Raw genomic sequence first — 72089 nt, 5'->3', positions numbered from 1 at the left:
AATTATATTTATATATATATATAATTATATACGTAGTGTGTTTAAAAAGTATCTGACCTTTATTTTTCGTGCGTAAAAAAAAAGAAGCTAGGGAGGCGTTGATTGGTGCACGTATGTAGGCGATCCTAATGCGCACGCGTGAATTTTTTCCCACCTGCAGAAGCTGTCATTCGACGGCAGACCGCCGATGAGTGAGGACATGTAAGTGAGCGCCGTCGGATTTTCGTTTTTGACAAAATGACGGAAAAACTTGAACAACGCTACTGCATCAAATTTTGTGTTTCATCAAACTTGCATCAAAACTGCAACTTGGTTTCTGGGTCGTACCCATAAACCCAGGAGTCATCGCCAGTGATCACTGTGTTGAGGAAGCTGGGATCACTGTTCACAGTCTCCAGCATGTCCTGTGCGATCTCCAAACGGAGTTCCTTCTGCTCAATCGTTAGAAGCTTTGATACGAACTTCGCTGAGATTCTCCTGAAGCCCAAATCCTCCTTCATAATGGAATGAACGGTGTTGAATCTTGCGGATCGTTTCCACTTGGGAATCGCCAAGCTTTACACAAAATTTGATGCAGCAGCGTTGTTCAAGTTTTTCCGTCATTTTGTCAAAAACGAAAATCCGACGGTGCTCACTTACATGTCCTCACTCATCGGCGGTCTGCCGTCGAATGACAGCTTCTGCAGGTGGGAAAAAATTCATGCGTGCGCATTAGGATCGCCTACATACGTGCACCAATCAACGCCTCCCTAGCTTCTTTTTTTTTACGCACGAAAAATAAAGGTCGGATACTTTTTGAACACAGTAGTACATATATATATATATATATATATATATATATATATATATATATATATATATATATATATATATATATATATATATATATATATATATATATATATATATATATACAGACTTGGCATTTAATATGGAATATTTTTTTTTTCTTGACTTGGGTTGACTTTCTGAACTTGGTGTATCAATCTGGTGAGTTTCTTTTACGCTTCGGTGATTTCTTTGTTGAAAGAACCATGTCACTGATTGTCTGTCGCAGCAAGAAGTCAATAACAGGATTATATCACAGGTGGCGTGACAAAATGTACGGACAGGTACATTTGACGATTGGCTTCACAATCGGGTATATAAGGGTTGTTGCGTTCTGTATTAGAGGAAAACAACTGCTGCACGTCTACAAAAGTTATTGCTGCTTCCCTTGGAGATGGTCCGTCAACTCGACAATGCTGTTTGTCATTTAGTGGTGGCTTTACGAAATTCCGGCATGAAACAGCGTGCTATTGCTCGGCAGTATGGCATCACTCAAGGTCAGGTGTCAAAGATCCTGAAACGAAATGCTCAGAGGGGTGTCCCTACTCCAATACCGAGGCCAGGACGTCCCCGCAGAACCACAAGGAGGGATGATCGCCAGCTGCACCGGTTAGTCCGCAATGGCCGTACCAAGTCAGCTAATCGGCTTAGGGCTGAGTGGCAGCAACTGACAAATGTGCCTGTATCCAGAAGGCGAGTCAACGAACGACTGGTTCAAGCAGGCTATCGTGCCAGGCGTCCCCTGAGAAAGCCACATCTGACCAGACAACACCGCCAGAGCCGATTGCAGTGGGCCAGAGAACACCGTCAATGGCAGCCAGGACACTGGAATCACGTAATCTTCAGTGACAAGTCTAGATTTCTGGTCTATCGTCAATATGGCCGCGTCCGAGTGCGCAGACAAGTGCATGAAGCCCACAACGAAGATTGTATAGTGCCAAGAGTCCAAGCTGGAGGTGGTGGGGTGACCGTTTGGGCTGCTTTTCATGCAGGGGGCAAAACTGACCTGGTTGTTCTGAATGGAAACCTGAACCAGCTCAAGCACAGGGCCATTCTGGAAGAAACATTGCTTCCATTTGTTCGTGCAGCCTTTCGAGGAAACTTTGTCTTCCAAGATGACAATGCACGGCCTCATCGTGCTCGCATGATCCAACACTTTCTTGCTGACCGTGGTGGAGAGCATATGGAGTGGCCTGCCATGTCCCCGGAATCCGGATATGAATCCGATAGAGAACTTGTGGGCAGAATTAAAGCGTCAAATCTACAACTTGGACCAGCAGCCTGCCTCTGTGCGTGAATTGCAGCAGGCTATTGTAACTGCATGGCAAGAAATTCCTGTCCAAACCTTGGCAAATCTCGTGAACAGCATGCCTCAACGTGTACGTGCTCTCCTGAATGCTCGTGGGGGTTACACGAAGTACTGAACTGTAATTTTACTGTCCGTAATCCCAGTCGTAATTAAACTTTTGTTTTTGTTAAAAAAAATTTTTGGCTTATGTGCAAAATAAAGAGGTACTTCTGGAAAACGCACAGAAGTTTAACACAGTACTGTCCGTGAATTGAGTTCGATAATAGTTTACATCACTTTCAAGGATCAATTTATTTGCTTCGAAATGTCAAGTGGTTTTTGTTTCTTTTAAAGGTCACATTAACAAAATCTAGAATAATTTCAACATAATTCCAATGAACTTTTGGTTCGAAGTCATCTTGAAAAGTAAGTTCACCCCCACAAAAAAAATAATACCATATTAAATGCCAAGTCTGTGTATATATATATATATATGTATATATATATATATATATATATATATATATATATATACATACATACACACACACACACACACACACACACACACACACACACACACACAGTCGTGGCCAAAAATATTGGCACCCTTGCACTTTTTTCAAATATCTCAAAATATTGGATCCCAGGATCCTGAGTTCGAATCCCGGTTGATCGTTGAATTAATGCCAGCGGGGTTTACTCAGCCTGTCATCCTTCCGAGGTCGGCAAATTTGAGTACCAGCTTGCTGGGATGAATGATCACGGTGTGTACCCCGATTTAGAATAGGTACACCGTATCCCTGCGCACTGTAAGAGGCGACCAAAGGTTGGCGTCAGGAAGGGCATCCGGCCATAAAAACATTGCCTCAAACAGGGAACCATGATCTCATGGGGCCCCGCAAGGCTAACCACCCCCGCTCTAGCGGGGAAAATGGCCTTAAAACGATCATTCATAATCATTCATTCATTCTTTTAAGAAATGGGATTTAGATCCAGACTCATTGCTGGCCACTTCAGAACAGTCCAGCGTTTTGTCTTGAACCATTCCTGAGTGCGTTTTTGAAGTGTTTTTTGGGGTCATTGTCCTGTTGCACGACCCATGACCTTTGACGGAGACCCAGCTTTCTTACACGGGGTTGAACATTGTGCTCCAAAATGCCTTTGTTATCTCCTTATTTCATGATGCCATGCACACATTCAAGGCACCCAGTGCCAGAGGCAGAACAGCAACACCAAATCATCACTGAACCTCCTCCATGTTTGACTGTAGGGAAGGTGTTCTTTTCTTTGAAGGCTTCATTTTGTTTTCTGCAAACATAGAGATGATGTGCTTTTCCAAAAAGCTGTAATTTGGTCTCATCTGTCCACAGAACGATTTTTGCTTGTTCAGGTGTGTTTTGGCATTCTCCAGTCGGGCCAAATTGTGTTCCAAAATGCCTTTGTTATCTCCTGATTTCATGCTGCCATGCACACATTCAAGATACCCAGTGCCAGAGGCAGCACAGCAACACCAAATCATCACTGAACCTCCTCCATGTTTGACTGGAGGGAAGGTGTTCTTTTCTTTGAAGGCTTCATTTTGTTTTCTGTAAACATAGATGTGATGTGCTTTACCAAAAAGCTTTAACTTGGTCTCATCTGTCCACAGAAAGATTTTGGCTTGTTCAGGTGTGTTTCGGCAAACTCCAGTTGGGCTTTCTTATGTCTCTTTCTCAGCAGTGGGGTTCTCCTGGGTCTCCTACCATAGAACCCCCTTTCATTGAGTTAGCGATGGATGGTGCTAGTTGAAACTGTCGGACCTTGTGTCAGGACGGCTTGAATGTGTTTGGCAGTTGATAGAGGTGCTTTCTCCACCATTCAAACAATCCTTCACTGCAGTATTCGATGAAGTTTTCTCTTGCAGCCATGTCCAGGGAGGTTGACTGCAGTGACATGGGCCTTAAACTTCCTCAGAACATTGCGTATGGTGGACACAGGAACATCAAGGTCTCTGGAGATGGACTTGTAGCCTTGAGATTATCCATGCCTGGCCACATTGTTGTGTCTGACCTCCTCAGACAATCATCTTTCTTTTCTCCATGCTTATTGCGGAACACACAGTGACACAAAACAGCAGAATGACTCCTTTTCTCCATTCAAGTTGGTTGAATGAGTGATTTTTTTTTAAATTTTGCAGGCGCCTGCAACTCACCATAGGTGAGTTCAATTCCAAAGTAAAGGAAAATCACCTACTTGAAATTTAATTATTTTTAACAACTTCTAAAAGGTGCCAATAATATTGTCCGGGCCATTTTAGGATTTATGTGTGGAATAAGCTAAGATTTAGTAGTTTTTTCAGCATTTTTGTTTTGTTCCACTGCAAACCAAAGAAATACATATGTGGATACCCAAATATTTTTTGCCCCCCGTCGCACCGCGGAGCGAAAGGGGGACTATGGTTTTCCCCTCCGTCCGTGTGTCCGTCCGTCCGTGCGTGCGTGCGTAAGCGAAGGACCGCATTCGAATTTGGTGTGTGGGTGCAACCCACGTCAAAATCCAAGATGGCCACCGCCATGTATGTCTGAACCTTGTGAGCGGAATATCTTGAAAAATATGCGAAGTCCCATTTTAACTTGGTGTGTGGGTGTATCTCGGCATCAGGAAGAACGCTATTGAAAATTGGGTCGCCACGTCAAAATCCAAGATGGCCGCCGCCATGTATGTATGAACCTTGTGAGCTGAATATCTTGAAAAATAAGCAACGTACAAAGTTCTAATCTGGTGTGTGGGTGTACCTAGGCACAAGGAAGAACGCTATTGAAAATTGGGTCACCACGTCAAAATCGAAGATGGCCACCACCATATATATGTCTGAACCTTGTGAGCGAAATATCTTGAAAAATAAGTGAAGTTCCAACTTCTAATCTGGTGTGTGGGTGTATCTCGGCATAAGGAAGAACCCTATTGAAAATTGGGTCGCCACATCAAAATCCAAGATGGCCGCCACCATATATATGTCTGAACCTTGTGAGCGAAATATCTTGAAAAATAAGTGAAGTACCAACTTCTAATCTGGTTTGTGGGTGTATCTATGCATAAGGAAGACCCCCATTGAAAATTGGGTCGCCACGTCAAAATCCAAGATGGCCACCACCATATATATGTCTGAACCTTGTGAACGAAATATCTTGAAAAATAAGCGAAGTACCAACTTCTAATCTGGTGTGTGGGTGTATCTAGGCATAAGGAAGAACCCTATTGAAAATTGGGTCGCCACGTCAAAATCCAAGATGGCCGCCGCCATGTATGTCTGAACCTTGTGAGCAGAACATCTTGAAAAATAAGCGAAGTACCAACTTCTAATCTGGTGTGTGGGTGTATCTAGGCATAAGAAAGAACGCTATTGAAAATTGGGTCGCCACGTCAAAATCCAAGATGGCCACCTCCATGTATGTCTGAACCTTGTGAGCGAAATATCATATATCATGTTTTCTGCGTCTTCCACTTTGTCAACTCACATCACTTCCCCGACGGGGGACCTAGGATTGTTAATGCTTGTTAATTTCAACAGTTTTCTGGAAGAAATGGTGCATTATTTGAAAAAAGTGCAAGGGTGCCAATATTTTTGGCCACGACTGTATATATTGTCTTGTGGTTCCCTCAATTAACACAAAGAACCACGGAAGGCAAACGAGCGTTAATGGAGGGGTTTTAAATCCAACTGTAGGGTGGATTATACGCGAGGAGGAAGAAGAGTACCGACTTACCTGGCCGGGTCTAGCCGACGTCTTCACCCTGCAAAAATATCTGAAATGGGAACACGGTTTAAAATGTGCAGAAAATAAACAAAGGGATTTATTAAAAGAATGCCGGTAACAAGAAAAACGCAGTGTTCAAACCAATTTCCTAAATTGGGACGTCCCCACAACAGACTTGAAACACAGATGCAGGAAGAAAATAAACGGGAAAATAATTGTGTTGGATTTATCGTGCCACTTCGCTCTGATCAGCTCGTGGGGTCTCGCCAGGAAACGCCGAGGATCGTTTGGGGCGTTGGTGAAGTTGCGCGCGAAGCACGCACGTTGGCGGGAAACAGGCCTCAATGCGCCCTCTCACGCCGCAGCGCTCATACACTCGTCCACGCGCTGCCTCTCCCGTCAACTGCAGCTCTCAATCCCAGACACCAAACGAACAGGGGAACGAGGAAACGAGGCATGCACGCAACAGCTTGCGACGAGGTTCAGAATGCCAAGACAGGAGAGGAGAATCGTCAGCGCATAATAGCAGGCAGGCACCAGAAGCAAGAGAGAGGGGGAGAGAGAGAGAGCAAAATGTCGGCCAGCGCGTTCTTTTGTCGACCAACCTCTGGCCTCTGACGCAGACCAACACTACAGGCTCAACTCTCCACCACTCACACGCAATTTGCCTTCTGATGTCATCGGTCGTGCTTTTCCAATCAGCGTGATGCTTCCTAGTCGCACTCTCTTCACCAACCAGCAAGCTCCTTCCGACCCAGGCCTTCCTGTTGGTCGACTCCCATCCAATAGCGAGTTGCTTCTTGCTCCGCCCTGGCCAATCATGGCTTCTCGGGGCGTGTCCTCGGCCTGCTCGACCTTTGTGGTGATGTAGATGGTGGTGTCCCATCGGCAGTACTCAGAACTGGCTTCCGGTTGGTTCCCATTATTATTTAGTGCGATATTAATGGGCACCTCCTACTATTTGTGTCTAATGTGGTGCCATAAGAGATAAAGGATAGATCACTGAGGTTTGACGAACAGGGGAATGAACATCATCCCAACAACTAATTGACACAAGGGCCATCCTCGTATGACCGTGAAGATACACTTACCCCGACGTTCGGCTAAACAAAACTTATTACAGAGTGATTGCTCTCATCACGATCATCGGAGCACCTTCCTATACAAATCTACCTGACTCTACATATCACTACTAGTCCGGCAGATATGTGAAGAATTGTGGTAGAATTGTGCCTTTGATGATACAAGCATGAAACTTGGCACACAGTTAGGGCATACCCTTACAGTGAAATTTGGATGTAGGGGCATTCCAGATTTCTCCTTGGCCCAAAATGGCGGCCATTTTACAAAATGGCGGCTAAGAAGGACATATTTACCTATTATTTCAGACTTGTCATTTGTGCTGCTATTGAAACACAATGTAATGAGCATATTATAAATTGTCATGTACATGCTATGCAATACCTTCATACTGGGTTCAAAATTGGAATCTACGGTGGTCTATAAGGGGCAGAACAAATGGTTTACCATTGCAATAGACAGGACTGGTCTAGCGGTTTAATTATTTAACTTTGCATGACTATCTGATTTCTCCTGGGTGTAATTTTGGTTCAATACCTTTATATGAACAACTTTGATGTAGCTTTATGAACTTTCCTATCATAGACTAGGTGACTATAAGGAACAATGCAAGGCTAGTGAAAAGTTACGAAAGCGAATTACTATATTTATGATAATAATGTATGTATTTCTTTTTCAGATGATAACTCGACTGCACTGCACCTTCGCTCATTGACTGTAGTAGCTACCTAGATTTGGTTCCCAATTTGTATATTGATTGGATGGTGGTGGTGGATAATGCTTAATTGACAATGGCCAACAAAAATTTCAAGCTATTAGACCCCCAAAGCCCTAGTACATCTTGAACAAACATGCCTTATCTGACAGATTGGGAGAAGTGTGTGTTATGTCAGGAGGTCACCGATGAGGCCCTTGCCTGTCCAGCTGATTCCAAGCGAACCACAGGGTCCGGATACCAAACTCTTGCAGATTATCTCCTCACCTTCAGCCAGATGGGCTGCCTGCCAAAATCTCTAGAACTGTCCCGCCTGGACGATGGTGAAGGTATCCAGTCAACCTTCCAGAGCCACAAGGCTAAGTGGCATGATTCATGCAGACTGAAATACAACAAAACTGAACTGCATCGGGCACAAAAAAGAGAAACGTCTAGTGAAGAAACCGCAAGTGTCTCAAGAAAGTACACCCGTCACAGAGTACATGTAGACCACACACAGCCACAGCCTGAAAAGTGTTTCTTTTGTGACAAACCAGCGGGTACTAATTCTCTGCGAAAAGCTTCCACCTTCGACCTCGATAAACATGTCAGGACAGCTGCCCTGAAACTAGGAGATCAGGCACTTCTTGCTAAACTGAGTGCAGGTGACCTTATAGCACAAGATGCACAGTACCACGTGAAGTGTCTGGTGTCACTTTATAACAAAGCAAGGGCCACAAGCACAACACTGAATGAACAAGATGATATCAATCACGGTATAGCACTTGGAGAGCTAGTGTCCTACATCGATGATGCCCGCACAGATGCTCTTGTGACACCAGTGTTCAAGCTGGTAGACCTAGCAAGACTATACACCACCAGGCTGGAACAGCTTGGAACAGTCTTGACCAGGCGTGTCCACTCCACCAAACTCAAAGATCGAATCATGACATATTTTCCAGACCTAGAGGAGCACATGTCCGGTCGAGATATTCTGCTTGCTTTCAACCAGGATGTTGGCTCAGCCCTTCAGAAGGCATGTGATCACGACACTGACAGTGATGGAGTTTGTCTTGCTAGCAAATATAGTTCGTAGAGACATGTTGAAAATGAACTCAACATTTAGTGGTTCATTTGAAGCCCACTGCCAAGAACATTCGGTACCTAATTCGCTTGTATCACTAGTTTCTATGATCTTGAATGGTCCTAACATCCAAGAGCAGTCAAGCCACTCGTCGGTATCAACACCTACTCTCACAATCTCACAACTCCTTATGTTCAACAGTTACTCACGCCGCAGAGAGAGTAGCAGTACTACCACGTCCACGAGGCACAGTCACAATCGGGAGACTCCCCTGCCTGTGTACCTGGGCACCCTTATCCACACAAAGACTCGAAAAAGAGACCTGGTTGATACTATGTTCAACCTGGGTCTCTCGATCTCCTATGACAGGGTGCTTAGCATCTCCACGGACTTGGGGAACAGAATCTGCCGTTTCTTCCAAAATGAGGGTACAGTTTGCCCCCCTGAGCTAAAAAGTGACCTCTTCACAACTGGGGCAGTGGATAACATTGATCATAACCCCAGTTCAACAAGTGCCCACGACTCCTTCCATGGCACTGGCATTTCACTTTTCCAGCACCCAAATAGCGATAGCCGTGGAGTTCAACGGGTAAACCCAGATGACACATCAACAACAGATGCACACCTGCCACAGTCATACACCATCGTACCTCCTGTTGTTCTGGGTAAATGTGACCCACCTGTACCCAAGCTAGCGGGTCCCAACAAAAGCAACTGCCAACTCATCCCTGAAGCAATGCAGATTGAGTACAGGTAACTGATTATTGTGTTTGAACTGTGGACAGTTATATGTGTACCTAAATAACCAAGACTTGTTAACTTGTGTGGACTTGTTTGTTCTTAATTGTGTTCATTATCTTGCATTTTGACAGGTGGCTGGAGCAGATGGAGAAGACAGTGCTATCTGACACACCACTTAAGGGAGACGAGACAGTATCATGGGCTGGATACCATGCCAGCAAGCAGTCTATTCCAGAAGAACCAGAGTGTAGTGTGGCCTTAACTTCATTGCTGCCTCTCTTCTATGACCAGGCAAAATCTGTGGCAATGATTCGTCACTCCATGGATGTCATCAAGAAAGCAATCGATATTCTGAATCCAGGTCAGATCCCTGTAATCACACTTGATCAGCCACTGTACACACTTGCCAAACAGATCCAATGGAGATGGCCAGAAACACACGGAGAAGATCACTTCGTCATGGTCTTTGGTGGACTCCATATTGAGATGGCAGCATGGAAAACCCTCGGTGACCTTCTGGATAGCAGTGGGTGGACAGGCGTTCTGATGCTTGCAGGGGTTGCTACAAGTGGTACTGCTGATTCCTTCCTGAAAGTGACCCATGTGACACGCACACGACGAGCACACCAAGTCACAGCCAGTACTCTCTATCTTCTCCTGAAGGAAGCCTACAGCCAGTACACCAGTGGACTAGATGAGGGACAGGATACGATACCACTAGATGACTGGTGCGGTGAACAAGCCAATGCAAGTCCACAGTTTCAGTTCTGGTTCCTAATTATGCAGCTAGAACTGGCAGTCCTGATCTATGTGAGATCCGTCCGTGAAGGAAACTTCCAACTGTACACTGATGCTCTGACCAAGCTTGTACCATGGTTCTTCGCCTTGGGACATACAAACTATGCCAGGTGGATCCCAGTTCACTTGCGCGACATGGTGACACTTGCAACAAAGCATGCAACTGTATACGCACAGTTTCTGGCAGGAAACTTCACCATGAAGAAGACTACACGTGCATTCTCTGCCATAGCCTTAGACCAGGCACACGAGCAAAATAATGCATTGGTGAAAGGTGATGGAGGGGCTGTAGGTCTTACGGAGAATGCTGCAGCTTTGCGCCGATGGATGGTGTCTGGTCCAGAGATGGCCAAACTGATCTATAAGTTCGAGGCCACAACAGAAAAAAGAATTAGGAAAACTGAACTAAAACACCATGAACAGACAAAGCACACGCAGGTAGCCTTTGCTCGAGATGTGAGAGCACTCACCCGTGTCATAGGAGAGATGGGGAACCCATTCTGTGACGACAGCAAAGATCTCTTGGTGCTAGACAGCAGAGACCTGGCAGACCCAGCAGTCATCAACACCCTTTACCAGATCGAGAAGCTGGGAAAAGAACAGTATGACACATATGTGAACGAGAGGCTTGTACATCAGACAAAGCCTATCACTGACCCAATAAAAAGAAACAATCTCCCTCTCTTCAGCCGACCCCCAGTCAGAGAGAAGTCAAGAACAAAGTTGAAGGTGGTATCTCTGAAGAATGACTGCGTTCTGTTCTCCAGGCTGTTTATTGCATCCCAGACACGGAATGGAGATCATGATGAATTCTTTGCACATGAAAACCAAGCTTGTCCCCCTGCATTGTCACAAATGGGCAAAATCCGGCTTGGAACCAAGTCTGATCTGGTTGGGTGCTTAGAAGATCTGATCACCTCACGGGAAAATGATGATGTAAGCCCCCCTGTTGAAGTCATGATCCTGGATGGAGCAGCCATCGTGAACATGCTGGCACCTCGTAATGCGAAGACCTTCTCTGAGTATGCATCACTAGTATTCTTGCCATACATCACATCTCAGATACAAAATAAGAGCAGGGTTGATATTATCTGGGATGAATATTTCCCAGACAGTTTGAAAGCCGACACCAGGAAGACGAGGGGTAAAGGCACCAGGAGACGAGTTGAGCCATCTAGTTCCATCCCTCGAAACTGGCAGGCCTTCCTTCGCATAGACGAGAACAAGGTGGAGTTGTTTGACTTTCTAGCAACGAGGATAGCAAACATTGAGACTGACAAGCAAATCGTCACCACAAACCACAAAGAAGTTTTTTGTACACAGCCACGAGATGTTACTGGTCTTTCCCCATGTAGTCACGAGGAGGCAGATACAAGGATACTACTCCATGTCCAAGATGCAGTCAGACAGGGCTATACCAAGGTGTCAATCCGCACAGTGGACACAGATGTTTTGATCCTTGCAGTGGCAGCAACTGGATATCTTGACATCGATGAATTCTGGGTTGCTTTTGGCACAGGGAAGAATTTCAGGCACTTGGCAGCTCACGAGATGGCTGTGGCACTGGGACCAAACAAGTGCCGAGGGTTGCCATTCTTCCACGCCTTCACTGGGTGTGACACCGTGTCCTGCTTCGGCAGAAGGGGGAAGAAAACAGCATGGGAAACATGGAAAGCCTATGATGAGGTCACCTCAGCTTTCTGCGCACTGGCTGCCACACCAACCATTTCAACTGCAAATGACAACATGGATCCACTGGAGCATTTTGTTGTTCTGCTCTACGATCGAACAAGCAGCCAGGAACATGTTAACGATGCTCGCAAGCATCTCTTCACCCAGACTGGTAGATCAATAGAGGCTATCCCACCAACGCAAGAAGCCCTCAGACAACACATCAAGAGAGCTGCCTACCAAGCCGGCTTTTGTTGGGGCCAGATGATGATTTGCGCACCTGAGCTCCCATCGCCAAGTGAATGGGGTTGGAAACAGAGTAATAACGGCTGGGGGATATATTGGACAACCCTCACAGAGGCAACTGAGGCATGCCGACAATTGATTAGATGTGGATGCAAGAAGGGTTGCAGGAAACAGTGCAAGTGTGTTAAGGCCGCACTCCAGTGCTCAGCTCTGTGTCACTGTGCAGGGGAGTGCACACGATAGTATACAGGAGGAATAACACACCTGTTACATATACACAAACATGTGGAAGACTGTTTTGTAGACTGTTTTATCGTGAAAGTCACTTCCACAGCGTTAATGTGGCATTTTCACTTCATTTCCATTGTGTTTCTGGAGTTTGCTCAAAATAGCTCAAAAAGTAATTATTTTTGTAAAGAATAAGGACCAAATAAATGTTATGTGAGTTTGTTGACATTTAATTATGATCTTACAACCTGTTTACGTGAAAAAAACATCATAGGTGTGCTTGAGCAATAAGTAAATCTAGTTTTATAGACATCGGTACTGTGTATCTTATTATCCGTAAACGGCCATTTTTAAAATGGCCGCCATTTTGTCCCTAGGAAAAGATTTGAATGCCCCTATATCCAAAAATCTTCCTAGTAGTATGCTCTATCAGTGTTCAAAATTTCATGCTTGTATCACCAAAAGCACAATTTTTTCACATATCTGCTGGGCTATACCCCACAATCATAACAATATATATATATATATATATATATATATATATATATATATATATATATATATATATATATATATATATATATATAATATATGTATGTATGTATGTATGTATGTATGTATGTATGTATGTATGTATGTATATATATATATTTTTTTTTCAGTTTATTTTCTTCGGTTCATTGTTTGTTACTCGGCTTAGCCTATTTCATATTATCTTGCCCATACCAACAAAGGTGTAGGCACTCGAGCCTTTTCTTTTAATAATAAAAAAATGCAACTTTTTCACAATTTTCAAATTTAATTTTTTGCCTTAAACACTCCACGACACTAACTGATGAACCTCTGAAAGTTTGACGAAGACCTGTCCAGCCATCTGAGAGAAATGGCGACACACACACACACACACACTCACACAAATGGTTCTCTTATAGTGTACAATAGATGACCATTATTCAGGTTAGGCATGCAACTAAATCCGTTGCACAGAAAGAGTTGACATCTCGATCCACAAAAGAATGTTGCACAGCGTTTCCAAAGTATCCATTAATTTCAGCATAGACATCACAAACGAGGGGTCCGCACACTCCTGTACACTGTGAAACTCAACTTTAGACTTTCCTCTCCTGTGGTGTCAATTTGTGTGTGTGTGTGTATGTGTGTGTGTATATTTTTCATTCGTTTGTGTGCGTTTGCGTTTCATTACAAGCCTTAGGCCTTGTATTGAAAGAAAGTATTTCAAATAGAACAATGCATAAAATCATGGGGTTTCCTCTGGAACTTTCTGTATTTTGCCTCATAAAAATGATTGTTTAATCTTGTGAGACTTTACTTTTAGTTGAGAAGTGTGTGCAACACACAAGCAGATAAGCTTTTCTTGCAATGCAAATTGATACTTGGTTTGCATAAAGGCAGGTAGTTGTTTGTGTTGTGAACGGTTTCTCCAGGATTGTGCTGTGAATGTTTTTGTGCTCAGTTACCATCGTATACAGAAGAGAGGCCGCGTGAAGGAGGAGAACAAACAATTGGAAAAGCTGATCAATAGCAACGACCCAAGTGCAGTCGACAAACATTTCCAATTGCTTGACGTTGCCAGGATTAAGGTAAGTCTGCATGCATTACTGTACTTCCAAGCCGATGTTTGACTGAAATGTAACTCATTTTATGTTGCATAATTCTTAACATCACGATTCGGATAAACAAATAAATGTCTGAGCAAAGTTTGAAGGTGGTGCTCTTTTCATTATGCTCCCTGATTTTAATTAATTATTGTCTGTCTGATGTGAGTGTAATGAAATTGTGTCTAAGTTGAACCCAGGTGCTATGCTGTCTCCGACCACTGAGGGGCTTCCATAAGAACTCGGACGGACATCGCTCCGATTCATTCCTGTGACATTTATTCTGTGTGGTAGTGCATATTCGAATGGTGCGTATTGCTAGATGTTCCAGGCTTGCTTGTACCAATTGCCAATTCATTATTACTTCTATGATTATGGTATACTGATATTATTCTTGTTGCTTTCTTACAGGTGTTGCTCGAGATCGATTCTGAATTAAACCTACTATTGGGACAATGTTGTAGATCTGATTTTTACAACAATTAATTCAGAATCTTCTCTTCGTCTTGAACGAGAACAACATGGCTCATAAGCTCATACAAGTTCCAATCTTTGGCACGGACCCCCAAGCTTCGGACGCGTCTGCACAACTGCTACACTGGTTAAAGCTACTGACCAGTCACCTGGACGCGCAGGACGCACTCACCGATGTCACGAAGCTGGCGGTGTTGCACTCCAAAGTTAATCATACTGTGTACACGTCCATTTCTCAGTGCGCAACGTACGATACTGCTGTGGAAGAAATGAAAAGTATTTACATCAAAACCCTGAGTGTGGTCTACTCCCGATATCTGCTTGCGACTCGTCGACAAGAACCCACGGAGACCATCAACCAGTTCGCTCAAGACGTCCGCCGGTTACTGAAGGACTGTACTACCGAGACACACAACCATGCACAAGTTTGTGATGATCTTGTGCGGGATTCTTTTGTTTCTGGCATCTGGTCACCAGTCACCAGTCACCAGTCATCAGACAAAGATTACTTGAAGAAGAAGATCTGACACTAGAAAAAGCTCTTCGGCTATCTCTTCTACACAACGAAGCGCAGGAACAAGCCGACGCATATGACCGTCCATACGTCACTGCAGGATTAACCCGCCCGACACGACTGGAGAGAGCTACTGCCGAGCAAGCGGATGCTGCATCTTCGCGGGAATCGGAGACACCCGATGTGCTCGAGGATCTCGACCCGAGCGTGACAGCGGCCGTCGCTGCTGGACCCAAGCCAGGAAGTAACACTAAGTGCTATTTCTGCAGGAATCGGAACCATCTCAGGTCAGTTTGTCCGGCTAAGGAGGCGACGTGTCATTTGTGTTCAAAGAAAGGTCACTTTGCAAAAGTTTGTCGATCGTCTCGGGGCCGGCGAAATCGCTCGATGCTGAATGTGCTTCTCTCTTCGCCCGCTAAACAATCGGCGCCTCGCGCGGCCTTGATTGGAATCATCCCTCTCTGTGGGCCCCGAGCTGAGCGCTCGACCTTGATGAGGTTTACCGCGTCGACTAAACAATTCGCACAATCACAACGGTACACGGCTCGACCGTCCTTTACAGGAATTCTTTCGACGCCCAGCACACTTCGGGGTTTGGCTTCCCGATCGGCGTACACTGGCGTCGAATCTCTGCGCGTGGCATGAGCGCCCTGTAGCGGCGGCACGATTGACCTACGATCTACTTTGACTACCCGAAGCAGGGATCTCCGCGCGTGGCTCGACCGCCCCCTACCGACGGCCCAACCGTCCCATGTTCGACTTTGACTACACAAAAGACATTATCGGGCGTTGGATCCACACGCGAGGCTCGAGCGCCACCTCTCGACGACTCGACTACTGCAGGGCCACCGGGCCTGCCCAGTGCTGTCATTCCACTCATGATTGAAGGAAAATTTGCGAATGCTTTAATCGATACGGGCTCCACTGATAGTTATGTCGATTTACGACTTGTTCAGAAGCATGGCTGGCCGATTCTCGGGACAAAACGCAGAATCTTCATGGCTTCTCAAGGGCTATGGCTCAGCACTCGGGGGGGAATGTCGACTAAAGCTTGTGATTAAGGGTCGAATGCTTCCGGATGTGCATTAAATGGTCTTACCAGCATTATGTGCAGAGGTTTTGCTAGGACACGATTTTCTCCGGCGACATGGGCGTTTGGAAATGGAATTTGGTGGTGCTGATACTCTTGCTGTGTGTGCTCTTGCAGGAATGGAAATTGAGCCACTGTCGCTGTTTCCCAATATGACTACTGACTGTACACCGGTTGCTGTTAAATTGCGACGCTACTCATGGGCTGACACGCAATTCTTTGCTGAAGAGACTGCGCAGCTCTTAGAGGAAGGTATTATAGAACCTCGTCGGTCGCCTTGGTGGGCCCAAGTTTTGGTGGTACGAACCGAATCGCACCACAAACGCATGGTAATCGACTATTCGCAGACGATTAATCGGTTTACCCAATTGGACGCCTACCCACTCCCGGGAATGGATTCTCTGGTACGACAGGTGGCACAGTACTCGGTATATAGCACTCTCGATCTACGTAGCGCGTATCATCAGATTCCCATCTCCGAAGCAGATCGCATCTACACTGCGTTTGAATCCGGACAGAGGTTGTACCAGTTCACCCGGCTACCTTTCGGCGTCACAAATGGGTTCATGCTTCCAAAGGGCTATGGACGACCTCATTGCTAATAGAAGGAGAATTTAACCGATGTCTTTGTTTATCTGGATAATCTCATGGTTTGCGGGTACGACAAAGAACGTCATGATGCTAATCTTAAGCGCTTCCTCGAGGTTGCGTACAAGTATCGACTGACTATGAATGAGGATAAATGTCGCTATTCTGCTCGAACGATAGATCTCCTGGGGTACACCGTGACCCACGGCTCTATCGCTCCGGATAAGGAGCGTCTGTGACCCTTGCTCGACATGGCCCCGCCCCGCGATCGTGCTTCTTTGAAGCGCGCTCTTGGGCTGTTTGCTCATTATTCTAAGTGGGTTCAAAATTTTTCCGAGAAGCTACGTCCATTTGTGGATTGCGATGCGTTCCCCATGAGTCACGCTGCTAAGGCCGCTTTCCATGGCCTGAAGTCCGACATCGCTGGTGACGCTGTGTCGACGATTGACGAAAATAAGTCCTTTGTTTTGGAAAGCGATGCGTCGGACCACGCGATAGCTGCTACACTCTCTCAAGGGGGGCGACCTGTGGCCTTCTTTTCAAGGACTCTCTCCTCCGCGGAACGAAGACACTCGTCTGTCAAAAAGGAGGCGTATGCCATCATCGAGTCGAGCAGGCATTGGCATCCATATTTGCTCGGTCGATGTTTTCAAATCATCACAGATCAACAGAGTGTTGCCTTTATGTACGACACGCAACATGCTCAACGCATTAAGAATGAGAAAATCACTCTCTGGCGGATTGAGCTAGCCGATTTCTGTTACAAAATCAAATATCGCCCGGGGCGGGATAACCTCATTGCCGATGCTTTATCACGGCCTGCGGTGTGTGCGAGTCTCACCTCCTTTGAGGATCTGCGTGTTCTTCATGACACCTTGTGCCATCCCGGCGTGACGCGTTTCACTCATTATGTGCGCAGTCGTAACTTGCCCTATTCTGTTGAGGATGTTCGTCGGTTCTGTCACACTTGTTCCGTTTGCGCTGAACTCAAACCTCGCTTCTACAACCCTCCGATGGGTACGCTGGTCCAGGCTACTCGGCCGTGGGAGAGATTAGCAATGGACTTCAAAGGGCCCCTGCCGGCTTCGAGTAATTCTCGTTATCTACTCATGATAGTTGATGAGTTCTCCAGATTCCCTTTTGCTTTCCCGTGTGGCGATATGTCTGCTGCTACGGTTATCCGGTGTCTGCGGAACTAGTTTTCTATGTTTGGGAATCCGGCCTATGTGCACACCGATCGAGGCGCGGTGTTCTTGTCCCAGGATGTGAGGAACTTCTTGCTCCAGCATAATATAGCTTCTAGCTATACTACTCTGTGTAGACCACAGGCGAATGGACAGGTAGAACGCTTTAATGGCATTATATGGAGAGCCGTTACTCTGAGCCTTAAGTCCCGCGGACTAGGACTGGACCGATGGGCTTGGTTGCTACCCGGGGCATTAAGCTCGATCAGGACTTTATTGTGCACCGCTTCAAATCAAACTCCTCACGACCGTATGTTTCGTTACCCGCGGCGTTCGGGCAGTACCCGTCCTCTGCCGGGCTGGCTTGCTGAGCCCGGATCGGCTTTTCTCAAACGCGCGGTTCGCACGAGTAAATATGACCTGCTCGTAGACAAGGTGCGCATTCTCCAAGCCAATCCCGAGCATGCTCGTGTGCTGTTGCCCAATGGACGGGAGTAGGGTCTCGGTGCGCCATCTGGCCCCATGCAGGGATATTGGCGAGCCGGCTTACGGCACAGTTGATCCGACAATGGAGAATCAACCGGCTTCCCCATCGCTACATGCACCCAATCTGGATTGGTCTGTGGGGCCACCGCCGTCACCCGATTCAGGCGGACATTCCGATGCGTGTGATTTCGGCCTCGGGGATGTGGTATCCGGTTTTTACCGGACCCGCGCCGGGAGAGAGATTCGCTGCCCCGACCGCTATGGTTGGACTGACTGACATGGACCGTTGCTAACTGCTTACTCTGCTACTATGCTTTGCTAGCTTGATTTCAGCCCTAGCGATAGTGTCGTTTTAACAGAGGGGATAATGCAATGAAATTGTGTCTAAGTTGAACCCAGGTGCTATGCTGTCTCCGACCACTGAGGGGCTTCCATAAGAACTCGGACGGACATCGCTCCGATTCATTCCTGTGACATTTATTCTGTGTGGTCGTGCATATTCGAATGGTGCGTATTGCTAGATGTTCCAGGCTTGCTTGTACCAATTGCCAATTCATTATTACTTCTATGATTATGGTATACTGATATTATTCTTGTTGATTTCTTACAGGTATTGCTAGAGATCGATTCTGAATTAAACCTACTATTGGGACAATGTTGTAGATCTGATTTTTACAACAGTGAGATCATTTCATTTTGTTTTTTAAGTTTCTTTGTTGGAAATGTCAGAAATAATTCTCCCATCAAGTTAAAAATGTTTTGCAAAACTGAAAATTCATTGTACAAGGTTTTGGGAAAGTTATTTTTCATGGTAAAACCTGCAACTAGCTGCTTTCATTCACCCACTTTATACAGAGCTTTCCAAATGATTTCAAACAATTTTCTATTGAGCCGAGCTGACCAAAGCTTTATTGAGCTGACCATGTAGTAAAACCATCCTACATAGCCAGCCACAGCCATCCTCTGTTGTTCCATGAAATACCTTGGAAAAAGCAGTACTCACAGCCTACAAAGCAATTGGCGGTATTTCACTGGAATACTGTGCTCTCCTTTGGGCTGATGCCCCAGCATTGTAACAGTGGAATCTAAAGCTCTCAACATTATTGGAGTCAACTGTTATGAGGCTGAAGCCCAAGTCCTGATGTTTGCACGTCAGACATTTCAGTGGTCTCTTTATCACCTCTCCGCCAGTCTTGGTCGTTCTGCTCTTTTAACTTACCATCCCTCCCCAGTCCCATCATGCCACAAGCATTTTTGCAGTTACCTCTTTGTGAAGCTTTGTGAAGCTAACTAGGCTAACTGCTCACTTCCAGTTCTCTTTCTCTTTTCTTCTGTTTGTGGAGCAGTCATCCTCGGTCTATTGAATTCCACTCTCCTCTCTTGGACTTCAAGCTAGCAGAACACCACTTTTCAGGCCAGAATAAAGTAGTCTTGCTTGCGAAGGATAATGTCGATATCTTGCCTCAGCCTCCATTCCTACCTTTGATCTTTTTCTATCCCATTCATCCTCTCTGAACCCTTTTTATTCTCACGTTACAAAGTTTCCTTCCTCCTTCTCACTTCTTCTGTTCATTAAGCTTTTTATTTGTTGCATCCATTTGTCCCGCTGTACCACTGTCGGCATGTTGCCTTGTACTCTCTGGTACCTCACCTTTCCATTGACATAGATTTGCTGTGTAAAAAAAAAAAAAAATGTTCAAAGCTGTAAGACCTGAAAATGGCCATTTCTGATCACAAGTCACATTTTGCTTCAGTGCTGGGGATTCTGGGGGAGGGGTGATAATCGAATGAGTGAGAATGGTGCAGTATGCTGAGCGGAGAGTCACCATATGGTGTAGTATATAAAAGTTTTTTGTGTAATTCGTGTCATGTTTTCTCAGGAACGAATGACTTTACGGCACAAGAACACAGGAAAATGGGCCAAAGCACAGGCTTTGATTGCCAAACATGACCCAAAGGTAAGGATCATTCTTTCCTTTGCTTAATCAGACATTGCCACTGTTAGTTATTTTAAAATTACAAACGAGTAAGATTTATGGGATTAGTCATGTTATGTTATGTTAGTTATGGGATTATGTTAACCCCTCCCCCCCGCCTCCCCCTCTGAATTATGCCTCCACACCTGAAGGCAGAGGCATTGTGTTATCTGGTTGTCCATCCGCACATTATCATATATTTGTTACCACGATAACTTGTGAACCACTGCAGAGATTTACGCCAAACTATAGACTGCAATAAAAAAGATTCACTGATTCAATTTTGGGTTTAACAGGTTGAAGATCATGCACCCTTTGGAAATCTTTTTTTGCAGACCCTACCTCGAGTCAAATAATCTGATATCTCTTCTGCTGATCTCTTTTTCTTTCTCATGTGACCTTTAATTGAGATCAAACATAACACTGAGATGATGTGTAGTGCAGGAAGAGGCATATATCCATAGAATCATGCATGCCAAATGATACTTTCTGGTTAACTTAAATCCCCGGCAGGGAAAACCCAATGGATCGAGACATTTTATGAGTCTGGCAAGATGCGATGTGGATGTGGTCGTACTAATATAAGAACACAAATTGAACAAATCTCAGGATGACAGGCAGACAGGTTTATGTTCACGATAAATATTGTTATGGTTTTTAGAACCTTCACTAGTAAATTTTAATAAATGTTTCCCTTATAAATGATCCCCTTTAAATATCCCCATCAATTGGCTTTATTAAAGATCGCACCCTAGTTAGTCCATTTACAACACGTAGAGAACCATAGGACCTCTCTGTAGTTATTTCATTGTTATGTGTTTCAGTTAAGGATCTGTTCCCAATAGTTGAATCTGCGTTGCATTAATCAAATAAGATAGGCCCCTTTCAATTTCCCCAATCAGCTCCGCTCTTCAAAGTGCAGTAACATTAGGATAGCGTTCGCTGCCGTTTGCCTTGGGCTGTTTGCTGGCACCAAGCCGCCATTACGCACGCGGTCTCAAGCCGAGGAAAAAGGGGGCGGAACCACAAGAACAAGGTGTGGCACGTCGACACCATCAGAGGTGGAGCCAGCGAGCCCTTGCCGGCCAACCAGCGCCGAGGTGAGCCGACCGGTAGGCGTGTGATCGGAGCCGGCGGCTTGATACAACAACGGACAATAAAAGCGGCTGCGAGGGACTGCTTGACCAGACGAGTGAGAAGGTACAGATGAGGTGAGAAGGAGATCAGATGAGGTGAGAAGGAGTTCGGGTCGATAAGCTGGAGCGGAGCTGGGAGTGCGCCATGGACTGCTTTTGGTACGAGCTGCGCCACGAACTGCTGATGGTAACGGACTGCGCAGGGGACCGTTGATGATACGAACCTTGTTCGAGAGAGAGAGAGCGTTGGCACGAGCCACATATTACGTACGCCGTATCCCAGTTTCCCCGATATATGTAACGTCCGCTCGCGGTCCACGATACACGCTCGCTGCCTGCCAGGGTTTCCCGCCACGACGCGAGTCCACTCCTGGAGCCGGACCTCAACGCCTACCGTCTGCCTGGACCTTCTCCTCCTTCCAGCCATTCCTTCCTGCCATTCCCTGTCGTGTAAGTCTGTTTGTTTGTCCGGGGTTATAATATAAGACTGTCTTAATGCTGCCCTGTGTACCTTCTTCTTCTTCTCCTTGTAAATGCCCTTCTTTCGTTTCCTCTTCATTTCATGTACATAATTAATAAATATCTGGTATTCCTTTACTTTGGTTTCTTCTTCCCCCGATCGCTTTAGTCCTTTCCCGATTGAGTATCTGTGGTGCGATTTGGCCCACCGCTATAGTCGGGTTTAGTCTTTTGTTAACGGCCTGAGTTGTGGCTCGCTTCGCTCGGCGTGTCCATTATAGCCGCGGCTCGGGCGGGGCTCATTTCCTCGCTTACCGGAAGGCGCTGGTAATTAGGTCACCGGAATAATTGGCCTACTGCCCTATTCAGCGCTGCCCAGAAGTGACGTAATAGCTCCAGGACCGGCAGACACGGCCAGCTTAACAGGACAAGGGGATTAACCCCCCCTTGCTAACGGGAGTGCCGTCCCCCGGATCCGTAACAATTTGGAGTGCCGTCCCCCGGATCCGTAACAATATCATATCCAGTCACAGAAGCTTAATTTATATTGTTACGGATTCGTCACTTCCGTCGTTGTGGTTTTCATCCACTGTGAGAATTTTTGGTTCCACGTACTATTATTGTTATTGTTCAAGTGAAATGGAGATAAATGTTTTCAAAAGGTAAAAAATTAGTGTTTTAAAAGAAACCGGAAACCGGATCGGGAGGAACCGGAAGAAGACGAAGAGCAAGAAAAAAGCGGAGCAAGTGAGGTCGGGAAGAAAAGCCGAGCTGCTTTGAGGTCTTGAGGAGACGCTGGCAAACGGGGGTCACGAGCGAACTTTCGGTTTCTTGGGAAAGGGATTCCTGTGACAGAGTTGTGATCGCTGTGACAGATAAACCTGCGTGACAGGTTTTGCGGTTGATTCCGAAGAGAATCGTTGTTGGAGTGCAGGTACGCCTCCAGTACGGGTTGTCGGCCATTTTGCCTTGCTCCCGCCATTTCGCATCGCTCCAGCCTTTTCACCTCGCTCCAGCCATTTCACCGCACCCAGCCGTTAGCCTTGTTTGCGTGCGTAGCGTGGATTTCGATTGGCAATTTGTGGTTCTCCGTTTGGGAGCCGTTGAACGTTCATACCCGAAGGTGTGATTTCCCAGTCGCCTCTTGAGGGCACCTTTGTGCCTCTTTGGCAGCGTGACTGTCAGCCGAACTGGATTCTGGTCTCGATTCGACATTTTTCTTGCGATCACCGGAGCGTGGATCGACTTTGGCTTGGTGCCGGGACAGAGACTTTGGGAATGTTCTTTTCGCTCACTTGGAGCACAGTTAGTTATATTGGAAGAAACTGATGGTACCATCATAGGAATGATGTAATATTTGTTGTACAATTGATTAATATTGTTCTTGTGCTGTTATTCTTGTGTGACCTTCATACAATACTTGTTTTTTGGTAACAATTTGTGTGGTTTCACCATTGGTCATTGACACACAGAATAACACATCTTTCTGCCGTGACTCCTTTCGGGGCTCGGAGGTACACCGTGACCGGGGTTTGGGGAGGAGCACGTAACAGAAATTGGGGGCTCGTCCGGGATTTAATTCCCTAACATTCCAAAATTCCCAAATTTGGAATTTTCTAACATTCCCAAATTTTTCTAAAAATTTCAAAAATTTTGTGTGAAGGTTAACAGGTGCAAACTAATAGTCACCATGGTGTTTCACGCAGAAAAGTTTGCGACGTCCCCTAATGAGGCACAGTTCCAGGCGTTAAAAAGATCGGAACTCATGATATTGGCCAAATATTTTAACTTGGAGGTCTGAGTTAGTATGAAGAAAGCAGAGATGCAGACATTGGTGGTAGAATCTCTAGTGGGACAAGGAACATGGGAAGAGGTAGCCTTGGATTGGTTACCAGAGGAAAAAGGAAATGTGGAGCTCCGGAAAATGGAGATGCAACTGCAGAGCCAGGAAAGGTTAAAAGAGTTGGAATGGAAAGCCGAGGAAAGAAGAGCAGAGGAAAGGAGAGCTGAAGAGGAAAGAAGAGCAGAGGAAAGAGCAGAGGAAAGGAGAGCCAAAAGGGAGTTAAAGGAACGGGACATGGATTATCAGAGGGAACTTAAACTCAAGGAGCTGGAATTACTGGGAGAACGGAGAGAAGTAGTATCCATGCCGGCTAGTTCGACAACTAGTCAGAACTCTTGGGATGTTGGTCGGCATGTGAGTCTGGTTCCACCCTTCAATGAAAAGGAGGTAGCCATGTTTTTTTTACACTTTGAGAAGGTGGCTCAAATGTTAAAATGGCCTGTGGGGTCCTGGACTATGTTAGTGCAAAGTGTTCTGGTGGGTAAAGCTCAAGATATATTTTCGGCTTTACCGATTGACCAATGTGCAGATTATGAGATAGTTTAGAAAGCCATTCTCAAAGCCTATGGATTGGTCCCTGAAGCTTACCGACAAAAATTCAGGAATGCCAGGAAGAGGGAGAGTGAGACCCATGTGGAGTTTGCCAGAATGAAGGAAACTATGTTTGATAGGTGGTGTGACTTGAAGGAGATTGGGAAAGACTTCAACCTTTTGCGACAATTGATCTTGGTGGAGGAATTCAAACAGTGTGTCCACGTGGACATTAAAGTACATCTGGATGAAAAAAAAGTACCGGAGATGTATGAGGCAGCAACAGTGGCAGATGACTATGCCTTGACACACAGGATGGGGTTCCACAAACCTAACTTCCCGCCCAGAGTTAGCCAGGGGAGTTATGGTAAATCAGGTTCGGAGAACAAATTTTCATGGAGGCGGCCTAGAGAGGACTATGGGGACAAATCTGATACCGCAAATTTTATGGATCAGAAGACTGCAGTTCCAAGAAATACCTATCTTCCAGGGGGCCCGAGGCAGACCACGAGTTTTTCCTCCGGGCCGACTTGCGCTTTTTGCAAGAAACCTGGGCATTTGATGTCCCACTGTTACGCCCTGAAAAGGAAAAATCAGGAGCGGAGTCAGACTAGTGCAACTCCGAATGCGTTGGCCAATGCGAGAAATCGTCCTTGGAGGACAGTGCCTTGTGAAGGTTCCCATGCCAAAGTTACGGCATCACAGAACGACCTTGTCCAAGAGGGTTACAAACCTTTTATTTCCGAGGGGGTTGTGTCACTGGATGGGGACTTAACTAATCAGAGACCTGTTAGGGTATTGAGGGACACAGGAGCACATCAATCTTTGATGCTTGAGGGCATTTTGCCATTGTCGGAGAAGACGGCAACGGGGGTTAGTGTTCTTTTACAGGGGGTTGGTTGACAGGGTTTGGGGAGGAGCACGTAACAATATGCACTACATAGACCACTCCTCCCGTTAACGCAGGACTGGGCCAGGTATTTAAGGATATTGCCTCCTGATTGGTGGACAGGGTGCTGCTGGTGCACAGCTTGAGGTCCTCTTTCTCCCACCAAGAGATTCGCTGGCACCCAATGGGGCAAGTAGGGCAGCTAATGAGGCAAGGTTGACTGGAGCATGAGCTGCAATGTTGCAAAGCGAGAGAGCGGACGCTAGCCTTTTACTGCCTCGGCTTTTATTACTCTTGGGCAGGCTGAGCGTTGCCCATCGTGGCAAACAAAGGGCCAGATGCCACGGCTAAAGACTTGCCCACTTGTGAGCTGCAGAGGCCCTGACTTATGAGGATACAGTCAATCACTCGTGCTGTTCGACGTCAGGTCGCCAAGGCTTTGTGACACCACCATGATACCTTTACCCGGCCTTCACTCAAACCTGTTTAAGACAAGGGGGGACACTGAACGTCGACATCCTGATTGTCTGACAACTAAATTGTACACCGTCTCCCCATCGATGGCATGAAGGACAACTTTGTGCTATGTACTGCCTTTAATCTATCTATAATTCCAGTAATCTCTGTGTGTATGTGTGTGTGTATGTGTGTGTGTATGTGTGTCTGTGACCGCTGTTTCTCGACAACCACGGGTCCGATATACTTGAAACTTGCCAGGTATATTGCTGGGGACCTGAGGATGTGCCTTTTCAAGGTTTCATATTAATCGGAGAAGTAGTTACCGAGCTATGTCCAAAAAACGATTCAACCAATCAGAGAGCAGCGAGCTATCACATGTGCCGAACGTGGCGAACAGACTCTGCCTCGGACGGCACATTTGAGAGCGTATTCATTTATTTCACGTTGGCAAACTATATTGGCGCTATGTTGGCGTTAAACTATGTTTTAAAACTAATTAAAACTAATTTGCGATTCATCGTAACTGCGATATGCGACCTTCCGGACAGTCAAATGAGGACGTCACTTCCGGACTTACGGATAGTCATAGTGACGACGTACTGATGCTGAACGTGGCGAGCAGACGCTGCCTCGGACGGCACATTTGAGAGCGTATTCATTTATTTGACATTGCAATCTGTGTTGATTGTTGTAAGGTACGATCGATTGTAGTACACGTTTATAATAACTCTGCCGATACAGGCCCGATTAACTGCAGCGCCATCCGAGCTGCGGCGTCGGGACGATACATTCATTGTACGGTCACATCACGCACTTACGGGCACGCCCATGGGCCCATGGGCGAAGACATTTTTTTTTTTTTTTTTGGCAAGGAACGGGCACCCACGTACGGGCACGTCCTAGTATAGGAAATGAAAGCTATTTTCTTACCCTGGATATACTGTGCTTGAATGAATGAATGAATGAATGAATATATGAATGATCGTTTTAAGGCCATTTTCCCCGCTAGAGTGGGGGTTAGCCTTGCGGGCCCCATTACAATCATGGTTCCCTGTTTGAGGCAATGTTTTTATGGCCGGATGCCCTTCCTGAAGCCAACCCTTAGTCGCCTCTTACGATGTGCAGGGATACAGTGTACCTATTCTAAACCGGGGTACACACCGGGATCATTCATCCCAGCAAGCTGGTACTCAATTTGCCGACCTTGGAAGGATGACAGGCTGAGTCAACCCCCCTGGCGTTAATTCAGCGATCGGCCGGGATTCGAACCCAGGACCCTCGGATCCCAAGCCGGGACCCTAACCGCTAAGCCAACACCAGGGTTAAACTGTGCTTAAACCTTCATTATATATATATGTATATATATATATTAGCTCTCCCCTACCCCCACCCCACCATCCCTCAACCTCAATGAACGTAACAATATGACATTTTGATGATCTACTTTGTTTCCAAAATTAAGGATTGTGATTACGATCATGATGCATTTATTTTTAATTTTCTAGGCTCGAGCTGAGCTTCAGGAGCAGCTGATGCGATCCAAGGAGCTGAACAGGAAACAGCTGACAACCACATTGTTTGATGATGGTTGCTCAGACGATGAAATTCAGAGCATCGATGAGGAAACAAAACCGTGCGACTTTGGCTCATCAACAAACCCCTGGATGCACACGAGTGTGCAATTAGAGAGTTGTGCGACTTTGGTGGGTAAGGACAAAAAGAAAGAAGCCTCTGAGGTTGCTGAAGATATGAAGGACAATGAAGAGCTGTTGAAAATTGATTCTGATGATGATATCATTGAAGATGAGCAGACTGTGTGTAAACTTCAAGTTAATCCCGCTCCAAGGCTTGCACAGGAAGGACAAAAAGTATTTTCAACGGAACCAATAAATGACTTCAATGAAGGTAATGAATACTGTGAAGTTTTGTTTTCATCTTGTGATGTGAATGTGGAGGCTTTTGAAACAATTTCTAAGAATGATGGCATTAAGCCAACAATGAAACTTTCGAAACAGATTGGGAAACAGAATCGGACCATCAATAATGAAGTTCAGAGTGAAATGGGAAAGCGGAAAAGAATGAGATGTAAAAATAAAATGAAGACTGTCACTAAAAACAGTGTGAATGTGTCTGCTAAAAGCGATGAACATGTCTTGGAAAAATGTGAAGAAAATGTAGTTCCTTCAGATCTCATGGAAATTACAACAGAAACTCACAGCACCAACTGTAAAAAGAAGCAGAAAGCAAAAGCTGGGGTTGTCAAACTTGAGCACAACAAGAAAAGAAGCGATTTACTCATTCCATCTTCAGTTGTTTTTGATAATGTTGATGGTGAGGAACTTGACGATGAAGTGGATCTCGCTTTTCAAAAGCTTGAGACTGTAACAAACAAAAAAGGCAATACTGAGATAAAGACTGCAAAGAGAACAAAGAAGACAAAAGAAAAGTCAAGAAGGCAAATTAATAATAAGCGAGCAAGTGTTGAAGATATGGAAAGAACAATGAAAGAAGATTATGCTCTCTCAGATAACCTCGATGGAGAACAACATTCTGGTGTTACACATGCAGATCACATTGATCCTGGACAGTTCAATGTGTGTTCGATATTTGATTATCCAACAAAGGAGCACTGTACTTCAAAGGTCGACCATGTGGTTGAAAAAATGAAGGCTGGAAACGCAAGGTAAGCTTAAGTTGAATTTCTTGATGACCATTTGTCAAACAGGACACTCTTTTTTGAGAATCTCTTTAATTATTTTTACAACCATGCCAACCTGTAAGCAAGTAATGATGTTTGGTAAACAGCTTTGGTACTCATGCTGCGGCTTTAGGCCAGATGCGAGAGTATTGTGACGATCCCTTCTGTTTGTTTGTCTGTTTGTCATCTTACTATAATTCACCAAATGTCTGTCTGTCTGTTCGAAGGTACCGTAAAAACTGCTGAACCGATTGCAAATATATTTTGGGTGGGTAATCCTGGGATCTCCAGGAGTAAAATAGGCTATTTAGTTTTCCCAATTTCAGCTTTGGTCTCCAGCATTCTCAGGTTTGGACTCCCGCATAACATTCGCGTTCGCATAACGTTCATTGTGACGATGTTCTCATTGTGATGATGTTGTGACGATGTATGTGTTCACGGTAGTGTTTGACGTGACTGTGTGAATGTAATTTCGTAATGTTTTTCGTTTCATAATCCTTTAATGAACGTTTAATGTTTAATGCCCTTCGATGTCCAGGGCCGCACGCCCGCTACACTGGACGGGCCAGCGTGTACCTTGCCCTTCGCCATCAGGCTCGGGTAAACCGCTGAGCCCCATCCGTGATGGGGACTGGGGCTTGAGACAGTGTCCTTCATTAAAAGTATAATAAATGCTGTCTCCATCGATCTTGCCAAGGCCGTAACACCTATCGGCTCAAAATCCTTTTAACTGTTGATTTGGTACAGTTAAACGTATCGGGAATTTGGTACACGTATCGGGAATACATACGACATAGCGATTGTGAACACGATTATCGATCACGATCACGATCATAGTGTATCGATCACGATTTGAAACACGATTGAATAATATTTACCGATATCAATAGTGATGTGGATTTCATTGAAATTCTGAAGATACTGTTTAGATTTTGATGATTTGCATGTGATATGATTCAACGGATGTTTATATGAATCGTTTAAAATTTTAAAAAAACCCTTCAATTTCTGATATTTTGCCTTTTCATTTGGTCTTCCCAATTGAAGCCCCGCCCATAGGGCGGGTACCGTTGCTCGTTGGAATAATTGAACAACTCCCTCCTTCCTTATCAATAATGTTGTCCTTCAGGGTTCTGTCCTACGTCCAACACTTCCTTCTTTTTATCAATGACCTTCTTCCTTCTACAATTATTCAAATGCTGATGACTCGACATTACATTCCTCCATGGTTTTCCCATTTGCTCCATCTTCCCTCACTCGATGTACATTTCATTTCATCACAGCCTCCTCTTTAAATTCAAATTTGGACAAGATATCCCAGTGGGGCAAATGTAATCAGGTTAAGTTTAATGCTTCTAAAACTCAATTTATTCCCATCTATGCCTCTAAAACACCTCCAGACTCTCAAATCTCCTTTGAAATCTCTCCCCTCCCTTCGTGATGTGATCTGTGGAATGGATATTCCTCCTCCCTGCTCCTGAACCTTCCCCCCCCCCCCCGCCCCCCCGCTCTCCGACCTTCCCCATCGCTTCCCTTCATCTCCCCTGTGGCATGCCCCACTCCTTCCCCCTCCCCTCCACGACCCCACCTCCCCCTCGTAGCACGGCCCATTCTTCAACCTTGTATTCGTTGTATTGTATCCATAAATAATTGAATGTCTGTTTTTATTCTCGATAGATTGTTGTAAATCTTTTGGATTTCCTTTTTGGGTACGTCAAGTACAATTTTGCTGCTTAGTCCATTACTTTAACTCCAAACACAATGTGGTGATATCTATCTATAATTCCAGTAATCTCTGTTTGTTTGTACGTTTGTACGTTTGTTTGTCTGTGACCGCTGTTTCTCGACAACCACGGGTCCGATATACTTTTAACTTGCCAGGTATATTGCTGGGGACCCGAGGATGTGCCTTTTCAAGGTTTCATATTAATCGGACAATTACTTACCGAGCTATGTCCAAAAAACGATTCAACCAATCAGAGAGCAGCGAACTATCGCGTGTGCCGAACGTGGCGGACACACTCTGCCTCGGATGGCACATTTGAGAGCGTATTCATTTATTTCACGTTTGCAAACTATGTTGGCGTTAAACTATGTTTTAAAACTAATAAAAACGAATTTGCGATTCATTCGCTTTCCTGCGCGTTTGTGCACGCGATGGCGATTTCTTTACCAAACTCCGGAAGCCGTTCGCTTTGGACCAAACCATTTCATGTAAATAGAGGGGGGGGGATATAATTTTAGATATAGATATAGTACGGGCAATGCCCTAGTAATTTAAAATTCGAACTTGCCACCTTGTGATCTTTGCTTTGAGGTTTGCTCCTGAAGGCTTGTGTCTTCATAAGTTTCTGTACTTGGCTTAATTTGGGAAGCTGGTCATGTTACACTACTTCCTTGTCCCCATTTAGTACATTTTTGGGAAAAATTCCAGAGGCATAGAAAAGGCCCCTTTATATAAGGGTATGTATGTGCCATGTGGCAAAGTATAGAAAGGAGTGACATATTCCACAGCTTATAGAAAATGCCAAACAATACAAAATAAGGGGCTTTCAAAAAATATTGTGTGCATGCTGGACTATCCTTGTGTTCTTAGAAGGAGCGAAGTAATACTCCAGAAAAGTTCATATAAAGGAGCGCCCCACATCTGGCAAATAAAATACATTTACTTCTTCATACAGCTGTATGAATCAAATTGGTGCCCCTTTATAACTTGGCAGTCTGATGCTTTATCTTTTGGGCCAATGGGCCAGCACGTTAGATTTGCGTAACAATATTTGTAAAGGGGTTGTGTGTGTGTGTGTGTGTGTGTGTGTGTGTGTGTGTGTGTGTGTGTGTGTGTGTGTGTGTGTGTGTGTGTTTGCTTATATATATATATATACTAGCTTGGCTCGGCTCGCGCACAAGCGTCGATGCTGAGGAACAGGCTTATTTTAACTGAGGCTAATGACTGTACCTGAGTTGCTGTGTTGTCATAATTTTCACCAATCATAATACAAACAATTACTTTGCACAAATGTATTTGTTGTGTTTGTGATATTACATTTTTATAGGCAATTTAGGTTGAAGATTTAGGTTGAATGTTTTTTTTTCAAGAAGGAACCCCTCTGCACATACATAGGGGAGGGGTAGGTGCAGACTGGAAGTTTGGGACGATTACACCTCACCACCACGTAATTCAAAACACCTCACCACCAAGTAATTCAAAACACCTCACCACCAAGTAATTTAAAACACCTCACAGCCATAAAACACGTAATAAAAACACCTCACCACCACAAAATTAAAAACACCTCACCACCACGAAATTAAAAACACCTCACAGCCATAAAACACGTAATAAAAACACCTCATAGCCATAAAACACATAGTAAAAACACCTCACAGCCATAAAACACGTAATAAAAACACCTCACCACCACGAAAGTAAAAACACCTCACAGCCATAAAACACAGAATAAAAACACCTCACAGCCATAAAACACGGAATAAAAACACCTCACAGCCACGAAATTAAAAACACCTCACCACCACGTCATTTAAAAACACCTCACCAACAAGTAATTCAAAACACCTCACCACCACATAATTCAAAATACCTCATCACCAACTAATTCTAAACACCTCACCACCACATAATTAAAAACACCTCACCACCACGTAATTATAAATACCTCACCACCAATTAATTCAAAACACCTCACCACCATGTGATTTAAAAACACCTCACCACCATGTGATTTAAAAACACCTCACCACCACGTCATTTAAAAACACCTCACCACCACATAATTCAAAATACCTCACCACCACGTGATTCAAAACCACCACAACGTTATTAAAAACACTTCACAACCATGGAAACAAAAGTTTGAGGGAGTCGTTAAGTGAGAACACAGACACTGCCCAGGTGTGTAGATATATAGATAAATGACTGTACCCGAGTTGCCGTTTTGTCATGTTTTAAACCAATCATAATTCAAACAATTATTTTGCACAAATGTATTTGTAATATACGTGATATCACATTTTATAAAGAATTGAAGTTGAAAAAAAAAATGTTTTCCCCAAAAAAAAAAAAAAAAAAAAAAAATTTGAACGTTTTTCAACAAAAATACCCTTAGGACATACCAACGGGAGAGATATGTGCATTCCAGAAGTTTGGTACGATTTCACAAAAGTTTGAGAAAGTAGTTCAGTGACAACACAGGACAACACAACACAGGACAGGACAGATGCTGCACAGATATATATATAGATATATATATATATCTGTGCAGTGTCTGTCCTGTGTTGTGTTGTCTCGTCACTGAACTACTTCAAACTTTTGTGAAATCCTACCAAACTTCTGGTATGCACCTGTCTCTCCCGTCGGTATGTCCTAAGGGTATTTTAGTTGAAAAAATTTCGTTTTTTTTTTGGGGAATTTTTTTTTTTCCAACTTAAGTTTTCAACTTCAATTGTTTAGAAAATGCAATATCACATATATTACAAATACATTTGTGCATTATGATTGTTAGAATTATGATTGGTGTAAACCATGACAAAACAGCAACTCAGGTACAGTCATTTATATATATATAAGTCATTTATCTACACATCTGGGCAGTCTGTTGTCACTGAACTACTCCCTGAAACTTTTGTTTCCGTGGTTGTGAAGTGTTTTTAATAACGTGGTGGGGGTGAGGTATTTTATATTATGTGGTGGTGAGGTGTTTTTAAATCATGTGGTGGTGAGGTGTTTTGAATTACATGATGGTGAGGTGTTTTGAATTACATGATGGTGAGGTGTTTTGAATTACTTGGTGGTGAGGTGTTTTGAATTATGTGGTGGTGAGGTGTTTTGAATTAGTTGGTGATGAGGTGTTTTGAATTACTTGGTGGTGAGGTTTTTCAAATTACATGGTGGTGAGGTGTTTTGAATTACATGTTGGTAAGGTGTTTTGGATTACGTGGTGGTGGGGTGTTTTGGATTGCGTGGTGGTGAGGTGTTTTAAATTTGGTGGGGGTGAGGTGTTTTAAATTACATGGTGGTGAGGTGTTTTGGATTACGTGGTGGTGGGGTGTTTTGGATTGCGTGGTGGTGAGGTGTTTTAAATTTGGTGGGGGTGAGGTGTTTTAAATTACGTGGGGGTGAGGTGTTTTAAATTACTTGGTGGTGATGTGTTTTAAATTAGGTGGGGTGAGGTGTTTTAAATTATGTGGGGGTGAGGTATTTTAAATTACATGGGGGTGAGGTATTTTGAATTACATGGTGGTGAGGTGTTTTGAATTACTTGGTGGTGAGGTGTTTTGAATTACGTGGTGGTGAGGTGTAATCGTCCCAAACTTCCAGTCTGCACCTGCCCCTCCCGTATGTATGTGTTGAGGGGTCCTTTTTGAATTTTATATATTTTTTCAACCTAAATCTTCAACCTAAAGTGTTTATAAAAATGTAATATCACAAACACTACAGATAAATTTGTGCAAAATAATTGTTTGTATTATGATTGCTGGAAATCATGACAACACAGCAACTCAGGTACAGTCATTATCCTCAGCTAAAATAAGCCCGTGCCTCAGTAACGACGCGTGGTGAGGCGAGCGCAGTGAGCCTAGCCAAGCCCGTGTAATATACTATATATATATATATATATATATATATATATATATATATATATATATATATATATATATTGTTGCGGTTTTGAGAACCCCTCACGTTGTAAATAAATAATCACTTCTTGTAAATATTCCATCATTTAAAAGGTCAAAGGTCGCACCCATAGTTAGTCCACATGCAACACGTAGGACACCATAGGACTGTCAGTTATTTCCTTAGTATGTGTTTCAGACAAGGCTGTGTTCCCAATAGTTGAATCTGCGTTGCATTAATTAAATAAGATAGGCCCCATGCTGTCCATTTTGCCAGTCTCTCTCTCAAAATTCGGTTACGTGCCTCTGCTCGCCCAGCAGCGTTCGCTGCCTCACTCCAAACGCCATTACGCACGCGGTCAAGCTTGGAGAAGAAGGAGGCGGAGCGCCAAGAACGAAGCGTGGCCCTGTCAACGAGCCGTCAAGGGCGGAGCCGGTGAGCCCTCGCTATCCAACGAGGGCTGATGTGAGCTCACTGGTGGGCGTGTCTCTATGAAGCGCGCATTGATTTCAAAGCGCGTTATATAAGCGCAAGCACGAGGACTGCTTTAAGAACTGCGCCACAGACTCCTTGATTCTAATAAGAACTGTGCAGGGGACCGTTGCTATTGAGAGAACAGCGCGGAGACGGTGGATGATAAGAACACTGCGCAGAGGATCGCTTGGAACCATCGTTTGATACGAACTGCCGTTTGATACGGACCTTGATTGATCGGGAGAGAGAGAGCGTTCGGCACGCTATACGCACGCAGCATTCCAGCCCCTCGCATATGTAAGGTCCGGTCGTGCCCCAACGACACGCGAAGCTGCCTGCCGTTCTTCGCCCGCGGACCCGGAGCTTGGACCGGATCCCATCGCCTGGACCATCTGCCTGGACCTTCCTCCCCTACCGCTACCATCCCGTGTGAGTCTGTCTGTTTGTCCGGGGTTGTAAGTAAGACTGTATAGATAAGATTGCCCTGTGTCCTTTTGCTCTTCTTCTTCTGTATATTACTTTCGTTTTCTCTTTGGTTTGTTAATAAATGTACCTTGTTCCTTCTTGGTTTTTCTAATCCGATCGCCTCCGTCCTTTCTTTCAATTGAGTACCTGTGGCACGATTTCGGAACCGCTCAGGATCGGGTTTAGTTTTATTGTTAATGGCTCGGGCCGCGGATTGCTAACCGCTCGGCAATTTCCATCTTGTCCGTGGTTCGAGCGGGAGTTATTTCCCTGCTTTACGGTCGGGTTAGTAAGTAGGTATTTGGGACTTCATTGACCAATCACCCAAGCTAATTCCGACCGGAAGGAGCGTCATAGCTACCAGGATTGGGGGATGGCCAGCTTAAAAGACAAGGGGATTAACCCCCCCTTGATAAGGCGAGCGCCGACCCCCGAATCCACAACAATTGGTGTCTGGGAGTGGGATCGGACCCGAACCAAATTTTTATAACATCTTTAAAAATTTGGTCAAAATTTCGAGCGGCCAAAATTTAGTCTTAAAAACCAAATTAAAATCGTGCCATGGATAATCAAGGCGATTGGATGCCGGTGGAGGGAAATGAAGAGGTAGAAAATGAGGAGTTAGAGTCAACCCAGGACCCCAGGGAAGAAGTGGGAGAGATGGAGGAAGAAAGCAATGAGGGTGCGGTAGTGGGGGTTGCAGGTGCACAAAATGGCGGCGCCTCGCATGTGGCAACGAGGGCCGCGCCCGCTGCGCAAATGGGGGTGGGCGACATGCAGGCCTTCATGGCGCAGCTCCTGAATGGATTGAAAAAGATAAATGGCAAATTAGATGCCCAAAGGGACGAGATGAAGGCTCAGGGTGAGCAATTGGGAAATCGAATTGAAGGGTGTGGTAATAGAATGGGTGACCGCATACAAAAATTTGGGGAGAACATAGACCGCAGGTCAAGCGGGAAAAGCACATTTGTACGTGACGAGGTAACGCGGCTAGAGGAGCGGGGGTTTCGCGACGTTGAGCAAGGCACAGCCGGGTGGACCGGGATAGAAATCCCAACTCGGGGTGTGAAAAACCCGACGGCCGCCGAATTGGACAGGGCAAATTCATATGCACCGGTGGAAAAAGAAAATGAATTAATAATCGTGGAAATTGAGTTTGGAGAGATCAAATTGGCCAGATAAAAGACAAGGGGATTAACCCCCCCTTGATAAGGGGAGCGCTGACCCCCGAATCCGCAACAATATATATATATATATACTGTGTGTGTGTATGTATGTATATATATATATATATATATATATATATATATATATATATATATATATATATATATATATATATAAATATATATAAATATATATATGTATATATATATATATATATATATCTTAGGGTGTTTCATATTATAGGTTTAAAATTAAAATATGACATTTTTGTTGACTTTGCTCATGCCCTCATTCCTATTGATATGGAAAGAATGTCTGCCAATTTTGAGAAAGATCAGGTAATATTTAGAGGTTGCACAGTCTGCACACTTTTGAAATTTTACTCCAGTTCATAAAAGAAGAAGAAGATTATTTGCAAAATAAAAATTAATAAGACATCGAAAGAGTTGTAAAACATTGAACATAACACAATGAAATGAATATAAGCATATTAATTCAACATATACAAGATAATGAAATGAATATAGGCATATTAATTCAACATGTACAAATATTCACAAATCTTAATATTTATTGTAAGTATACCCTATAAATTATTGACATAAGTATATATATTAATATTGTTCATTATCTAGTCGTTATCTGATTATGTGATGTACAAAACAAGCTTTGAATATATATATTAAAATATAAATATATATATATATTTTTTCAATTCATATAAAGTATAACAATGATTCTTAGTATAACAAAGTATAAAGATTTACATTGATTCTTTTTATTCTAGAATACAAGCAATAAAACTAAACATCAAAAAAGTTGAAACTGAACTTAATAACATTCATGTTAACTACATTAGATAATTTCGTAAGATGCAACTCCTGCTTTTGTTCGCTTGGTGACGGCTTTTTTGTGGTGCTCGACGATCTTCAACAGGAACTGCTGCTGTTCGTCCCTGACTGACTTGTTGAATTTCTTTATCAGGGCAATGCCCCTTTCTGCAGTGTCATTCACCACTTTAAGGGCGTTGATGGAGCTTCTTAGCGCATCGCTGCAGTATTCGTCCACGTCACCGACCCCGAAGTATCCAAAGAATGTCTTTGTACGGCGGGTGATGAGGTCGCTCAGGTTTTTTCCTTGAAAGACTAGGTTTTTTCCATCTAATCGTCTCGATTCTTTCTTCCTTTCCAGCTTCTCCAAATTCTGGAACATCATTTCCTTCTCTGCCAGAGTAATACGTTCATCCAGGAAAGCCAATCCAACATTTGTTTCTGACAGATACCAAAGGTGTCTCTTAGCCACCTTCAAAGCATTCTCCTTGACATCTCTATCCGGGTAACAGTTTAGAAGTTGAATCATGTCCAAGTCGTTCTTTGGTGCCCATCGACTCACAATTGCCTCATGCCAAAAGCGGACATATACGAGGCTGACAAAATACGCTACTTTTCTCATTCCCTTCAATTCTCGATCAGTCAACTCCAGTTGTTCATTGAATAGGACAATCTTAAGTGCATATATGGCCTTTGCCATCCACCTTGCTTGATGGAGGGCTCCTGGAGCCCTGAATTTGACTTCACTTTCAGTCCAACCTCCAAGAAAGAGGAGAGACAGACGTAAAAACTCTTTGTAATCTTCTCGTGGATGGCTTGCATCTTTCAAGACTTTTTGAAGGTAGTCAGCCATTTTCAGACATTGGTCTTCTAGAAACCGTTGGACAGGCTCTTCTAGAAACCGTTGGACAGGCTCTTCTTTGTCCAGTGTGGTCGTATATGACTTCTTATCGACTAAATCCCAACGTTTTCAGAACTTTCAAAAGATCTGGATCTCAGGACCACTTGATGGCATGCGGAAACACTCTTCGAAGATGCCCTTCAAGATCAGCTCAAGGGTGTGATGGCGGCAAGGCAGCCACAACAGAGTTCGCCCAACTTCCTTCTCAATCCTCAGACACGCTCCTTGAATCAGTGCTGCATCAGGGCCTGGTATAGGTCCTGTATTTGATGCTGTAGTGTCAAACGAGAGACCAATGATACGGTCACGTATACCGAATCAGTTCAACTCCTGAATGACGACTCGTGCCATTTGCTCGCCAGTTCCATCCTGCGCAACAGGCACTCCAAGCAGATGTTCAAAATATTTTCCGGTTACGAGAACATCAACTCGGTCTTCCAGAGTTCTGACATTCCCGGTGACAACTGTCGGCAACAATTTGCTGTCCCAATGTAAGATCAAGTGAGGAGTGACCCGTATGACGCAACACTGACGCAATCTGAACACAGCGTGCGCAATGCTGAAGCCATACAAAAGTGACAGAAGTGTGCAACCTCTAAATATTATTCAATTTGTCTAAAATTTGGCATACGAGTCACTTAGATGAATAGAACCAAGGGGATGAGAAAAGTGACACGAAAATAGCAACTTCGGAAAATTGAAACACCCTAATATATTGTTGCGGATATGGGATTTGGCCTCCATCCATATCCGCTTGTAAATATTCCCCTATTTCCCCAATACTCCCCAACTATCCCCAATCCCCCATTCCCTAGTCCCATTGTCTGTAAACAACACTCTGTAGAACCGACCTTCCCCTTTTTCCCCCATTAAATGTCGTGCCCAGGTCCACCGCATCTCACGTAGACAACTTTCGGACATCTTGCTAGTTATTCTTAGTCTATGTCAGTTAAGGACTCGTTTCCATTAATTCTGACTCTTCGTTGCACCAGAATGTGATTGTATGGCACCAGTAGTGAGTTTAGGACCTCCCCATACCTCCTCCCATCTTCCTCATGAAACAACAACAACAACAACAACTACAACAACAGCGCGCGGGGAGTGTGCGTCCTCACTCCGGCTTGGTTAGCCGCCATTGCCCATGTGCTCCGACGGGGTTACCACGAAGGGGCTGACTGTCGGCCCCTCGTCAAGGGCGGAGCCCGGTAACCCCCAGCACCCAATAAGAAGCGGCGGGCCGATTCCATCTGGGGCGGAGCTAACGAGCCGAGGGCGTGTCACTCCCCGCTGGATATACGCAGCCACTTACCGGACGTGACGTGAGATGCGCCCCCAGCTTGAAGAGAACCAGACGCCACCTCCAGCGCGACGATAGCTCCCTGCATCTTTTGGACCGCGCTATCCTGTCCCTGAGCCAAGGTGCACTTTGTGCTGTCCATCGACTACCTGCCCTTCCTTGCCATCAATCCCTGTGTGAGTCAGTCTTGTCCCGTTTATCTGTGGTCTGTCGGGAATAAGATAAGACCGTGATTAAGTGCCCACCTTCCTATGCTGTACCTCTTGTCCTTGTAATCTAAACGTTCCGCATACAAATATTATAACCTCCTCCGGAGGTCTTGAGAACTGTACCCCTGGTGTCGTGTCATTTAACCCAGCCGTTGTGTCCTTTCCTCAATTGATTTAGCGTAGCGCGACTCGGCCAACGTTCGAGTATAATCGGGTAAACTGTGCAGACGCGGTCATACCAAACCGCTCGGTAAACTAACATCCTAGACCGCGTCTGTAACATTTGGTGTCGGGAAGTGGGATTCGATCCGGAGCGCGTTTCACGCGCTCAAAATTATAACAGCGAAATTTAATTGTGTTTTACAAAAAATATAAAAACCCGAATTTTGAAAGTCGCGCTATGGCAGACCAAGACGGCTGGGTTCCGGTAGAGGAGAGTGAGGCAGGGTCGATCCAGGACCAAAATGAGGGACATGAGGAGAGCGAAGCAGTGAGGGTAGCAGACGCACAAAATGGCGCCTCGCACATGGCCACGGCGACCACGCCCGCGACCATGGTAGCGCCGCTGGTGGATTCGAACCTTTTCCTCCTGCAAATGAGGGCCCTTATGGAACGAATGGGAGACCAAATTGTGGGAATGAGGGCTGATAGTGAGCGGTTGGGAAACCAAATTGTGGGAATGAGGGCTGATAGTGAGCGATTAGAGGGCCAAATGGGGGCAATGAGGGACGAAGCGAGGGGTACCGGTGAGGGATTAGACAAGAAATTAGAGGGGTTAGACAATGGGATAGAAGGGGTGAAACATGGGTTAATGGGGGTGGAAAATAGAATGGCTGCCCAGGAGAATCAGATAGAGGGAGTGAAAAATGGGTTAGAGGGGTTAGAAAACAGTATGGAAGGCAAATTGAGGGACATGAGGGACCAAGCGGAAAGGGAAGTTAAACAAATGGGGCAGCAGATAGAGGAGGTCAGAATGGGGGTAGAAACCAAACTGGATGCTCACAGGGAGGAAATGGAGCAGATGAGGGTGGCATCTGGGCAGGAGATGCAAGTGATGGGAGAAGAGATCAGAAGAGGAGTGAGTGAGGAGGTCGGAGGAGTGCGCGAGGAGGTGAGGCACTGTAAGGAGCACATGGAGAAGGAGGTGAGAAAGGGGACTGTAAAGTTACAAGGGGGCATAGAGGACCTGACGCAGGAGGTGGAACAGCTGACGGAGGGACAAAAAGGACTAACGGAGCAGGTTCAAAGGAACACTGCGGTATTAGGAGGGTTAAAAGCGACACAAAACGACATAAAAAACGACTTGATAGCGACGAAGAGGGAATGTCAGATGGTACGTGAGGGACTGACAACGAGGTTGGACGAGGTGATAGAGGTAATGGAGACGAAGGACCGGCAGGTGAGGACGCACATGGAAACGGTCAAGGTAGCCTTGGAGGACGAGCTTGAGGAGACGTACCGGGGAATAAAAGAGGTGAAGCAGAAATTAGAAGAAGTGGAAGAAGGGGTGAGCGAAATTAAGAAGCGACAGAGAGAGGATAAGAAAGAGATAAAAGAGGAGATAAAAGAATTGGTCCAAAGTCTGTGTTTGGATCGTGATGATGTGCTCATTAACCGGATGAGGGATTCGCAGGTGATGGAGGAGAAGCGAAGAGGAAGAGGACCCGGTGTAAGTGGTGACCAATATGGTCGTGCGTATGATGCGCCAGGTGATTTAAGAAGCTTGGGGGTCGAGATGGACCCGGGTGTTCGTGAGAGGCCGTTGGTGAAGTGTGCGACAGGTCTGGTGTGCGAAAAAGGAGGTGTGCGAGAAAGTCCGACTCTGGGGTGTGTGAGGAAAAAGTGCGTGCCAAGGAGTGAGGGTGCTGGCGAGAGTGAGTCGGTCGTAGCGCATGTGCGAGGGAGCACATGGAAGCGCGGTGTGGTGAGTGTTACAGAGGGTGTGACGGGAGAGTGTGCGCAAGAGTGTGCACGAGAAAGGTGTGTGGCGGACAGGTGCATGGGGAAAGAGTGCGCTGTCAAAGACAAGGAAGAATGCACGCCTGTGGTGAGTGTTACAGAGGGTGTAACGTAAGAGTGTGCGCGAGAAAGGTGTGTAACGGACAGGTGCATGGGGAAGGAGTGTGCTGTCGAGAGTAAGGGTGAGTGCGCTGTCAAGAATGGTGGTGAGTAGTGAGAGTGACCAGGAGCGTGAGTTGGTTGTGGCAGGTGAGAAAGGAAGCACACCTGGAATGGTAGAGCGTGGGTGGGAATGCACGCTGGAATTGGTAGTGAGGCACGTGGTTGGGTGTGCGAGTGAGTGCACACCTGTGATTGTCACAGAGGAGGTGACCGAGGAGGGGGCGCGAAGAGGTGTGTTGGTGAGGTGTGCGACCGACGAATGTGTGCCAAAGTGTTCGGTGGTCAGGTGTGTGACTAAGGCTGTGAGTGGAATGAGTGTACCTGGGTGTGTAAGGAAAGGTACGAGGAGCATGGAAACGGCTGGATGTATGAGCAAGGAAGGGGTAGCGTATGCATGTAAGCATCCAGGTGAAGCATCGACGGTAACCGGGTTAGAGGTTAGAGCGACTTTTAGCCGAAGCGGGCCCTCGGTGCGTGCCGGGCCTCGCTTTGAACGGCCGCGTCCGTGCTCCACTAGGCGGAGCGGGCAGCTGGATAGGAAGGGTCGTCATGGCAACCACTTTTTGTTGAGGCATTCCGGCAGGTCGAGATCGAGCCATGGGATGGCTCCGTGCCGAGATGGTGCGTGGGGTCTCGGGCCGGGTAAGCCCCCGTCCCTGCCCCGAATGCGGGACGCATCCAGCCGCTGGCACAGAACAACTCGCATTCATGGCTTGGCTGTACGCAGCCGAGCTTTAGAAGTAAATTGGCGCACCGAGAGGCATTAGTGAGTAGACTATGTGATGAGGTTAGTGTTTTGGCCCCGAAATTAGAAAAACAAAATTTGATGATTGGCAAAGGATTGGCAGTAATGATTGGCAGATGATGAGTAGTGATTGGCAAATTTTTGATTTGTTGAAATTTGATGTGCAAAATTGGTAGTGAGCGATGGGCCCTGTGGGTAAGGGTGGCATCCCTGCCACCCTTCCCATGGGGGGGCAAATGCGCTATAGTTTATGGGGTGTATGGCAGTGAAAACTAGCCCGGGTGGGTTAGGATATGGTGTGTAGGGATCTAGCGAAGATGACATTAGGTAACGTTAAGTTTAGTTAGTGACTGATACCTGTAGTGGGGACGCAGGTAGTTTAGTGTGGATGATAATGACGAGGGAGCGCAATAGTTAAAAGGGACGACTGGGAAGCGCGAGTTTCAGAGGGGAGTAGTTAGATGAGATGATGCCGTGTGTGTGAGAACTGGACAGGTGTGTGGAGCAGTGGATGAGTAGTGAGTGTTGTGGATCAGCGCGAATGCGCTCGGGGAGAGAAGGGTGCAGGTGGCACCAGGTGTGAGAGCACAGGTGTGCAAGTACAGGTGTGTGGAATACATGGAGTATTGGAATGAGTGGTGTGGAGAGAGTTGGAGTAAGTGGTACGGAGTGGTGTGCCTGGTGCGAAGGTGTGGATGGGGGAAGAGTGGACCCCCATCACGGATACCCGGGGGCGGGTAGTGTAAGTGTTAGGTAGAGGGTATAGGTAAATTGTGGTTGGATATTGGCATTTGTGGTGCGGTTGCAGGATGGTATTGCGGATGGGTGCATTAGTGTTGTGGAAATGGCTGGGCGTGTAGCCTGTTAGTGTGTGTAGTTGGTTGGGCACTCCACCACTGTGAGGATGTCGGCCAGGTGAGGCCGCAGGTGGGCTCTGGGAGCCGTTAGTGTCAGTGGGGCCCGAGGATCCGGAGGACGGACCCGGGTAGCCCAGTGCCAGAGAGGTCACCGAGTGGGGAGAGCGCCAGAGGGCCTTCCCCAGGTAGTTAGGTTAGGGTAAGGAGCAGGTAAGCTCGGAGGCAACTGCAGTGGTGGAGGTGTGCAGGTGGGTAGACCTGCTGGGAGAGTTACACGTCGCGGCCCAGAAATTGTGCGAGGGCACCGGGAGATGAATCGGGGGAGTGAGACCCCAAATTGAAAAGCACCACAGTTTGGTCAATGGGAATTGGTTTTTAGAACCCATAGTGTAAGAGGGCCAATGGTTTGGCAGGAGAAAGACCCCGGGTAATGTAAAGTTGTTAAAGTCATTTAGGAAATAGTTAGGATTGATGAACCTGTCGCACCATACGCAGCCACTTACCTGTGGTGATGATGATGACTCCACACCTGTGTTTTCTTTGTTCTGTGTTGCAGGAAATGAGAATTGCTGTGAGGATTGGTGAGACGCATCACGACGTGGATGAGACATTGGGGTGATTCCATCTCTCCCTCCTTAGGAGGGACTGATGATGAATTGGTGATGGCAAATTATGATGTTGAGTTGGAGATGGCAAATTTTGATGAGAGTTGAAAATGGCAAATTTGATTGGTTAGGAGGGAGAGAAGACGAATTTGGTTTATGGGAGGAACGGGGAAGACAGTAGGGACGGTTGTTGATTTGTAAAGTAGATGTTTATGGGTAGTGTTGTGTTTTGTGGATACAGTAAGGGGTAAGGGAGGGGCCATGTAGGTTACCTGGTGGGGGGGGGGGGGGGGGCGTACGGTAGGAACGTACCTGTCTCACCTGGTTCCCATGTGCCCCCAGTGTGCATCATCGTGTGTTGCGTGCACTTTTGCACCCTTACCACCTTACTCACTTGTCTGCTTCTTTTGTCTCCCACCTCCGAGGATCTGGCTTTGAGGCAGAGAGAGAGGAGAGAGAGGTGCTGGCTCCGCAGTTGTGGGCCTGCACTTTCGCTGCTTGCTGCCGGGATCGATACACCATATGGACCGCAATTTTTGTGGCCACCCTCCATGGACCGCAGTTCTTTTGCGGGCAAGCACCACCCCACCCATGGATGGACCTATTGGTCAACGTGGCACCTATGCCATACAGGTGAACCACTAATAGTTGGCCCCCTGACGGCCACAATTTAGAAATGGACGCGGTTGGCGCCTTTCTTTATTTTTGAAAGAAGCCAGAAGGCCAAGTGCACCACATGAAGGCAAGACCAGCGGCAGAACATCGGCCGGCTGCGACACCACCGGTGACTATCGAACATTTTATTGGTGCACCGGATGGTGCTGACTGTGTTATGGGGTGGTGCTTTTGGTGCTTGGATGGGGTGCTCTGCACATTATTAAAGGCCGTAAGGCCACAGAGCACTCGTGGGTTGGTGTATCGATGCTGGCATGCGTGCTCTCTCTATGCATAACATCTGCATGTGTTCCTCCAAAAACAGGTCCTGGATCGTAGTGTAAATATCAGCGTAGTCTTGTGTAAATAATGCTCCCTACCGGCTGTATGTTTAGTTTGAGAATTCTTTCCGCGATTCGGTTATCCTGTGGGTGTGTTTCTGTGAGGAGAAGGGTGCAACGTCGCAGGGGGACATATTTACTCATTTGTGAACATCTGTAAAACTGTCGCACTCAGGGTAGAGTTAATAGTAGAGGGAACTACATCTGAGTGCCACACTAAAGTAGGTAAAGATTTATCGGGTCGGGACGCCCCGAGGTAGAGAAGGGTGCAATGTTGCGGATATGGGATTTGGCCTCCATCCATATCCGCTTGTAAATATTCCCCTATTTCCCCAATACTCCCCAACTATCCCCAATCCCCCATTCCCTAGTCCCATTGTCTGTAAACAACACTCTGTAGAACCGACCTTCCCCTTTTTCCCCCATTAAATGTCGTGCCCAGGTCCACCGCATCTCACGTAGACAACTTTCGGACATCTTGCTAGTTATTCTTAGTCTATGTCAGTTAAGGACTCGTTTCCATTAATTCTGACTCTTCGTTGCACCAGAATGTGATTGTATGGCACCAGTAGTGAGTTTAGGACCTCCCCATACCTCCTCCCATCTTCCTCATGAAACAACAACAACTACAACAACAGCGCGCGGGGAGTGTGCGTCCTCACTCCGGCTTGGTTAGCCGCCATTGCCCATGTGCTCCGACGGGGTTACCACGAAGGGGCTGACTGTCGGCCCCTCGTCAAGGGCGGAGCCCGGTAACCCCCAGCACCCAATAAGAAGCGGCGGGCCGATTCCATCTGGGGCGGAGCTAACGAGCCGAGGGCGTGTCACTCCCCGCTGGATATACGCAGCCACTTACCGGACGTGACGTGAGATGCGCCCCCAGCTTGAAGAGAACCAGACGCCACCTCCAGCGCGACGATACCTCCCTGCATCTTTTGGACCGCGCTATCCTGTCCCTGAGCCAAGGTGCACCTTGTGCTGTCCATCGACTACCTGCCCTTCCTTGCCATCAATCCCTGTGTGAGTCAGTCTTGTCCCGTTTATCTGTGGTCTGTCGGGAATAAGATAAGACCGTGATTAAGTGCCCACCTTCCTATGCTGTACCTCTTGTCCTTGTAATCTAAACGTTCCGCATACAAATATTATAACCTCCTCCGGAGGTCTTGAGAACTGTACCCCTGGTGTCGTGTCATTTAACCCAGCCGTTGTGTCCTTTCCTCAATTGATTTAGCGTAGCGCGACTCGGCCAACGTTCGAGTATAATCGGGTAAACTGTGCAGACGCGGTCATACCAAACCGCTCGGTAAACTAACATCCAAAACCGCGTCTGTAACAATATATATATATATATATATATATATATATATACTTTTTTTTATTTATATATATATATATCCTATTCATTCAATTTAATTTACATATAAATATATATAAATATATATATATATATATATATATATATATATATATATAAATATATATAATATATATATATATATATATATATATATATATATATATATATATATATATATATATCCACGATATCCATTTTTCCGTTCTCTAACCTATAGCTTTGTCTTTAAAAACTCAACGTTTCGGCCAGCAACCCAGCGTGTGCCGAGTCTCCACTAGCCTTCATCAAGAAAAGTTCCCTTGTTCACCTCCTCCCAGATATATCTGGGAGGGGGGGGGGGGGGCCTATTCTATCAACCAATCACAAAGCTGCGTTGCGAGACCTCGTGACCATGGACCCATGCTCGGCTTATGTTGCAAGTGTTTTGTGCGTGTTTGAGCGGTGTATAGTGTTTTGTTGTCCATGTTGCCTGTGTCGGCTATGTCCCACTTTGTCTTTGTCCTCCTCCACGCATCGATGTCTCTCTGGTGTATTTATGCATGAGAGGTCCGTATGCCTGTGGTAACGCCACAGTCTCCTCTGTCAATGGTGCCCGCGTTTGGCCAGTGTGCCAGGCCTCCAGTATTCGCCTCCTGGCCCGGTTTGGGGATGCCGCCAGCACGTTCACATTGTCCCATAGGGAACTTCTCTTGATGAAGGCTAGTGGAGACTCGGCGCACGCTGGGTTGCTGGCCGAAACGTTGAGTTTTTAAAGACAAAGCTATAGGTTGGAGAATGGAAAAATGGATATCGTGTATATAATTCCCAACCGCCGTTCATTACTTGATATATATATATATATATATATATATATATATTTATATATATATATATATATATATATATATATATATATGTGTATATATATATGTATATATATATGTATATAAATTAAATTTTAAAGCAAAAACTATGGCACTTGTGGAATTTGTTTCGAAAGCCATTATCTGGACCTATTGGCTAATTTCAATATTCCAAGTTTCAATATTCCAAGTACAAGATTACAAGAATATTTACACAAGTTCAATAAATTCACATAATAAATACATATTTACATAATAAAAATTTCCGTAATAAATAATAATTTCAAGATTACAAGAATATTCCAAGTTTCAATGTATAGACCTTGAGATTTGGGCAGATGGACGGACAGTCACCAACGAGAATTTGAGGGTTTTCTAAATAAAACTCCAAAATGCAGAAACAGATGTTGCTGAAATTTGCACCATATTACCTCCATGTCCAAAGCATTTACTTCTGAAATTTGCAGCTCATTTCATTCAGTAGAAGCGGAGAAATTATTTCAGTCCCCATGTTAAAGCTGCATACAGATAAACGATCCCTTATATAAAGGGAGAGGCACCTTGCACCTCCCTTTGATTTGCACTGGATTACGCTTGCACGACAACATTTCTATCGACCTAAATTTACTCCGCAGATTACACTGTAACATGTAATTCAGCTTAGATGGGGGGCTTTGGGCGACTGTTATAATTCTGGTCATGATGTTAATGCTGATGTCTCTGCGAAACATCATGTCCGAAAAAAAACTATCGTCATCTGTTTGTTTTGCTCCATTTTGTGATGCTCGAGAGTAAGCAACTTCATGTGAGACTCCTGCTTTGTCCGACATTGCTGCATAGACACTACCCACGGTATTCTCTTCATTAGTTCTCTGGGAAATGTGAATTGAGACTTGGTGCATATGATCCTCCCACTTTCCAGCTGTCTGCTTCTTCAGATATATAAACGTGCTAATGGAGACTCAGCATTTGTTTCGTCAGTTGTCTCTAAATATAATTGTAACATTGAAGAATGATGTCTTTGTTTTGAGGAGAGTTGATAGTCATTTTCCAAATCAATAAATCTATGCTATTCTCTCTCTATTGACAGGAGAAAGCAGGTATTGACAGAAATATTGGACAAGGACAAAACTGAACAAGGAGAGGGTGCCCTTGTTGTGGAGGATGAGGTAAGCAGAAATATTGATATTACCTTATTGCCATTGCAAATAAACATTTTTCTTTTCTTGGCCTGCTTTTGGCATTGTAGTGCTTGAAACCTGATAGGATACTTTAGTTATATTAAAACTCCTTGGAATGAGCCTCTGAGCAGTAAACTGGTCTATCTCACATATGATCAAAATGAGTTAACTGTTTGTACCTTTGTGGTTAACGGCCATTTTCTTTAATGTTTAAACTTGAGGCTGATCTTTGTTCAATGCAATTGGAACCTGAACTTTAAACTTTTTTTTTCTCAATTTTTTGTTTTGGATGGCCCACTATATTTCTCAGTATTGTAATACATCCTCGAAATTCCATATGATCTTGACATTGTGATGAAGACTTAGCCACATGATGCAACCTGCAGGCAAAAATACTTTTCATGAATTGTCAACATTTATTTATTGATGTATTTATGTTGTTATTTTCTCAGTGGGAAGGAGACAAAAGCCAGCGAGCACTCATTGTGGAGGCGTTTTCTGGTGATGATGTTGTGGGAGACTTTTCCAAAGAGAAAAATGCAAAGGTTGCCTCTGAGGCTCCACAGGTCAAGGATCTCACCCTACCAGGATGGGGTGAATGGTCAGGTGGAGGGATAGCACCAAATCCACGCAAACGTCGCTGGTACGTCACAGGTGTATGTTGACGAGTGGAGCCATGCTTTTTTCTTTCCCTATCCCCTTTTTGGCCCAGCCTTCTTATTTTCGTTTTGTGGACAGCCATTGATTGATTCTTTTTCTGTGGCAGTTTCACAATCCGAGCCTCACCAGTTGTACCTCGGAAAGATAGAAGTCTTCCTCACGTTATTCTCAGTGAAAAACGAAATGCAGCTCTTGCCCAGCACCAGGTACTGTTGTCGTCTCTATTGTCATCTCTGCTGTCGTCTCCACCGTCGTCGTTGTATGTGTTTCCGCCGTCATCGTGTCTGTCTCTGCCGTCATCGTGTACGTCTCCGTCGTCATTGTGTACGTCTTTGCTATTGTCTTTGTATGTGCCTCTGTCATCGTCGAAGTTGTATTTACCTCTGTCATCGTCATCTTTGTCTCTGCCGTCGTTGTTGTCTATTCACATTTTGTAGCTTTATTTACCGATTTTGTGCCTCATGAGAATGCTGTTGATATGGAACTCGCTGTGAGGGATTCCGATATCGCTTGAAATTTGTGAGCTATGGTTTAAAGTGCAGTTCCTAAGCGGTGTACAGTACATATGGGGTGTACTCTCTGTTTATTTTGTATTTCTGTTTTTGTTTTTTAAAGATTTATTGTAAATCGATGCCAAAATTCTTAAACATCCCATCCCATAGTTAACATAAAGGTCCGTGTTTTTTTAATTTGTGTTCAATAATGTCAAGTGTAAGAGGATTTTAAAAACTTCTGTAATCAACAAAATGCTCAGTAGTTTTCTCTGAGTTACTGCCTTTTGGTGCCTTTTGGTGATTCAATGTACTCCTTCAGCAATAAGTAACTTTCTGTGCGCTTCCTTTTGACTGAGAAATAGATTGCTCCTGTAAAGTTGCTGTAAATGGTAAATTATTAAAGTAGCATCACTACAATTAACAAGCAGCACCACCAACGTTCTGTGGCAACGCCAATATAGTCTTGTTTTCATAAACAAATGATCTGTGGACTGGTCAATATACTGTATTGAAAATTATTTCGCTATTTCGCTATTTCGGTAAACTGGAAGATCTTGAATCTGTAAAAATAGGCAGGCCACATAACTTCGGCTGATCGTTTGGAAGAAGATTCCTCTGAGTTGCAGTTCTGCACTGCCATAGCAATGCAGAATTATTTATTTATCTTTGCTGGTGGGAAAGATTGCTGTTAATTCGTCCTCTCTTCGAAGGTGGACTATTGGTTTGCTCTTCATCTGTCCGCCTGGCATTTCTGGGATTTTTTTTTCCCCAAACCCTTTAATATATTCAACTGAACTTGGTGCATGTCTTTATTTTAAGTTATGGAACAATTTTGAGTTTTGGGGTGTTTCGTCAATTTCTCATGGATTTATGCTCTTTTTGAAATTACAAAATATCACTTTGTACATGGTTCAGTTTTCAGCTGCCCTGACTCCACCACACTGCTTTACACCCATTGGCTGGACAGCTGGCCTGACTCCACCCCAATTAAAATCATGCACTGCCATTCCATGAAGCAGCACAGATCGGCAGGCCTCAGGCCTTAGGCCCTGATGTTGGTTCATGCCCCAGTGCAATTGGAATGATCCCAGGTATATAACCACAACATATTATATATGCACATAAGCTGTACCTTTGTTTTTCCTTCATGTATGTGCAGGCCGCAGGGGTTTATATGTTTTGGTGCTAAACACGGCATTATACACCACCCAAGTAAAGGGATGTGTTTACTGATATTGAACTGAATCTTGGGAGGAGATATGTATTGCAATGTAATTCTCACTCTTGTTGTTTTACTTTTAATTTTTTGTGTCTCTTATACCAAAGTTTTAATTGGTCATGATGATGTATTTAGTCACTAAAATTGCTGTTTTATTGAATGGGTGTACTACGTATTCATTATACCAGAATTGTGTGCATATGCATGCTTTTGCGTTATATTTATTTACTTGTTTTAATGGAAGGGGTCAGCTGGGGGCTTGTTCTAGGCTTTGTGTGTAGGATCGCATCAAATTTCCACATTTCGATTATTTGGTCATTTACCATCACCCCTCAAGCAACAATGCTATTTTGACAAAATAATAGCAAAGGCATGACTTTTTTCCTCAGGTGGCAGAGATACCTTACCCATTCAACACAGCAGCAGATTTTGAGCAGAGTTTACGTGGCCCACTGGGCACCACCTGGATACCCTCACAAGCGGCTCGTCTGCTCACTCAGCCAAGAGTGCACACACAGATGGGGGCTATCATCAAACCTATGTCTGCTGAAGAGATATTTGGTGATGCTGGAAGACATGGAGACTGAATTATTTTATACTGCTAAGAGGGAATGAAAAATAGGAGAATAGCATTTCTCACTTTTAAAAATTGAGTGTGCAGGAGCTGCCCATGCAATGTTTTGTCACTGCATTGAGAAGCCAAGTAATTGTTCAAGATTCGTCATTCTCCAGTTATGTCTGAGATTATTTATCTTGGCTTCTTACTGATCGATGATTGGCTGCTTGCCTTTTGGTTTAAATTTTAAAAAAAATTGCAGCAGTCATTGTATGTATGCACGTTTTGTTTTTCTCATCATACAAAAGATGTTTCCAGTGTCATGTAATTTCTGGACTCCAATATGTACTGTTGAAAATTCTTCTTCAGTCAAGTTTGATATTTATATACGTACATATAAAAAATGGCCACTGACTGAATAAAATGGACACCTGTGCATGGCATGGAGTTACTGAATTTCCATTTTGCTTTTTCAAGTAAAATTTATGAAAAAGGTCTAATACCTAAATTTGTCAGTTTGGAAAAACTAATGAAAGTTTGGCTTTTGCCTTTCACAGTGGAAGACCAGAACATATTAAGGTTCAAAGGTTTACTTAACTCTTTTGTGAAGCAATATTTTCACTGTAAATATTTATCTGTGATCGCCAAGTGTATGCCTCCCCGGTTTACCCATTTTCTTGGCCGGCAATCCAATGATGGCCATATTTTTTTCCTGGCCGCCATATGACCGTGACCTTCAATATTTAGGGATCGTGTGTAAATTAAGAAAATGCGTCCCATCTAGAATCTATCCATAAAACTTGACATCATGAAAATCAGAGGAAAATTATTCTTGTTGTGATGAAGAAGGTGGTTTTTGTTAATTAGGTCACAATCTTTAAAAAGTTGGTCAAGAACACCAAAAAAAATCAGGTGCACAACTTCAGTGCAAATCCACTAATATGAATACGCATTGCGTAGAGTGAGAGCTTCGTCGACAATGGTCAGTCGATCGAGTACGCAGCCCTCGCAAACATCTGTAGGCCTCGGCCTAGCTAGGCTAGCTGGTTTGATCTTGGGCTTAGAATTAAAATTCAAATTAATTTTATTGAATGGATAGATTGGGATAGAATGCAGGACTTACCTACTGTAGGCTATATAGTCTAGACTTCTAGTCGACTGGACCAGGTACGTAGGTCCGACTGGCAGGTATGTACTGAAATCGGTGTAACTGGCTTAAATGAAGTCGGTGTAGCTGTCGGAAAACTGAATCCGGTGTAGCTGGTGGAAAAAAAAAAGTCGGTGTAGCTGGCGTAAATGATGAGCGGTTTCGAATTCAAAATCCGTTCTGTACAGTACTGTATTGTAATTTATTGATTTTAATCACCAGGTGAAAATAATTTATCGGTCGCGCCAGACCAAAGCAAGATCACGTGAGCAAGATGGCGGATCATGGAAGGGACAAGATGGCGAATCATGGAAGGGACAAGATGGCGAATCATGAAAGGGACAAGATGGCGGATCATGGAAGGGACATTTCAAATGACAACATGAAATTTTGTTCCCAAGGGAATGGGGAAAAATTTGAAAAAAATTTTTCCGTGAAATTTTAAATGAAAGTGAACTTTTGAATGGATTCACATAAAATTTTGAATGGATTTATATATACATGCATTTGGCATTGAGGTTCGCTTACGAAGCTCTCTATTATGATGCAAGAACATATTGGAAAGCTAAGCGGTTTTTGAGCTTCCGCATTGACAAAATTGAGTAATGACAAAAAAATATATTTCATCCCACCATTTGACCTTGACCTCGGTGGGGGCATGGTGTAAATTAAGCATAAATGCACCTTGTTTTGAGCAATCTGGAGAGGGAAATTTCATTCCGATAGGACAGGCCTTCGTCGAATTTTGTTGAAAAATGATAAAATGTCTATAATTGGGTCATGACCTCAAATTAGGGAAAGGTTAAAATACATCAACCTCGCATACATTCTGTTTCCATGATTAGTGCAAAATTTCATTCCGAAAGTCCCACCCTGCTGCTGCTTGGAAATTGGCAGTAAAGGAAGAAAAAAAAAACAATCTAAATGGTGGTTTGGTACTCCAAGGTTGAAGGAATTCTGGAATACCATTTAAAAATGGGGGTACTAGTTGCAGAACCGAACCCAACAACAGCTATAAGCATCCTCTGATCTCCATCATACAGGAGGAGGCTTAAAAAAGGTGTGACGAGTAGACAGCTGCAAAAGACAGGTGAGCAGAAGCATGTGCTACAAACAGGCAAAAAGATAAGTGAACAAAAATGGTTGTTTCAGCTGGAGAAAACACTGAGAAAGCAGTAGTGCTGTGAGTATCCAGTTTAAATATATATGTAACTCCTGCAAGTGTGTCATTCCTGGATTGGACTGATAAGCCACCCTGGGAGATTGAGCAAGGATAGACGGTCATCCATGGTGCATGACCGTTGTCTCTTGCAAACAGACTTGTCAGAAAAAGATACTCTGCAGATTTAAAGCGATACCTTGTATTTTGAACTTGATTTCTTTATTTTTGGAGTTTCGATGTAAACACATCCCTTCATTCATTATTGTGCTTCTTGGCTCTTACTGATACTCTCCATGACATCATGGCAGTGAATGTTTATGTTGTCGAGATGTTAACTGTTATGGATTGCACAAGCAGCTCCCGAAATCGACTTTATACACTACCAGCCTGCTGATTAAAAAAAAAATGCAGATTCTTTGAATAATATGCGTCACAAATTGTCATAAATAATAATAAATTGTCACAGTGGTTCGGTGGATGTGTGGAGTATCGTTGAGAGAGGGGAAGACAAATGATGATTTGCGAAAGATGATGGGAATAGAGCCTGTGATGGATGCTGTGAAGAGAAACAGGTTGAGATGGTTTGGTCATGTGTTGAGGAAGGATGAAAGTGACTGGTTGAGAAGAGTGATGGAAATGAATGTCGAAGGAAGTAGGGGACGGGGAAGACCAAGAAAGACTTGGCTAAAGGTGGTGGAAGAAGAAATGCGGACAAGGGGGTTAACAAGGGAAGATGTAGAAAATAGGGGAAAATGGAGAAGATTGTCATGGGGACTGCAAGGCTAACCCCCGCTCTAGCAGGGAAAATGGCCTTAAATTGCCTGTTGTTGTTGTTGTTGTTGTTGTTGTTGTTGTTGAGAGTGAGGAGGCTGCAGACTGCCGATCTGAGTGATGAGGAATGGAGCAGCAGAGAGTGGAGTCATCAGCAAAGAGATAAAGAGGATTTTCCAGAGTCAGAGAGATCATTGATGAAGACCAGAAAAAGCATAGGGCCCAGAACACTGTCTTGGGGAACGCCAGCCTGAAAAGGAAGAGGAGATGAGAGAAATCCATTCAGGGCCACATGTTGTGACTACCACCAGAGAGGAAGTCCGCAAGCCATGCGTGGAGATTTCCATGGATACCATAGGAGGAGAGTTTGGTGAGCAGAGCGGGGTGCCAGACCGTATTGAAGGCATGTGATATGTCAAGGGAGACGGCGCTGATTTCTTGTTTGGCATGGAGGACCTCCATCCATTGTTGAGACAGCAGAAGCAGCAGGTCCAGAGTAGAATGACCTGGTCTGAATCCAAATTCATGATCAGAGATCAAGCCATTGGAGAAGAGGAAGGATTTGATATCCGAAGCAATGATGGATTCCATGACTTTGCTGATAATTGGGAGCAGGCTGATTGGTCTGAGGTTGCAAGGATCTGTTTTTGCACCTTTTTTGTGTAAAGCGGTAATGTTTGCTGATTTCCAAGAAGATGGCAGATGACCTTGAGCAAAAGAGAGGGTGGAGAGAACAGAGAGAGGGAGTGAAAGAGCAGAAGAACAGGATTTTAGAACCCATGGGCTGATGCCGTCTGGTCCAGTTGCAGAATCAGAGTCGAGGTTTGACAAAAACTTCTCCACCTTGTCAGGAGAGAAGGACACATAGTCCAGGAGCAGCTGGGTTCGACTGGGTAAGGTGGGCACAGAGAGAGATGGGTTTGGGACACGAGATTTTGAGGCAAACAGAGTTAAGGCTCTCGGCTTTGTCACGTGCGGTGTCAACTGTGTAGCCGTTTGAGGTAAGGGAGGGGATGGAGGGGGAACAAACACCTGAAACAGATTTGACCAGACGCCACCAGGATTTGGAGGATGGAGACAGGTTTGAGAGTTCATTCTTGAGTGGGGAGAGATCGTGCTTCATGGCTCTCCTGAGGGTAGACACACACTTGTTCCGAGCTTGGTGGAAGGAACTGAGATTGCCTTCAGTTGGATTTGCCTTCCAAGAGGCAAAGGCAAGTTGTTTCAGGGCAACTGCCTCACCATAAGATTCAGTGTACCATGGACGGGAGGAAGGGTATGACAACTGAAGACGAGATGGGATAAATCTGTGCATGAGAGAGAGCAGTTTACTTTGGAAGAATTCCCAGGAAGAGTTGATGGGAGACCAGTCCAGATGATTGTTAGCTGCTTGAAGACCGTGCCAGTTGGGCTGAGTGAAATGCCAGACTCGTCGACGCTGAGGAGGCTCTCTGAGAATGGCCAGAGAGATGTCCACTTTAACAAGCACATGATCAGAAGAACCGATTGGAGCAGAAGAGCAGCAGACATTTGCAGGGAAGTTTGTCACAACCAAGTCTGGAAGAGAAGATACTCAGAATAAGTAGAAGAAGAATACTCGGAAGACTCAGAAGCAGAAGTCTTTTGCTGAGGTGCAATGGCTGGTGAGAGAGGAACCCACACCCAGCCAGCTGGCATGATGACAGTCGAAGTCGCCACATATGAGGAAAAGAGAGTTGGGATGAGTGGATAGAAGTTGGTCCATGTTGTCAGACAGCGAAATGTAAATGGAGTCATCACTGTTTGGAGGATGGCACAACATACATAGAATGCATTCAGAAAGTATTCAGACCCCTTCACTTTTTTCACATTTTGTTATGTTGCAGCCTTTTGCTGAAATCGTTTAAATTCATTTTTTCCCCTCATGAATCTACACTCAATACCCCATAATGACAAAGAGGAAACAGGATTTTAGAAAGTTTTGCAAATTTATTAAAAAGAAAAAACTGAAATTTCACATTGACATAAGTATTCAGACCCTTTGTTATGACACTTGAAATTTAGCTCAGGTGCCTCCCATTTCTCTTGATCATCCTTGAGATGTTTCTCCACCTTGATTGCAATCCACCTGTGGTAAATTAAATTGATTGGACATGATTTTGAAAGGCACACACCTGTCCATATAAGGTCTCACAGCTGACTGCATATCAGAGCAAAAACCAAGCCATGAGGTCGAAGGAACTGCCTGCAGAGCTCAGAGACAGGATTGTGTCGAGGCACAGATTTGGGGAAGCCTCCAAAAAAATTTCTGCTGCATTGAAGGTTCCCAAGACCACAGTGGCCTCCATAATTCTTCAATGGAAGAAGTTTGGAACAACCAGAACTCTTCCTCGAGCTGGCCGCCCAGCCAAACTGAGCAATCAGGGGAGAAGGGCCTTGGTAAGAGAGGTGACCAAGAACCCGATGGTGGAGATGGGAGAAAACTTCCAGAAGGACAACCATCACTGCAACACTCCACCGATCTGGGCTTTATAGCAGAGTGGCCATATGGAAGCCTTTCCTCAATGAAAGACATGAAATCCCACTTGGAGTTTGCAAAAAAGCACCTAAAGGACTCTCAGACTGTGAGAAACAAGATTCTGTGGGCTTTCATGTGTCTTTCTCTGAGGAGAGGCTTCCGTCTGGCCACTCTGCCATAAAGCCCAGATCGGTGGAGTGCATCATATAAGGATGAGAGGAGGAGGTAGGGAGAGCTGTTGATAGTGTGTCGGTGATTGCAAAAGAGTTACAAGAAAGGAAAGGATGAGGAGGACAAAAGGTTTGATGGTGATGGAATGAGGCACAGTGAGGGGTTGTTTGAGGGGGGGGGCGGGGGGCAGAGGAAAGTAGAAGGTTGCAGGAGGTGGAAGTATGAGATAGAAGTGAGACGAAGTGGGGAGGAGGCAGGTTGGGGGAGGGGGGAGAATTGGAGAAAGATGGAAGGGGGGGGGGGGGAGAGATTTGAAGGGGGGGTTGGGGTGGGTTTTGAAGGGGAGGGGCAAAGTGGGAGATTTGGAGGGGAGGGTCAAGGGGGGAGATTTGGAGGGGAGGGATGAGGGGGGAGTTTAGGAGGGGAGGGGTGAGTGGGGAGAATTGAAAGGGAGGGGGAGGAGGGAGTTTAGGAGGGGAGGTGTGAGGGGGAGTATGGAAAGTGAATGATTGATGAAAAACGAACATTTATAACAAATTGGATTTATTGTGATTTTCAAGTCAGAGATCCATTTTAAAACGACAGAGGAGGGGTGGAATGAAGGTGAGTTTAGAGCATGTAGGGAGGAAGAATTGTAAGAGATTGAATCTTTTTTTGAAGTGGCATGAATTGAAGAGGAAATTGAAAAAAGCCTTTTAAATAGGAAGAAAAAGAGTGTGTTGTGACATGCCACTGAATAAAACATTGCAGGGGAAAGTTTAAACATATTTAAATAATATTTAAACAGAGCCGTGAAAAACAATCTTATATTCACAAAATACCAACGGGGAGAGGGAGCCTAGAGGGACAACCACGTGTCACGTGAACAGGGCAAAAGGTGGAAGGCGAGGAGATAATGGGGGCTGGGCGAGACCGCACGTGGACAGAAGCATACGATGAGACAACAGCACACGTGGAGTAAAGGAAATAAATGTTTTTTTTGTTTGTTTTTGGGGGGGGGGCGGGATTTAAAACGTTAGACAAAGAGTAGATGTTCGAGGAAGTTCAGGGGAAAAGAGAAAAATCTTTTAAACATGCAATACAGCAAAGGAAAGAACTTAAATTAACAAAACACCGACGGGGAAGCCTCAGGTTACAAGGCCGCGCACGCGGAGCGAACAGAAAACGATTAATTAATTACAAGTTACACGAATTTCAAACCAAAACGAACTAGAAAACACAATAACACATACACAACAAAACAAGCATTCTGAGTATTGCGCTGCAATACATGTAGTCTACCAAAGTTAAAAGTGCCATAACTTTGTCAAAAATGATCGAATATGCAAATTTATGCACGGTTGATGCTGGTTTTCAAACTTGATCTGAGGTATGCTGAGACACATGTGTGTCACGCCTCACCTCGTTGATAAGCCCGCAAGGTTGCTCCGTGGAGCAGCCTGCATGTATTGCACTGTGTGAATTATATAATTACAAATTCATGGTCTGAGGTACCAGCGATTCAAGAGATATCCATTTTTAAAAAATATTTTCGTTTGATTAACGATATGTGCCAAAACAGGTGCCCTATCGCAAATTCCAAAATGACATTTTAGTAGACTGACATGGTGAACAGATCTGTGAAGTTTCCCCTCGATTGGATCAAAAATGAGGGAGGGGCTCGGTTTTAAAGGTTCATGCTTAAAAACGTCATAACTCTGAAACCATGTGACGCATGACGTCATGCTAGCTGACTTTTTAGTTCGTCATGGGTATGCGATTCTGCCGGCAAAGTTTGGCTTCGATCTGTTCAGCCGTTGCAGAGAAAAAGGTTTTCACGAAAACAATATGGCGGCCGAACCACGTGAGCTGTGACGTCATAATTACCATTAAAATATTCTCCAGACCGAGTCCCTCCTACAGTGAAAATATGATCTCAATCGGTCCAATTATTGCAGAGAAAATGTTTTTTAAAGGAAATTAAAACAAAATGGCACTGAGTTAAGGATCATCAGAATTATCAGAATTCCCAAAGTTCAAAGTGCCATAACTTTGTCAAAAATGATCGAAACGTCGTGAAGTTCGAACTTGATCTGTAACTTATCATGTGGAAACCATTTGCCAAGATTAAAATCATTAGCATTAAGCGTTTAGAAAAAAGATGGGAAAGCTGTTCTTTGCGTGACGGACGGAGGGACAGCGTGCAAACCTGTAGTCCCCTCCGGTGTACACCGGTAGGGGACTAATAACCAGTGGAAATTTGACAAACACACGAATGGAAAAATACTTAAACTTTTGATGCCGTGGAGAGATCAAAAGTCGCCACCTCACTTGAGAAACCGAAAGCGGAAGATAAAAATAAAATAAACTGGTGTTTTGGGTCCAGTGGATGTTCGCAATGTTTTGAATCTTCGGGGTCTTTTGGGTCCTCGGGATCTCTTGGGTCATCTGCGTCTTTGGGTTCTAAGGAGTCTTTTGTCGTCTTTTGGGTGCTTGTTGTCTTAATGGGTCATTGCTATTGAGGGTCTTAGGGGTCTTAAGGTTGTTAGGGGTCTTTAATGGTCTTGGGGTTATAGGGGGTATTAGGGATTTCAAAGGGTCTTTGGGTTCTAAAGGCTCTAGTCTTAAGGGTCTTAGGATTCTAAAGGGTCTAATGTAATGAATACATTTACTCACGTTCTGTGCGGACAAACAAACGGACCCAAATGCAATACCCTCTCCTCCAGCGATGGTAAAAATGCGAAAGGATGTTGTGCTGTTACTCCAAAAAAAGTAAAGAAAGAAGTAAAAAGACATTTTTCAAAAATGCGAAAGGATATCGTGATACTCCAAAAAGTATGTAAACAATGTTGAGATGGTCACAAGAAATGATCATGTGAATCCATCCCGATATATTTCTTTGAATAATGGTCGTCTCTAGAAAAGACTGTGGTGTGGTGTGTGTGTTTTTTTTTAATGATTCTTCAACATTGAGTGGGGGTTAAAAAAGATATACTGTATAGCACTATGTCACAAAAAGTAATGGACTGATTTTAGTGAGGTTCACGATGTTTTTTTTGTGCAAAATTTTTTGAGATTAACAAAACTACATTTTTTGGAATATTCAGGGCATGAGGAATCCAAAAATTAATGTTGGCATTTGTGTAGACACCTTTGCGAAAATGACAGGACAGTGATGAAGATTTGTAAAAGCATATTCCTGAACGGTATAGACCGAGTAGATCCTGTGTATAGGACTTATAGTTCAATCTGATACTAACAAGGCTGCTTTCTTGCTTTATAAACCCATACCTATAACTTCAAAGGACTTGCAATATCATGTATTATGTAACACAGTTATATCACAAATATAAAGACAATGGTTTTCAATTACCTTTGTTTGTTGCTTTTCTATAATTCTGAGCACTATTTTGAGGCCTTTATTGGATTCCTTGACCCAGAAAACATAGGATTAGCATATTTAATCAAGTTTCTAGGTTGACTCGAAGCCGAGGTAGCGCAAAATAAGTATTTTATGGCGGCCATTTTGAAAATCCAAAATCTGTCTGTGCCAGTTCCTAAAGGTAGGTAAAGGCGTTCCTAAAGGCGTCCAGGTAGTGAACTTCCCTGCACGGACTAACCGTGAACTCCACGTTCCTAAAGGCGTCCATGTAGTGAACTTTCCTCCCCGGACTAACCATGAACTCCACGTTCATAAAGGTGTCCATGTAGTGAATACTTCCAGGCCTCACCACCCAACCACCATGGAACCTGGCGTTCAGCTCGGCCTCCCAGGGAAAGTGCTATAGATTTACTGGCCTTTGGGTTTTTGATCACAACCCCTTAACCTTAATTCAAGAGAAACTAGAAGTAAAAATCAGAGGGGCAGGGACAATGTCGTTGTTGACTCTTGGTCCAGAGAGAATTAACTTTGGAAAGCTCTGGGGGTTGTGTAAAATGTTGTTGTTTTATGTTTGGGGAAACATTGATTCCTGGTGTTGGTTTCAAGAATTTGCCGACAAAGAAAGTTTTCGCGGTGTTCAAACTTTCTTTCTTGAGGGGGGGGGGGGGGGGAAATGTTATGGATTCGGCCCTCATTATGGTTGTTGTTGTCATTGTTGGTTCTAGATATTATGCTTATTGTGACTTAAGGGAAAGGGTTGTGGTGGTTAAAAGATTTAAAAGTGCTCCTGGTAAAATGTGGCTGGAAATCCGGATCGTGACCGGAAGAGGTGGAGCGAAGAGAAAGAGACGGGTGGACATCGAAAAGAGACGTGGTTGTCGAAGCTCCGGCCCGAGCGTTCGACGTGCAGTGCGAGTGAACTTTGCGTCCTTGAAGGGGAGTTCTGGCGATAAGAAATATCGCCGGAGTGCGTGGAGCCTGTGTCGTCGGGTATTCTCATTGAGGTTCCGGAGGACCCGGGCCTCAAAGCCCGGGTTGGAGTGAAAGCCGTCCACCATCTTCGCCACGCGAGCAACCTGCAGTGAACAGGTTTTTGTCGTGTCGGCTGGGCATTATTCCCCGGTGGTTTGCTGGGGACGGCTGTGCCAGAAAGGGGCACGTGAGAATTATACGGAGGCTCGCGGATTGAACCGCAACATGTACGTCGGAGCGCGTCTTTGTGAGGTCACCAAATTCGGGGTCACCGGTGAAGGAGCCCGGGCTCCAGCATGAGACGGACAAAATGACGGGCAAGACACAAATTCGTCCGAGAAGATATTTATTCTCAAAACCAACTCGGGAACACTCAAAAGCCTGTTTATCGGGCTGCATTATAAAGCACAACCAGAAACCGAAACCGAAAACCACGCCTCGCTTTGGTGGTCACGTGATCAACAGGTGTAGCTGATTATACCCGCACGCGCGGCACGCTTTGGTGGTCACGTGACCAGCCACTCTGGCGCCGCGGTTCCCCGCCGGTGACGTCACCGGCTGGAGCAAGGAGATTCTGATACTGGTCTTGCTTGGGGGACCCATGGGTCGCTACAGTCTGCCAGGATTATTGCTGGAGGCTTATGAAGATCCCACAGTGTCTTTCACAAAGGGTATACCATTGTGTGCCAGTAACCTGGCCAAAACTACAATTCCTGTGCTCACTCCGACCACTGTGAAGGTAAAAGCAAACTACTTTGTGTATTCCTTTCCTTGATATTGCTATGGCAGCTCCAATGCCGGAACGACTAATGAGAGCCGGCAAAGCCGGTGTTGTGAATGAACGCGTACGTATTATGTTGAAAAGCCAGATTTTGCTGGATCCCTTGAGAATTTCGAAGCTTTGACGCACCAAATCGCTCCGTGGAGGCCGCCATCTTGCGGATGCGGAAGCATGCATAAACAATTGCGAAAAAGTTCAACAGGAGTTTGTTTCACCCGTCTTTTTTTGATTCACAATCTAATGCACCTCTAATTTGTAATTAAAATACTTTGAGACATGATGGAGTGACTTTGTTGAGTGAATTTGTCAAAATTGATTCACAATCTTATGCACCTCTAATTTGTAATGAAAATACTTTGAGACATGATGGAGTGACTTTGTTGAGTGAATTTGTAAAATATTTTAGCCGGCAAAGCCGGTGTTGTGAATGAACGCGTATTATGTTGAAAAGCCAGATTTTTCTGGATCCTTTGGCTTTGGCTTCGACTGGTTCATTGCAGCTTTGCAGTAGGGTCTTATTAGAAGTAGTAGCAATAACAGCAGCAACAATAATATCGTCATGTGGATGTAGTGATGATTATGATGTTTGCACCTTTGTTTATGCAGGTACTTTGAGAGTAGACTCTCCGTGGCTCAACACGCAGGGGTATCCCAAATTGAAACACAAGGAGAAGGAGCTTTTCTCGAGTTACTCGCGCTTGCACGTGGAGACCTCACAAGTGAATAAGGATTATGAAATTACTGCCATTCTGAAAAACCTGGAGGATGTGAAGGAAATATTACTAGATTGCAAAACACCCAAGAAGACGCTTTTGAAGGTAAGGATCATTTTAAAGTTAACCAGCAATAAACGCATCAAACAAATATGCTCATTAATATGAAAATATGCATTGCGTAGAGTGAGAGCTTTGTCGACAATGGTCAGTCGATTGAGTACGCAGCCCTCGCAAAATAAGGATCGCTTTTTTATATTGTTTAGTTGAGAGATGTGAGCTCCGTGGTGGTGTCGACTCTAAAGGTAGTTAAAGTGTATTCAGGAATGTTTCCTGTCATTACGTAACGGAAATTAAGCCTCAATTTGAAGAAAGCCGGAAGTAGGAAAATAAAACGGAAATACGTCACGTTCTTCGTGTGGCCTTCGTTTAACGCTTGAGAGATCGGCCAGCAAAGCAAGATCACGTGAGCAAGATGGCGGATCATGGAAGGGACATTTGAAATGACAACATGAAATTTTATTACTTAGGGAATGGAGAATGACAGTGAAATTTTGAATGGATTTACATATACATGCAATTGCCATAGAGGTTCGCTTACGAAGCTCTCTATTAAAAATCCTAAGATATATGAACCACCTCATGAGGTACCACCAGCTACTACACTACCTTAGTCACGACACCCAACAAATTAAAACACAGCAAGGCCCAGAGATGAAGTAAACATTATAACACATTGTTTTATGAACCAATTGGCCGGTAACAGTATTATTGTGCAATTATTTTGTTCTACAGATGCATTCCAAAACAAAAGTGGATGAAGACGTTTCATTGCTCAAGAGTCAAAACAAGCTCTTAACATGGTGTACCCATCCTTTGACTGTTGACTGGATGATGCAAAATTATCCGATAAAAAAGCTCCTCTTTTCTGTGAAGCACCCAGAAGTTCAAAGTAATGTGGTGGCTCGATACTTTGATGCAGATAATGTAAGTGCAAATGCTGTGTGTGTTATAGAGTACAATGTAGTTCAATCTTCAATCCCACTCCTCCCTCCAGGTCTTTAAAACAGCTGTTCACGACCATCTCTTATCTTCCCCCATCCAAAACCTTGATCTTTTATACCCCCGTTAATTCACCCCAGATACACTTTTTTTTGAAATCCCGACTTCTTTCTTTCCTGGAAGTTCTAGCAGTGTCCATGTGTTTTATACCCCTCCCCACCCCACCTCCCCACCTTCCCATGCCTCCTCCCTCCAAGCTCTCTCCCTCCCACAGATCTTCAGTTGTCCTTGTTCTCTGCTGTTGTACTTGTGTGCTTCCCTCTCTCTCCCCATCTTGTCTCCCGCTCCCTTTATTGTATGTTTTGTGTGTCCATTTGTTTTTTGTTTTTTTTAGTGATTGATGTTAGCTCTCACACGAGCCTCGATCTTCCACAAAAAAAAAAAATGTGATGCAACAAATTAGTATGAGCCATGTAACAGTTTGGCACTCTGGGGGAATATGAGCATTGCAGATAGTATGAGTTTATTTATTCAGTAAAAGTTTATAATTTAAAAAAGCTGGACCGACTAGTCAGTCGAGCTGACTTTTCAGTGAGAATGCACTCGCATGGGTCATGGCAGATGTGGAAGTGAAGAAGAAGCTTGAGATTCGCCCACGTGACCTCCACCGTTGGGAGGATGAATTGGTCTGTAGACCAATCTGGGCGTCATGTGATGATTGGAGATAACATGGGAAAGATGTTATAGCCTTGTTCCACATCTGTGACAAATTAAATCGCAAACTGCTTCTTTTGTTGAGAAATGGTGATTCAACTCTTCCCAAAATGGATTCCTTACACCATGAGCATACCACTTTTTTCTCTCTAAGATGACCACTTCATTGTTATCCAAGTTGTGACCATGCAGGTTGAAGTGAGTATATACAGCAGAGTTCAAAGCCTCTTCATGAGCTGAACGACGGTGTTGGTTCACATGGGCCTTAAGAGTTTGCCGAGTTTCTCCTATGTAGGTCTCAGTACATGATGGGTCTCCACATCTGATTCCATACTCACTTTTTCAGACAGCCCAGCTACATACAGAATGGTCACTCGTGTCAAGTTTTCTTGATCCATGTCCTGTTGTTGTTCACCGGATGTGATGATGTTCTTACTACTTTCCGCTTTAAAAAAAGACCAACTGGGGTAACCACTCTTATCGAGAGCACCTGATGTTTTCCTTCTCACATAGTTCCCTCTGCTGTGTGGCCAAAATAATATCTGCACAGAATAATTTATATTTTTTTTTTTACTGATTTTTTTTTCACTGACATATTTGACTGATTGATACCTCAAGGCAAATGTTTATTTTATGTGGATAATTTTTTGTAACATGATCATTCACTACAATTTAGGTACCACAGTAGTTTAGCTTTGAGGGCATTTATTACCTCAGCCACCAAAGGTGGATGGGATGGAGCCTGGAGGTTATGTTTCACCCCTGTCTGTCGGTGTTTGTCCGTTTGTGAACAAGATATCTCAAAAAGTTATGGATGGATTTGGACGAAATTTGATGGACCGGTTGGGTGTATGACAAGGACGATTCTGTTCGATTTTAGTGAAGATCTGAATATGGATTCGGATATGAGAATTATTTGATTTTTTAAGTGATACTTCACCATTGGGAGATAGGGCCAAAAACGATACATGACAGGATATCTCAAAAACTTATCGACGTATTTGGACGAAACTTGGTGGACAGGTTGTGTGTGTGACAAGGAAGAATCGATTCAATGTAGGTGAAGATCCGGATCCGGCTCGTATAATTTTTAAAGTGATTCTTCACCATTGAGTTATATGGCCAAACAGGCAGAGGTATGATCTCCACTGAGTGCCGTTGTCGTTATTATTTTTTTTGATCTCAGCTACGACTTTTCAAATTCGTGCCTTGAGTATATTTTTTATTTGTGACAAACATGTTGTTGAATTTCGTTTTGCGTCTGATTTTTTTCGGCTTTTCTTGTCTCTTTTTGCAATGCTGAGATGACATTTTTGTGACTTTCTGCATGGTGACTATAATCAATTTCTGCTTCGGAGGTGGAGCCTAAATTTTGTATACAAAAATATAGACTTGTTTGTAAGAGACAATGTTTCACTGGCATAGTCTAATAATAATCAACTTAGCCTGCTATTATTCATTTATTTAATGCGTAAAGTTTGCTTATTCTTTTTCAACAAAGGTAGCAGCTTGCCATTGTGCATGTTGCAAGTTTGTGTGATATAATGATGTGCTCTGTCTTACTCAAGGTGGTTTTTAAGAATGTCACTCTCCGGGTTGATTGGACACACAAAGGAAGCCAGCAGAGAGTTATTCAACTGGGTGTTCAGTTCGATGATCGCCAAAAACAAAGAGATCATCACTTAAAGCGGCCATTGCTGCGGGCACGGAGGAAAGCAATGAAAACCTCTTATCAAAATAGTGCGACTCTGCTCTTCAGGTGATATGTGAATACTGTGTTGTCACTCTAGTTTGTTTGGCCTAAGTTAGTATAATACCTTCAACAAATAATCACAAAGTCTGCAGTTACAAGGTCTAATCTATTAGATATGCACAAGAAACAATATATACGTATTTCATTGACTGCCTTATAGAGGAACTCCAAGCTTGTAGCACAGGAAGACTTCTTTAAACTCTTTTTAAGTCAGTTTCTCCTGAGATGCTTCTTTACACTTCATGAGAACCTAACTGAACAATGACTGACGTATATTGACTCATTGTTGGGCTCATAGAACACTGCAGGCAGTTGGACCATTAACATGACGAGATGCACCTGACAGGTGGTCAAGCTCGGTAAAATAATTTTTAATTCAGGATGGAATCCCATTAATTTTTTTAATTCTCTATTGGAAAATTTATTTTGTATTCCATTTCTAATTACGATACTTCATTTGAACCACTTTAAAGTTTAAATTTTCTTGTTTTTGAGGATATATTTTTTACGGTATCCTCATATTGTGTTGTTTCCGAAAGTCAAGTTTAACGATGTTGGTTTAGAATTTTGAAGACATTAAAATATACCAATTTTCCTTTACTTGATGGATGCTTAAATTTCTGCAGCTCATTTACTGTCTTGTGATTGAAATATCACAAAAAATAAACTCTAACAAACCTTGTTTTGTTTTTCAGTCACCCATTTGCAGGGCCAAAGGACTTCAAACTGCAGCAGATATTCTCTGTGGACCACAAGAAGAAGTTGTATAGACTGGACATAAAAGGAAATATTGATAAAAATAAAATTGTCACGACCCTAAGCTTAGGCTCCTCACCAAAAAACCCCGAGGTAAATAGCTCAATCCAAAAACCCCGAGCTTGATCATAAGAAAGGTTATTTATTTTGAGAACCAACAAGTGTTTGATTCTTGCACATCATATTTCTTTATTGCATTTGGTTATTGAGCTAATAACATATCTTAAGTGTGTGTGTGTGTGTGTGTGTGTGTGTGTGTGTGTGTGTGTGCGTGTGTGTGTGTGTGTGTTAAATAGTGTACATGCTATAATTTTGACAGGGTGGATGTGTGGCAGGCACCCACTATTGCTCAGGATCTTTGTGGCAAGTGGTGGTGTGGCACAGGGGTTCACTGTTGTCATTCCAATAAAGAGGTTTATTATTTTTTATTTTTTTGTATTCATAGTCGAATCTTGTGGAAGAGCTAATACTCGTGCACTGAATGGACCGGGATGCAACAGGACAAAAGGAACAGCAGAAAAAAGGGAGGCAGCAGCAGAGCTGAAGCCCAAGACAGAGGGAGGCAGATTAACGATGGATGTGGGGAGGAATGGGGGGATAGGAGAGGATGCATTGGATGGACAACATGGATACAAAAGGAGACTCTCAGGAGGGGAAACCGGATACTTGGAAGGAGGGGTTAGGGAGAGATAGGGGGGTTAACGATGGTAGAAAATATCATGGTTTTGGATTGGAGACTATTTGAGATAGTGGTGAACAGCTGTCTTGAAGACCTGGAGGGAAGGGTTAGAATGAAGAAATGTGGAAGTTTGTTCCACAGGCATGAGAAAATCGGAACAAATGAGTGGAGGTGAGCAGTGATCCTGGATTTAGATAGATTCACCAGAAGGGGGGTTGATGGTGGACCATGTGTGGCCCGAAAAAACCTAGGTGGACCAAGCATGGAAAGAGCAGAAGGTACACGACCAGAAAGGTGGTGGTAGAAGACAGAGACCACCGACCTATCTGCGATGGCGAAGTGATAGCTCCACAATCAGCTCAGATTCAGAGAGACTCAGCTCCACAATGGGAGATTCCAATAATATTGAATGCCTTCGCTTCCACGGTGACAAGCTGAGCAAGATGTAAGGCAGGGGATCCAGCCCAGAGGAGAGAGTAGTACTATATCAAGCTGTGGATGAAAGCCTTGTATTTGGACAGGAGTTCAGGTGTGCCAAGGAAGAACTTTGAACGACTGAGGATGTCTAGTCGGCTGGCCTTGGCTGCCTTTGGAGGCCAACTTTGAAACGTGGTTTCCCCAAGAAAAATCATGGCTGATAGTGAGACCCAAAAGTTGTTGTGACTGAACTTCTTTGAGATTATTGTGAAGCAAGTAGATGGAAACGTTTGGCAGACGGTCCAGAGAGAGAGAGAGATTGAGAGATTGAGAGAGATTCAATCCATTTTGAGCAATGTGCTCCAGAGTCGCTTTTTATCTATAGTTTTTATGATTTTTTTGCAACAAAGTCAAACATTTCTCTTCAGAAAGGTAGTTGTGTAGTTTCTATCCATTTGCAAGAATTTCACAATACAAAACCATAAAACCTGTTGTTGAAAAGATTTGGGATGATGAAAGTGTGAAATACCAAATTAAAGGACATAGTGGTCAAAAACCTTCAGTGCGAACACCTAACAAGATAGAGGCTGTAAGAGAAGCTTTGCAGGCTTCTCCGAAAAAGTCGACACGCCGACTTTGCCGAGCTGGTGGGAACTTCTCCCATGACCGTTGACCATCATACATGACGATTTGAAACTGTGTCCATTACAATTTAAAGTTACTGCAGCACCAGACCAAAATAAATAAGAGGGAGAGGTTCAAATTTTACGCCGCTATTGCCCAGCGGATCATACAAGATCCAAATTTTTGAGACATCGTCTTTAGTGATGAGGCCCACTTCCTTCTCAGTGGCCACGTGAACAAACAGAAAATGCAATCTTAGGCTGATTACTAACCACGCAAACATATAGAACAACTAGTTTCTGTAGGAAAAGTAATCAAAATCAAAATCAATCAAAAGCAATCAAAATCAAAATCACAGACTGGTCAACCAAGTGGAACATGTCTTTCAATCCTAACAAATCTCACACTCTCACTATGTCTCTCAGAAAAGACTGACTGGACAACCCTCCCATCTACTTTCTGAACAATCTTCTCCAAGAAGTTCTGTCACTCAAGCTTTTGTGTCTCACTATCTGCCATGATCTTTCCTGGTAAAACCACATGTCCAAGCTGGCTTCCAAAGCCAGTTGCCAACTGGGCATCCTCCGTCATGTGAAGTCCTTCCTTGGCACACCTGAGCTCCTCGCCACATACAAGGCTTTCGTCCGCAGCTCAATGGAGTACTGCTCTCCCCTCTGGGCTGGTGCTCCTGCCTCACACCTAGCTCGTCTTCACGCTGTTGAAACCAAAGCTTTCAGAATCATTGGAATCTCCTGCGATTAAGCTAACTCCGAGGGCCTTTCACTCACTGGTGGTCTTTCTGTCTTTTACCGACTCCTATCCGGCCTAGCTCCCCCAGCTTTATCTGCGCTCTGTCCCCCAAGTATTCCTACAGGTCGCACAAGATCTGCCTGCCACCCTCTTCTGGTGAAATTGCCAAAATCAAGACTCTCTGCTCACCTTTACTCCTTCATTCCTCTTTTCTCCCACCTCTGGAACAAACTCCCTCACTCTCTTCAATCCCACTCCTCCCTCCAGGTCTTTAAAACAGCTGTTCACCACCATCTCTTATCTTCCTCCATCCAAAACCTTGATCTCTTCTACCCCCGTTAATTCACCCCAGATCCACTTTTTTTGAAATACCGACTTCTTTCCTGGAAATTCTAGCAGTGTCCATGTGTTTTTTTAACCTCTCCCACCTCCCCCCCCCCACCCCCCGCCTTCCCATGCCTCCTCCCTCCAAGCCCTCTCCCTCCCACAGATCTTCCGATGTCCCTGTTCCCTGCTGTTATACTTGTTGCTTCCCTCTCTCTCTCCCATTCTTGTCTCCCGCTCCCTTTATTGTATGTTTTGCGTGTCCGTTTTTTTTTGTGATTGATGTTAGCTCTTACACGAGCCTCGATGTTGTATCGAAAAAAAAAAATGAAACAAAAAATGGTTTGGTGTGTTATCAGACGGAGTAGTATAATATAATCTTTCTTCTTTGAGAAGGATGCCAGACAAACATCCACAGTCAACCCAGATAGATATGTGGACGTGCTGCAAGGAAGATCAATTCTGGCACTGAGGAAGAAAGCAAGACATCACTATGTGTTCAGTCATCTTCCAGCAAGATGGTGCAACACCGCATACATCTAATGGTGCTTTTGAGTTTTTGAGATGACATTTTTCAGATGATTGACTAATTTCTTGATGGATTGACAACCCATGACCTCACTACTCTTCAGCTCTGTCTCCCCCAACTACTCGGGGTCCCTCAAAGCCAGAATCTACAAAACAACCCACACAATGCAGAAGTTGAAAAATAACATCAGGCAGGAAATCAGATGCATACCAGCTCTAGTTCCTCGCCGAGTCATCGACAACTTCATTGTCCGTGTGGCAACTGTCATCCAGAGGTGCGATGCTTGGATTAAGCACTTCATCGACTACTAATGATATCGCTCCTTATTGATTATTGAAGCATTTATCATTATGATAAACCACAATGTAACTAATCCTGTATATTTATTCGACAAAAACAAACAAAGATTTCTGTTCAAAGATTTCTCATATTAAGCTAAATATTTCTGACATTAAAATAAAATTTCTGGAATTCGTTCAAACGAAATATGGTGATTATGTTACAGGGTAATCTTTGAGTAATACTCATCCAAAGGCTGATTCCCTTGTCTATTCTACTTAAGAATCGGTATAAATATTTGTTTCCATGAAGATTCTACTAATGATGTGTTTTTTCCCACAGATTTGTCTGGTAATGAAGCAACCTTTCCAAGTGCACTTTTTACCTCAAAATTCCAAATTCTGCCTGAAAGGAAAAATGCAATCTCAGGTGGGTTTTATTGCTTGAAAAAACATTAGGCACAGGGTGGAGGTGAAATTAAATTGAAGAATGTTCAAAAATGCCATACAAAGAACATTGCTTACCGAGAGAGAATGACTAAAGTAATGAACTGCATGAATTAAATGCATATTATTGATGAAAGACGGTGATAGAAATGAAGGATGAGGATAATGTGAATAATCCTGCTTTGACTAAGATTCATAACTTTCTGTAAATTGCATGAGGAGCAAATACATTATGAACTTCAATTAACCACTAAAAAATTATAGGATCTGGATCTTCACCAAAATCAAATTAAATCGTTCTTGTCACACACCGAAACCTGCCTACCAAGTTTCGTCCAAATCCGCCCATAACTTTTGGAGATATCCTGCTCACAGACAAACACACCCACAGACAGGGGTGAAAACATAGCCTACATCCACCTTTGGTGGCGAAGGTAACAACGTGATCCACAATAAATAGCTATTTTCTTTGACTAGCTAATGGGACTTCTGCATACTTAAACATAAAACCTTCAATTGACTATTACTAGCAACGTATCCGCCCTATGGGCGGCGCTTCAATTGGGAAGCCCAAATGAACAGGCAAAATAACAGAAATTGAAGGCTTTTTTATTTTAAACGATTCATATAAACATCCGTTGAAACATATCACATGCAAATCATCAAAATCTAAACAGTACATGGCGCACATTTTGAAAAAAGATTGAATTCTGCAAAACGGAAGCGGCCGCTACACGTCTTTCTCAGTCGCACGTTTATGTGTGAAGAGTGCGCGCCGAATCTGTAACACGGAAGTGCCGCTACACCTGTTTCTCAGTCGCTTTGCACACGCTGTCATGTTACATCGGAGCCGCACGTTTATATAGGAAGGAGTCGATCTACTCTCTCCAGGTACGTAGAATAAACAGTATTTGTAGAATTTCAACAAAAGCCACATCACTGTTCATATCGGTAAATATTATTCCATCGTGTTTGGAAAAACTGGAAAATTGGAAAACTTGGAAAAACAATACAGCCTATTTTACTCCCTGGGGTCCCAGGAATACCTACCCAAAATATCGTTGCGATCGCTTGAGCCGTTTTTGCTGTACCTTCGAACGGACGAATATTTGGTGAATTATAGTAAGATGCACCTGCACCATAATGTTGGTACTTCACACCATTCACCTTCACCATGGTATTGCTGGACGTCCCAATTCTCTTGTCGCATTGTCGGAAAGTTCATGACAACTCCCGATCGTTTCTGTAGCTAAGAACCAACCCTGTTTTCCAAGTAGCCACTCCATCACA

The 72089-nt window shown here is 44.2% G+C and overlaps 1 protein-coding gene across 5 annotated transcripts; it reads left to right on the top strand.

The window, feature by feature from the left end:
- Positions 1-13235: 13235 nt before the first annotated feature.
- Positions 13236-51387, top strand: LOC144892501 (uncharacterized). Of its 5 annotated transcripts, XM_078779471.1 has the most exons (8): positions 13873-14322; positions 14426-15289; positions 20231-20308; positions 27149-28326; positions 47932-48010; positions 48475-48665; positions 48789-48888; positions 50785-51387. In XM_078779471.1, the coding sequence occupies exons 3-8, from the start codon at positions 20237-20239 to the stop codon at positions 50980-50982; spliced, it is 1818 nt and encodes a 605-aa protein (XP_078635597.1). In that variant the 5' UTR covers positions 13873-14322; positions 14426-15289; positions 20231-20236; the 3' UTR covers positions 50983-51387. The 5 variants fall into 5 exon arrangements, with proteins under 5 accessions (XP_078635588.1, XP_078635597.1, XP_078635593.1 ...); XM_078779462.1 differs by lacking the exon at positions 14426-15289 and having other exon boundaries at positions 13236-13999; XM_078779467.1 differs by having other exon boundaries at positions 13873-15289.
- The last annotated feature ends 20702 nt before the right edge of the window (positions 51388-72089 follow it).

This window comes from Myxine glutinosa, chromosome 1 (assembly GCF_964187855.1).
Source record: "Myxine glutinosa chromosome 1, kmMyxGlut1.1, whole genome shotgun sequence".
Lineage (NCBI taxonomy): Eukaryota > Metazoa > Chordata > Myxini > Myxiniformes > Myxinidae > Myxine > Myxine glutinosa.
This window is presented reverse-complemented; position numbering and strand designations above follow the sequence as displayed.

Coding starts and splice junctions, on each gene's coding strand:
- LOC144892501 (XM_078779459.1), top strand. CDS start 20,219: ATGTTTTCTCAGGAACGAATGACTTTACGGCACAAGAACACAGGAAAA. Junction 48,011..48,474: donor CCCTTGTTGTGGAGGATGAG/GTAAGCAGAAAT, acceptor TTATTTTCTCAG/TGGGAAGGAGACAAAAGCCA. Junction 48,666..48,788: donor AATCCACGCAAACGTCGCTG/GTACGTCACAGG, acceptor TTTCTGTGGCAG/TTTCACAATCCGAGCCTCAC.